Consider the following 72,089-nt stretch of genomic DNA (forward strand, 5'->3'; position numbering starts at 1 on the left):
GGGGCAAAATGTAAAATTTAAAGCAATTAAAGGTACAGTAAAAAGGCATATAAAAAATATAAGGTAAGAAGCATAATTAAAGGAGAAAAAGGAGAAAATATATCTAATCACTAACATAAAATCTTGCATAAAGTATTTTTTCAGTTCATTCATTTTGGATGGCCTAACTGGGTTCTATTTTATATATGTTAGCTTAGGTTAGGTTAATTTAAGTATAGGCAATATATTGTAACGATATTGCTCCAAACTTAGTTGATTTTATCGGCTCCACGTGTATTCGATTATGACCTCGTGTATTGTAATGATGAAATTCTCTTATTATTTTTTGACATCTCATCAAAGATGAAGAAGAATATGGAAGTCTGGGCATTTACGGAGCTGACGACCGTCATAGGCTGGTTTAAGTGATCACTTTACACGCGTGTAACATTCACCAATTCTACCCATTATTGACAAACACACTATTAAAATTCTTGTAAAATCTATATATATGAACCAATTTTGAAACATTTTTCTTGAATCACTAGAACTTCACTAGAGACATCTATTGGTGAGATATCTCTGTTTTAAATTGGAAATGGGAGCAGATGAAATTTGAAAAAAAGTCAACCGTATTAACCGGAGTGAATATAATACCGCATTTTCAAGCGCAAAATAAAATACCTTTTGCATTCCAACCCCCCTCTACTTGATAAGCTGACGTGGAGACCCCGAAGAAAAATTCCTCAGGGAAGTTTCTCACTCGAGCACTAATTCTTCCGCTAAAATATAATTTAAAAAAACATGTATTCACACCATTCTTGTAGTCACTCAATAGCTCAATAAAAATAAGAAAGTTAATTTATGTTTGTTTTTTTGTTGGTAGGTAATATATTGCAATAAAATACACGGTGTATCATAATGCTTGTATTTTATTATTTAATGTGTATGTGATAAAAAATAAATGTCGCGTAAGATGTTTGATAACAAGTCATTCTTAATATCACATATTCATATATATATATATATATATATATATATATATATATATATATATATATATATATATATATATATATATATATATATATATATATATATATATATATATATATATATATATATATATATATATATATATATATATATATATATATATATATATATATATATATATATATATATATATATATATATATATATATATATATATATATATATATATATATATATATATATATATATATATATATATATATATATATATATATATATATATATATATATATATATATATATATATATATATATATATATATATATATATATATATATATATATATATATATATATATATATATATATATATATATATATATATATATATATATATATATATATATATATATATATATATACATATATATATATATATATATCACTATGTTTTATATCAAGTAATTTTATTCTTTGTAAATTGTGGAATTGTTTCATTGGCTTTATTATTATTTGTGTAACTATTTTTGTTTTTGTAATGTAATGTTTATTATTGTTAATGTAACTATTTTATTTTGTAAAATTTTTAATGTAAAATTGTACAATTCCCGAACAAATAAATTAATTCATTGATTAAAAATTAAAAATTAAAATAAAATAAAATGATATTGGAAAATAATAAATTTTATCCCATGTATCAAGAGGTTTGATAACAAGTAATTCAATCATTTGTAGAAATATGTTTCACAATAAGAATTCCTCTCCTACGTAGTAAGATGTTTAATAACAAGAAATTCTATTATTTGTAGAAAGATGTTTGATAAGAATAATTTCTCTCCTATGTAGCGAGATGTTTGATAACAAGTAATTCTATCATTTGTAGAAAGATGTTTGATAACAAGTAATTCTATCCTAAGTAGCAAGATGTTTGATAACAAGTAATTCTATCATTTGTAGAAAGATGTTTGATAACAAGTAATTCTATCCTAAGTAGCAAGATGTTTGATAACAAGTAATTCTATCATTTGTAGAAAGATGTTTGATAACAAGTAATTCTATCCTAAGTAGCAAGATGTTTGATAACAAGTAATTCTATCATTTGTAGAAAGATGTTTGATAACAAGTTATTCTATCCTATGTAGCAAGATGTTTGATAACAAGTAATTCTAACATTTGTAGAAAGATGTTTGATAACAAGAATTCCTATCCTACGTAGTAAGATGTTTGATAACAATAAATTCTCTCCTACGTAGCAAGATGTTTGATAAAAAGTTATTCTATCCTATGTAGCAAGATGTTTGATAACAAGTAATTCTAACATTTGTAGAAAGATGTTTGATAACAAGAATTCCTATCCTACGTAGTAAGATGTTTGATAACAATAAATTCTCTCCTACGTAGCAAGATGTTTGATAAAAAGTTATTCTATCCTATGTAGCAAGATGTTTGATAACAAATAATTCTACCAAAGGTTGGGATATTTTGGACATGTGGAACAAATGAGTGAAGAAAGAACGCTAAAACAAATGAGGCGAATGTGGTTGGAAATAGGAGCAGAGGAAAACCGAAGAAAACTTGGCGTGATGAAGTATGTCAAACACTTGAAATCGGTCAGGTCAGGAGTCGGAATAATCAGCGAGCATGTATGAGAAGATGCATGAATGCGAAAGAGGCGAAGAAAGAATGTTTGCAAAGACAAAGTGGTGTGGCGTTATATTTTCTCTGCCCAGCGGCGTGTTAGTTAGTAAGTTACATTTTAGAAAATATAACGCGATGAAATAAACAGTCATTAAATTACCCATTATATTTAATAATTTTATCAAATTATTTAATTTATTATAGTTGATCTAATAGACGAACAATAAAACAATTCAAAGTTCATGGACAGAATAAATAAATATTAGATAATGAATGCTATATTCACTATTACTTATAATAACTCAATAAATAAGAGTGATGTGATATATCTACATTGTACATCAATAAGAAAATTATAATAAACAAGGATTTTGAACATGCTTGAGATTGGATACGTTAGTTACGGGCCACCGCTTAAAAATGTCAAACTTCATAACCTTGTAAATTAGTATTTCACAATATAAGGCAAATTCTTGAAAAAATATGAAGTTCATTCAGTCTACTTTTATCCTTTTTTTAATATACCGTTTTTATTTTTGATAAAGTGCAATTAATCGAGCCTTTAGTTTAATGCTTTATAATTTAATTGTTTACTATGTGTAATTTAAAAAAAATATTACAAATGTGTCATGAATATTTCCACATAAGTATTCTTGATATGAAGACAGGTAGTACATAAATTGTATTAATGTTGCAATTTTAAATAAATGTTTGCTTTATGTATTAATTTTAAATCAAACACAGATTTTTTGAGTCTACTAAATCTGTGTTTGATTTAAAATTAATACATAAATTAAAATGGAGTTCTACAAATTAAACGCCAAATCAATAAATAAATGTTTGCTTTAATAATATGTCAAAATATTTCAAATTATTTCATAATTACTTATTGTATGGCGTTATATTGTTGAAATTATATTTAAATATTTTATACGATTATTATACTATTTAATAATAAATTTTAATTAAAATTGTAAAAACATATTGTAAAATAAATTAAAATAATTATTCACAGAAACCAATAAGATCGAAATTAAGCATACGCTTTATTTTATATGATGTGATTGAATTATCGTCACAGTAATATAAACTAATAAATTTATATGATTTTATTTCTTCACAAGATTATTTTTTTAGACACCAATTTGAAATTATTATCATTAATAATATTGATTAAAATATTTATCTCACATTTTTATCACTTCACACGATTCAATGTCAACAAATACACATTAAAAAACAAATATTATGATTTTATTCGAATTAAAAAAGTAAAATAAACGTTTGGAAAAAATCGAGTATAAAAATATGGTAACAATTTTTTGATTATAATTAAGATATTAATAAAAAAATGACGTTTTATAGACGCAATATTATATTGTTATGGTAATAACCTTAATATTATGGCGATTGTGATGGGTAATACTAGAGGTACTCTTAAGGAGACCGTGTGGCGAGTAGCCATGATTAAAATAAACTGACCAGTGCGCAATGGCGGAAAGGTAGCATCGCATTCTTACACAAGGTAAATATTAATTTAGTAGTTGCGATTATTCCAACGCAATCATCAGGGTCGATCCTCTTCGTGGGATCTACTACATCAGGTGTGGCCAAAGCGTAGATTGCGGTTCTATTCCTAGTTGAGACTATGTCGCTCACTCCTTTCAACAACTTCATGTATCAAAAAACTTGATTTTTCAGGAGGTCGTTTTTACAGTTAAAAAATATAATAAAATGTATTAAAAATAAATATCAAGCCACTTATTGAACTTTTTACTGTGCAACAGATCTTTTTAGGTAAAACCTGAAGGTTTTTTCTCCATTTGATTTTTTTTTAGTTTATTTAAAAAAATAATTAAATAATAAAATACCTTTTCTTCAAAATGCAAAAACAACACTTTCTGCCCTGTAGCGGCTAATATATTAAGTTAAAAATATGCCGCTTTTGCTGGGATAAAGTACATTTTCTGGGCATTCCGAAAACATGCACAACTGAAAATTGACGATTCTTGATATATGACGTTGTTGAAAGGAGTGAGCGATGTATGATATGCACAATATAAAAAGCTTTTAGAAAATATGTAATGTCATATCCAGGACGTCCTTTGACATTTTTTAAAAAAATATTTTTATTTAATTTTCTTTTTTCGAATTTCACAGAATATTTACATCAATCAAGCAATTCACATAAGTGAGTGACACAAAATAAGTACTTGTACTATTCTAGTTACAAAATTCCACATTTGTAAATTTGTGAAAATACCAGGAAGAGGGACGGGAGGGAGGAAAGGGGTGAAAACTTAACATAAAAATGGAATATACATAAAATATATAGTTAAAAGTGAAACATTTTTATTTATTTATTTAAACATCATGTACAGAAAAGAAATGAGTACATTGGCGTGCTTATTGCTAAAAACCAATATCTTCCAGGCAACCAATAACAGACTAGTGATATTGATCAAAACGTTTGATACCATATATAGCTGTTTGCAATCAGAGGGAAGATAGTACTTGAACATTTAAAGAAACATAAATTACAAAAGAAGATAATAAGGAGGGCAAAGGAAAATGGAGTTTAGGGAAGGAGGTAGAGGGAAAAACTAAGGGAGGAAGTTTGATGGACATTTAGGATTCTAATGATAAATAGTAATGTCTCAGACGTTTCTTAAAAGTTATTACATTTTTGGTGATTTTTTTATATTACATGATTTTTTGGTCGTCCTATTTTAATTTTTTAAATAATAATAAAAGTATATGCTCTTAAATACATAATATATGTATGTAATTTAAGACTAAATAAACATTACAAAATCTTCGTTAATATCTTCTATTGACGCAAATTTACGTGAAGTATGTATTTTTATGTAATGTTTTATTTAAATCATTTTCTTATAAATCATTTCTGCAATTATATGGATTTCAATGCCATTTAAGAATAATCATTAAATGTAAATATTTTTATAAAATTAAATTGTTGACGTCAGTACAAGTATAAAGTATTCGTTGACAAAACAAAAATCTTGTTTTTATATTTTGTTTCATGAAAAATTTACCATGTTATAATTTAGCATTCATATTTCAACAAATGTTTGCTCTGCAGTTGAATCGTTAACACTTTTATCTATCATTTGTAAGGTTCCAGATTCGATTCCCGGCATGACCACCATAAATATAAAACATTTTAACACTGTTTTACAATATTCAATACAAAAATATACATTGAAATTTCCATTTACACGGTAAATACGTTCCATGCGATACCGTGTAAATAAAGTATGCAGTGAAACATCTATCTATCGTTCCTCGAATAATCGTTTTACCGGATGTGTCGTTTATTTCTTCTATCCCGACTTAATTTCATACTAAACTAAACCGCATCGATCGTTTCTCTATCACCATTTACCGCATTTATCGTTCGAATTACGCTGCATATTTGATACATTTTGTCTGTTTTTTTTTTACATTATTTCCAATTTTCTTACATTCAACGGTAACGTATGGGATAGAAACTATCGAAAGCTTGTGTAACCGATACCAGAAGCCGAAAATATACTATTGTCTTACAAAAATAAAACAGTTAAAAAACAAAAGTATTTTTTTTTAATTCTATTCAGGTTTGTATTTTTTTTAATAAATACATTTGCATCTGAAACATGTATTCTTCTTAGAATTTCAGCCTACGAATGGTTATGCAGATTGGGAGGACGGTATCTTTACTCGGTCGTATCATTTTAAATTATTTTAATAGGTCCCTTTAAAAACGGTAAATAGAGGTTTCACTGTACTAAAATAAACTAAAAATTATGATGGTAAGCTTACCGTTTATAAAAATAAATTATGGATATACAATAGAAAACAAATGTAATTTTTTTAATATAAAAAAACAGTGTTGCTCATTGTATCTTAAATATATTATATATTATATCTTATTATTAATTGTATTATTATCTTACTTTTAAAATATCATAGGTAATAAAAATTATTCACCTAGCTGTTACCTAGGTAAGTACTGGGTAGTATGTATGTTTATTTGAGGGATGTAGGAAATTCCAAATTATTTGTATTATTTCTTGATTTGGCATAAACATTTTGGAATGATATGTTGATTATTTTAAAAATTAAACAATTGTATAATACCACTTATTGAGTTTTATTTCATTACACACGACTAGTTTCGAAAAGTTAAGATGTTTTCATCAACAGGTGATTATTATTTTATTTTTTGCTCTTTGGTTTTTTTAATCACCTGTTTATGAAAACATCTATAGTTTTCGAAACTAGTCGTGTGTAATGAAATAAAATTCAATAAGTGGTACAACATTTTGAGTGTGTTCAAATACTTGTTCACAAAATCTGGATTATCTCCAATTACAGGAGTTATTTTCATATTATTTTTGACATCTCATGTGTGTGATTATAATCCAGGATTCGGACCTCACATACTAATATAAGAGTTTCTGCTTAGTAAAAAGATTCTTTACATCTCACCAATAGATGTCTCTAGTGAAGTTCTAGTGATTCAAGAACAAGGTTTCTAAATTGGTTCATATATATAGAACTTCCAAGAATTTGAGTAGTGTGGTTGTCAATAATGGGTAGAATTGGTGAATGTTACACGTGTGTAAAGTGATCACTTAAACCAGCCTATGACGGTCGCCAGCCCCGTAAATGCCCAGACTTCCATATTCTTCTTCATCTTTGACGAGATGTCAAAAATAATATCAATAAGTGGTATTTTGCAAGTATTTTTTTTTTAATTACTGATAATCATTGTTATGTAAATGAATGTTCAACTGTCGATATTTTTTTCTTTATATTTTTTTGTACCGTCATTCCGAAATCGTGGAAATTAAAAGTGTGAAACTGCAGTGTATATGAGTATCTACTTGGTACGTAAAAACTCGGTGAGGACACATTATCATTAATTTAAAATTGTAATTATGTGTATGATGATAAAAACAAATAAATTATAAAATTAATAATAACCAAGGCATTGTTGAAATATTGATTGAAATGATTCATATTTACCGGCATTGTTGTATGTACCTATATAATTTTAACTAATATTATTAAATTTTATTACTATGGCCGACCAAATCAACAAAACTAGTTCAGACACCTAACATTAAAATATGTACATAGTCGAAAATTACACATTTTTATTTCATTGCTATTTGAGGGGTCAATGTACTTTCTCAAACAATTAGCATATACATACTGTAAAACCTCGATATAACGAACTAATTGAGGGGAGTGAGTGTGGGAATAGGTTTATTATATATGTCGCTCACGCCTTTTAACAATGCCATATATCAAAAATCGTCAATATTAAGTTGTGCGTGTTTTCGGAATACCCAAAAATGTACTATATCCCAGCAAAAGCGGCATATTTTTAACGTTATATTTACCCGCTACAGGGCACAAAGTGTTGTTTTTGCATTTTGAGAAAAGGTACATTTTTTTTTAAATATACTTAATATTTTTAACATTCAGGTTTTACCTAAAAATATCCGTTGCACAGTAAAAAGTTCAATAAGTGGCTTGATATTTATTTTTAATACATTTAATTTTATTTTTTAACTTTAAAAACGATCTCCTGAAAAATTAAGTTTTTTGATATATGACGTTGGTGAAAGGAGTGAGCGATAAGTATATCAAAAACCTTTTTTTGAAAATATTTACATATAAATTATCAATACAAAACAAAAACAAAATTCTATATATTGTCTTCGGACACTCATTGTTTGATTTCGACGGTTTGCTTTCGGTAATCCTGCTTTGAAAAGGAATCAAGTTTGGTTTGAAATTTTAAAATATATTTTTTTTTAGGTATCATGACCGCTAGAAATTGTTTACATGCGGCGACACTAGAATTTAATCGTGTATAATATTAACATAATAATAATAATTATTATTATTATTGTGTTTTTTGTCCGTTATATCCGAATTCCGTTAACACTATGAGCACAGGCCAAATATTCATAAAACTTGCCGGTCCATTATTGTGAAATTTCATGTTTTGTGAAGGGTTTCTTAAATGGAGGTCCGTTATATCGAGGTTTTACTGTATGTATAATATTTATATACCTACCTACATATATTTCTTGTTATCTAGTATTATAATAGCAAAAAATATGAGTATTTGTTAAGTTTTTCATATAAAATAATATTAATAATTTGATGCTTATTAGTATCAACTAAATATGGGTTCTGTAGACATTATTGGTGTGGTCGGGAATCAAACTGGACCTAAATCGATACTGAATGGATGCCATACACGTTTTTTTGCAATTTTGTTTTTCAGATTTTAAAAAATTAGACATCTCAACATAGATGAAAAAGAATATGGAAATCTAGGTATTTAATTTTTGCTTTCAAATACAAGCTGCTAGCGTTACCTGAAAATTGTATTGAAGTAAGTATTTGTTTGCATTATTTGATTGTGTCCAAACGTTTGTTCACAAATTCTGGGTCCACTTAACAAAGATGAAGAATAATATGGAGGTCTGGGTGTATACGGGGCTTATGACCCGTCATATATTGGTTAACGGTAAAAGATTTAATCTTCTACCGATTGCCGCCATTGACTACAAAAACTTAATTTCTTAACATAACGTGGTTTGGTAACATCTATGGCCCTTGCTTGATCAATAAATATGCAACTCATTTCAAAGTTTGAAAAGAAGGAATTATTTAAAAAAATTATATGAATATTATATACCACTCTTTGTTAAGGTCTTAACTATACATACACAATTATCGAATCCTATCGCCAGCGCTCCACAGGCATAAAAAACACCCGTCCTTGTGTGTTGAGATAAAAAAAATATATATTTTTTAATTGCAGAAGACAACATATCGCTCACTCCTTTCAAGAACGTCATAAATCAAAAAACTTGATTTTTCAGGAGAACGTTTTTAAAGTTCAAACATAAAATGTATTAAAAATAAATATCAAGCCACTGATTTAACTTTTTACTGTGCAATAGATCTTTTTAGGTAAAACCTGAATATTTTAACTCCATTTGAAAAATATTAAGTATATTTAAAAAAATAATTAAACAATCAATACCTTTTCTTCAAAATACAAAAATAACACTTTCTGCCCTGTAGCGGGTAAATATTAATTTTTAATTAATGTTTTACTTAGTAAATACCACTATTTCTTAAAATCTACTGTGACACGTGTTTCGATGCATTCCGCATCATTTTCAAACACCGTATTTTATCAGATTTTAGCACAAAGTGACTGCCGAATCAATTAAGGTAAATATTAAGTTAAAAATATGCCGCTTTTGCTGGGATATAGTACATTTTCTGGGCATTACGAAAGCATACACAACTCAAAATTGACGATTTTTGATTTATGATGTTCTTGAAAGGAGTGAGCGATATGACAAGTTAGGAATGTAAATAAAAGTCAGTAAAATTCATAAAAAAGATGTCTCTTTATTATGATTTGTTCAATAGTGTATTTAAACAATTACAATATATTCACAGAGTTTTTGAGCAACTATATCAGTAAGTGAAGAATTAACATAAAAAATTAGAAGCAGCACAACTGCCCATAATAATCAATTAAATAATGATAATAATAAGTGAATATTCACACTCAGTTCTTACAAAATAAATTTTATTAAACAAATTATAATTACAAATTTGGGAAAACTGAAAATTTGTAATATTTTGTTGTTTATTCAAAATTTGGAAATTTTCGTTCACTTGTAATCTAGTGAAAATAACAAAAAATTAATACAACATGAAAATACAGTAAGAATTCGTATAAACATACACACATAAAAGAAATTTGTTTTACTGTATAAATAAAAGATGTGTTGTATGTATATACATTTACAGGCACCACTTATTAAATATTTTCGATGGCCAATAAGAGGCACCACTTATTAAATATTTTCGAGGGCCAACAAGACCATAATCAAATGTAAAATTAAATGGATAATTTAATGGCCATAAATTAATACCACAATTACATATTTATTTGATGTTATGCTAACTTTATTTGTTTGAATTTTAATTGATGTGTTTGATTTAATATACTTTATTTTTAATTTAAGTTTTACTAAGCAAATACCACTTTTTCTTAACCCTAGATAACTAAACTATATTTGTAGATACAATGCCATTTGTGGATGGCACAATATTGACATATGTAGTAGCTGAGCGGAATAGTGATTTATTGTTAAATGTCTCTTACATTCATTCCTAATAAACCAAACTTAAGTGCCATGTAACCGGTTCTTATTTTTAATAAATACTTTTGATTAAGTTTCACGTTTTTAATTGCGTAGTCCGCCAGAATGTTTAGTTATTAAGGGTTAAAATCTATTATGACATGTTTCAATGCATTCCGTATCATTTTCAAACACCGTATTTGTTTACTAAGTAAAACTTAAATTCAAAATGGATAGATTTTAATGCATGGTGACTGCCGAATCAATCAATGAAAAAATAACATATACTAATGGGAATTATTTCATTTTAAATAGAATAATTTAATTTTATATACATTCATTTACTTTGTTAGAGTCAAAAGACAAAACATAATATTTAAAATTACTCGTACAAATAAACCACTCTTTGGGGAGCAAAAATAATGTTTATATTTACTTTATATTTTCAACAGACATAGAGCGTTTGTCCACTACACGGGATTTCAAAGTCCGGCAGTCCGGTTTCGAAAAAGGAAAACGACTATGACAGTTTAGCGTCATCGAATTTACGCGCAACGTGTTCAAGCAACGATCAAGAGCTCCGATCCGAAGAAAGATGGACAAAAGCACAAGCCAATCGTCGTTTTAAAACGCTAACTGACGTGCTGGACAGTAAAATAACACGGAATTACACGGTATTCCGGGTAGTGGACAAGCGCCCATAGAATTCTGAGTTCGTAAGTCGCAAATATATCGCATTTTGACTTCATTTATTTTGTTTGTGCGTTTTTCATTATATTTTAAGTCCTAGCTAGCAAAAATATTTAAAATTGCATTATTCTTTTACTTCTGATTATTATCTTCACCCAATAGTGGATAGTATTGACATAGGACGCTACATCATATTGATACAGTAATATCTTGATCGTTAATCGTTGATCATTTACATGAAGGCAAGGCGACCAGTCTTGCGCTTCAATTAGAGTGAAATCTCAGTTACTATTTTGACCCTCCTGGGATCAAACTCAGAACCTCCAGCAATGTTTGCGCTAACCACTCTACGGAGGCTAATTTCATAATTAAATATATTTTTTCTTAGATCAAGATCGCTGGCAACTGAGCGTATTTGTACCGGACAAAAATATCTAATTTTTTATTAAAAAATATTTATGCAAATGTGATAAAGGTGTGTTACAAGATGTCAAGGCCATTAAATTTAAAAGTTAAAGTTAAAATGATATAACAGTGTGCTGTTAAACCTTTATGACCAATGTGAAATGCCTGTATTATTAATCCCTGTTATTCCATATACAATTGGACTGTCACACTTCGTAGTAAGGTTTTTAAATATTTTTCTTGTAAAGAAAGTTTCAAAAGTTGTATCAAGTTTTTAGCTTACTGAAAATCTAGACATCTCAACGTAAATGAAAAAGAATATGGAAGTCTGTGTATTTACAGGGATCGCAACCTGTCATAGGCTGGTTTAAGTGATCAATTTATACCATTCTACCCATAATTGACAACCACACTACTAAAATTTCGGAACAAGGGGGGTAAAATAAATATAAGTGATTTTTTCACTGTAATATTTATTCAATATTACCATGGACTGGTACCTGAAGCGGAGGGCTGATCACCTTTCCGTCATGTGTAAACGATCAAGATAACACTGCGTTTATATAGCACAGTGCCCTATGCACCATTGGGGTGCGGATAAGGGTTCAAAAAAATAAATAAATAAATATATATATATATATATATATATATATATATATATATATATATATATATATATATATATATATATATATATATATATATCCTTTAATTGAAACGCCTTTTCACATGTTAGTTTTCGGCACCATCTACGGTTGGTTACACACTATAGCAACTGAAAATTTGGAAGACATTAGTTGAAATAAAAAAATAACATACATTTTGAGAAATAACAATAGATTTCTTGTTTTGAGCGAATAATGAGGCCGCTTTGATTACTAAATTCGCAAGTGGACAAAAATTACACACCTAATACACATTATTTAAAATAAAATAAACTAAGTGTCCTAGATGGTGCTCTCATTTCACTACATTTAATTTAGAACTACATATTTCAAAATAGCTAATTTTAAAATTATTTTTTTGTGCTTTTAATACTGTTTTAATATATGATTAACTAGTATTTTAATTCTAAAATCTTGAGATAATGGGAGATTTTTGCAACTTTTCCAATGCATAGATGTCTCACTTCAAAAACCTGTCAACAACCATAGAGATACAAGCTCAGCAAAATCCAAATTGTACAACAAACGACAAATATGTCAAATTAACATCGTAAGTACATTTCGCCAAGCTGTAATAAGTCAACAGGTTACAAATGGTTGGTTACAAAAGATTTAACATCAGTTTGGAACAAGTTTTAACATTGATAATGTACCTAGTGTATTTTATGCAAACCTGTCTCAAAAATCCCCCATTGTTAAAATAATACAGTAATTTAATAAAAACGAAGAAACCAATATACCAAAATAGTCAAACTTAAATAAATAATTAATATTATGTATAATATAACAATTTACTAAGGCACTATATGTATCATGTGATTTGTATAATTATAACCTAATTTAGAGTTTGAGCTGCCAATAATCACAAAAAGCAGTCTTATGTTGGATAAATTGCAATCAAAGATTACACAATAAAATACAGTTAAATTGATATATTATGAAGTTAGTAAAATGCGGGAAAACAGTTCAAGACATTTCGTAATACAGAATATAGAATAATTTTGATAATAAATATAATTAAAAAGGTATATGTATGAGGGGAAAATATTTTAAGATATTTTGATGAACAACAGGCCAAAATATTATGTGGTTTTAGTCAAAATTTTGTAAAAATTTGTATTTGAAGATTTGTTTCATTATTGAGTTAATTAAACACTGGTTTACCTTTACGCATGAGGAATTTGACAAAAAATGATGTTCAGCTGCTTGTTTAATATGAATAGGTTATAATATATATATTTAAAAGAATGCTAATATACATGAAGAATGTCCTTAAAGTTTAAGGGATGATTAGGATACAGTGAAATTTAAATATTGCATTGAAAGTGAGCACTTAAATAAATTAAAAATAAAATCTTAAACAAGCTACGGATTATCTTTTCTCATTGAAACTATTAATACATACCTTATATACATGCATATTTAACCTTTCCCTAAGGATGCTAAAAAAATCCTGTCCGCCTCCGTAGTGTAATGGTCAGCACGCCCGGCTACAGTTCTGGAGGACCCGGGTTCGATTCCCAGGGGGGGTAAGAATAAATATGAGTGATTTTTTCACTGTAATATTTATTCAATATTACCCTGGACTGGTACTTGAAGCGGAGGGCTGATCACCTTTCCTTCATGTGTAAACGATCAAGATAACACTGCGTTTATATGACGCAGTGCCCTATGCACCATTGGGGCGCGGATAAGGGTTTTATTATTATTATTATTATATAAGGATGCTTAAAAAAATCCGCGTGCATTGGTTATATATATTTAGTACACCATATGAAAATGTAATAAAAAAACGGGAAAAATGAAAATATTTCTAAATATTGGCCATTTTCTTTTATTGGCCATAGTTGAAGTTGAAATGTAAAAATTTTGTAATGTTCGCTCTGGTAAGAATCTGAAAACGAGAAAAAAATACATCGCAAGCAGCCGCAACAGCTAGCGTAGAGACACGACTGCCACATATGACAAAGCGCGGCACGCACGCACACACTGAGAAACATTTGTTTATTGGTGATTTTATTCCCGATTTTGTCAAAATTTATTTATTTCCGTCGCTGCAAATGAATATCTTCATATTATAGTACATATGTATAATACGTAATTATATCACGGAGGAATACAAAAATTTTCAGCTTGTATCTATTATATTTTATATTGATATTTTCATTTTCAAGTAGACGTGTAGTAAATACATATCACCGGGAGGGAAAGGTTAAGTAAGCATTTGGAATTACATTAAAAAATATATATGAGCAACTTCAGGTAACAGATTTGATTCTTTGGAAAAATATTGTGTAAAATAAAAGTTCAGTTATTTAAAAACCATAATAAATAAATAAAATCTGGATGAAGTAGGTATTTATTGATATTTAATAATCTTTAGAAGGAACTTAACGGGGAATATGTCTCAGGTTTACGCAAGTTTTTGTCGTTTCTCTTTCTTTCTTTTCTATTTAACCAGACTGAGTTACAGCTCATTAATTTTTTAAAAAGCAAAAATCATGTAGAAATATTATGTATACCTTAATTTTTGAAGCTTGTTTCAGTTTATATTTACATACATTGCTCACTCCTTTCAAGAACGTCATAAATCAAAAAACTTGATTTTTCAGGAGAACGTTTTTAAAGTTTAAAAATATAATGGAATATATTAATAATAAATATCAAGCCACTTATTGAACTTTTTACTGTGCAACAGATCTTTTTAGGTAAAACCTGAAGGTTTTTTCTCCATTTGAAAAATATTCAGTATATTCAAAAAAATAATTAAACAATACCTTTTCGTCAAAATGCAAAAACAACACTTTCTCCCCTGTAGCGGGTAAATATTAAGTTAAAAATATATCGCTTTTGCTGGGATATAGTACATTTTCTGGGTATTCCGAAAACATGCACAACTGAAAATTGACGATTTTTTATTTATGACGTTCTTGAAAGGAGTGAGCGACATGCTTTATTTATTATTTTTTTGTCACATATCATTCACCTAATAAATAGGGAGGTTGTTATTTCAAAAACATGAGCTGAAAAAACTTAATTTTGCTATTTGAATTGTATATAATCAAAAAGTACACAATGTTTAAAACCTAAAGTAGTTTGACATCAGATTTAATTAATTTTGATTCTTACGACCATCGACAAATATGAATATGTTTTAACATTACAATATATTTGGGTTCATTAAAGTGATGAGAGTCGAACCTGGATGTATAAAAGTGCGGGACATTTTTCTTTTATAAAGAAGTCTCTTTTATATCCATGCTTTCTTGCGAATGTTTTTGCCTAGAATTTTCACTCATGAATTACATAAAATTATCATAGAGGGTAAGTGCACTCAGAAGTTGGAATAGGTTATAAAACATATAAAATAGGAGCCTAGGTAGGGCCATGATAAGCAGTGTTGCATAAATCATAGCTAGATTTCTGATTCACTTGGATGTTAGGTAATTTAAAAAAAATCCATGCTTTGTTTTGCACAGAGGTAAAATGACGGGATCTTAACACATTTTTTGTGGGAAATGCTTAAAAGCGTATTTTACCTACGGTAGAGAGTGGGAGACGCTTATTAGCGTTCTACTTTTGGTAGAGTGCGAGAGATGCCAAAAATACATTGAACAGATGCGAAGTGGATTTGCAGTTACTTGTGATTAGTTTACTGAGGGTCGGGATGCAGGCTGTCTGCTGCTGAGTGTAATTAGGGTCGGGGTCGATGAAAAAACTGCCTGCAAACAGTATGTTAAGAAAAGCTTTCTTTTAAAGAGGTTTCTCTTATCTCCAGGTCTCTTATATCCAGGTTTGACTATATTAACCATTTTAGTGACATACATTTTCTATAGAATTATCTAAAAGCCCAACCGCGCTCTTGGGCACTAAAACAGTTAAGACAGAGAAGCGGCGCGGGATGTATTGGACGCTCCATGAATAGGTGATACGTGTAGATTAGGAATCAGGCATCTGGCACTGGTTGCATTCTTCCATATCATCCTTGAACTCTTCGATTTGCAGCGTCATCTCGAAGAAGTTATATTTCTCGTGCACCAATCTTGTGGCCTCTTGGAGAACCAATTGCGGCTCAAATCCACTTCCTAAAGTTAATGGAAATAACAAATTAGCGCATTATATATTTACATTATAATTTTAACACATATTTATATTTCGGTGGAATTGCATTTTATATATCGTAGTCGTACAGGAGAAAGTGACCAACTAACAAAACGTAAAATGTTCAGGAGGGCCATTTAAGTCACTTTTGTTTGGCAAGAAAATAAACATCAATGCAGTTAGTCATTTTTAACAGGTCAATATATTATACTTACAAGTTTAAAATCCTTTGGGATTTTTTTCAGGGCAAGATTAAGCTAGTAAGATATCAAACAGTCAATGATCACGTTTTAGTAAAAAATGCACCAAAAACAACTGTATAGTTTTTTCCACACATATTTTATTTGACTAGTTATCGGATTTCATCCTTACTAATATTATGGAAGGCTAGACAAAATTCGATGTTATAAACACAAGGCAGAGGTTGAAAACCATGATTTTATATAATTTTTTCTGACAATATGAATTTCAATTCCACATACCTCTCTGCCTATAGTACTGAGTAGTAAGTGCATGTGAGGGATGTAGAAAATTCCAAATCACTGTTACACATTGTGAAATGAATGTTTGTTTTATTTTCTCTTTTTTTTGCACTGAGTTTAATGTATTGATGTTTTTTAACATACAACTCGGTCTAAAACTAGACATGTAATTAATTTCACTGTTAACTTTGTGATATTTATGATTACAAAGAACTTACTTATTGCCAAATGAGCAGCGAGAGCAGTCTTGTCGAGAGAAAGTGCCCACATCCTGAGGTTGTGCACGCGGACCACTCCCGGGAGACCGAGGAATGTATTGCACACTTCCTGAAAGGTCAGTCAAACTAAATTATACGGTGAAAGCTTGTGTATCCTAGATTACGGGACATGCATAAAATTTACAACAGCATTCAATCTGAAGGGAGCGTAGAGGCAACACATGTAAAGAATGTAGTGTCAACTAGCATGTTCTTAATTTTTTACTGATGTTATATGTTCGTATTTTATATAAAGTTCTTTCAAAACATGTTTCACTTATTGTTTAAATGTTTTTAGTAAACATTTTTGGTAAAATATGAGTTTTTCTTATCATTGTACATTTTACGATAGTCCTATTTTTTTTTTTTTTTTTTTTTTTATTCATTTAATATATTTACATTTTTATTTATAACATAATAACATTTGAATCATTTATACATATGTAGAACTTTTATATTTCGATTCGCTGTGCCTCTCCATAAAAGAGTCTGTGCTCTTGTGCTTGGAAAGGGACTTACACTCGTGGTTTAATGTTATATAATAAAAGATATAATAGTTTTTTTAATATATTTTTTTAAAGATTTAAATGTATAGAGCTTTAATTTTTTTCTTGAGGATTTTTATATCATCTATTTTTTTTATTTCTTTAGGGAGTTTATTGAAATGTTTGATTGCCAAATATTTGAAGTTTTGCTGAAATTGCTTGGTGTTGCATTTTGGAATAGAAAAATCGTTTGAGAATCTCGATGATAAATTCTTTGTTAAATTTAAATAGTTGTCACCCTTTAGTATTTGAAAAACTGCGGTTTTTTTATAAATGGATTCTATATTTGGGACTTGAAATTTTTTAAATAATAATTTTGTTGGAAATATGTTTTTTTTTTTCAAGATGACTTTAATTATGGTTTTCTGTACAATTTTCACTGAGTTCAGTATGTTGTTGTATGAGCCTCCCCATGCAATAATGCCATACTGTAGTAGTGAGTGAACGATAGCATAGTAAACTCTTTTTAGGTTGTCGATGGTTAGTATGTTTCGGATTCTAATGAATATATATATGCATTTTCTTATTCGTTTTACTAGTTCATTAATGTGACTATGGTATTTCAAATGTTGGTCTATTATTACACCTAGATATTTTATTTCTTATACGATAGTCCTATATTAAGGTACTTTAAAACAAGTCCCATTGCCTAGGGTTAAGATACTCTTATGTAAAAAAAATGAAAATAAAAATGAAATGAAAATAAAATAAGAACCGTAGAACGGAGCCCAGTACAAAAAAATATTAAGATCTGTATTTGGTCTACAATGTATCGACATGATTCATTGTTTCCCTGACGGGTGACACTTATTGTCACGATACGTTTATTATTGTGGACCAAATACAGATTTAAAAAAAAAAAATTGTTAAAAAAAAACTTACACTTAAACTTTGATATATTACTCAAGTAACATATCAAAGTTCAAGTAGCCCCGTTCTATGGTACTTGATGTAAAAGCCCCAACATGAAAGTTCTAATCAAAATATCTTAGTATTTTGATTAGAACTTTCATGACAAAGCCAAATGCAATCGTAAAAGGAATACAAAAAGTTACAGAAGTTGAGTCTTTGAATAAAATAGGATTACCTGGAAGTCGAGACCTCTCGGGGAGCCTTCCATGAGGACCAGAAGTGTGTCCTTGATAATACCAAAAGTGGTGAACATCACCAGCACCGAGAACAAGAAGGTACAGATGGGATCCACCATGGACCATTCGGGCTGAAATCAAATATTAATAATATTAATATTACTTATTTATTTATTTTTTACAAAAATGTTTATAATATTAGTATATAACCACTCACCGAGATTATTATGTCTACCGGTTTCGAGACGTACCCATCTCTTCGTCAGGACAATCACTATTACAGCATGCAAACAATACCACCCTTCACCACCATAGCAACATTTACACACTTAAAACTACACAAAATGTTTAACACATGCGATTTTTGGTCGACCCGAAGACCAACACGCACTAAAGTTTTCAGCACAGACATGCGTTACGAGCCGAGGTTAAACATGCACTAGGGTTAAACGTATTAATGAAACAGCTCAAAACCTATGTATAAGTTTTGAGAAATTTAAACTCAATTTTACATTTAATTAAAATTATCTAAAAGAAATGTAATAAGTATATCATATTATTTTTCGACATCTCAACATAGCTGAAGAAATTTTATTTATTGTTTCGGCATTAACTTTGTGGTAAGACATGTTACAATGATTAAAGAAAACACTTGTTTTTTACCACTTGAGTTTTATTATAGACTACATGTTTCAGAAGTTAAACTTCCATCATTCAGGTCTGTATAATAACTGTTATTATACAGACCTGAATGATGGAAGTTTAACTTCTGAAACATGTAGTCTATAATAAAACTCAAGTGGTAAAAAACAAGTGTTTTCTTTTATCATTATAATATTACTTATTACATAGGACACTGGATTATTCACCCTACGGATGAGATGTCAATTTTAAAGATGTTTTATGAAAGAAGATGGACGTCTGAGCATCTCAGGGCTTACGACCTGGCATTTGGCTGGCTTTGGTTCACCATTCTGCCCATTATTGAACATCCATATTGCATTTATTCTTGAAATGTGTATATGCGAAAGGATCTAAAACATTGCATATATACAGGTTTCAAGAATTAATGCAATATGGATGTTCAATAATGGGCAGAATGGTGAACATTATACAAATGTATGTAGTTTTAAAAAGGGAAGAACGATACATGTTGAGACACCTTTAAAAAAAAGACAACTAGCATACGAAAAGTCAATTGGAGCATAAATACATCTTCATATTAGTTGAGATATCAATATACAAATAACTCCTGAGCGAGTAAACCCAGACTTGTGAACAAACAGTTTTGTTCAGTAATAATAGCGAGTGTTTTTGCCTAGAATTTTCATTTGTGAATTACAATACATTTAATTATAGCAACATAAACAGTAAATCCACTCACAAGTAGGTAAATCTTAGTCGTACAGGAGAAAGTGACCAACTACCAAAATGTAAAATGTTCAGGTCACTTTTTAAGTCACTTTTGCTTGGCAAGAAAATAAATATCAAAGCAATTAGTAATTTTTAACAAGTCAATATATTATACTTCCAATTTTAAAATCCTTTGGGATTTTTTCAGGGCAATAATAAGCTAATAAGATATCAAATAATCAATAGTCAAGTTTTGGTAAAAAAAAACACTTGGTCACTTTTCCTGTATGACTACGAAATACTTTAAAACTTATAAAGTTTAAGCCCAAGTAGGGCCATGATAAGCGGTGTTGCATAAGACGAGTCTTTTTGACGATAGGTAAACAAATTTTAATAATCAGTAACAGTTTTTCTTTAGTAATGTAAAGGAAAACTGTTACTGATTTTTTTAACTTAATACCTTAATGAAAGGTCCAGCATGTATTCAGATTTAAGAGATTTTGAGATAAGTGGTCAAACTTAATGCCATGTATTGAGTACAGAAAAACATGTGTTCTTTGGAAAATAAATTCATGCCACTCACGAAGGTTTGTGACATATCTTTGCGGGATCGGTCCTTAACAGTTGGATCAAATTTCCACGCCAGAGTGGGAACAATCATTAAGGTGTTAATAAACTCAAAAAAGTGATCTTAAACATGTCACTCACTCCTTTCAAGAACGTCATATATCAAAAATCGTCAATTTTCTGTTGTGCATGTTTTCGGAATGCCCAGAAAATGTACTATATCCCAGCAAAAGAGGCATAATTTTATCTTAATATTTACCCGCTACAGGGCAGAAAATTTTGTTTTTGCATTTTGAAGAAAAGGTATTGTTTAATAATTTTTTTAAATTTACTAAATTTTTTTCAAATGGAGAAAAAGCCTTCAGGTTTTACCTAAAAAGATCTGTTGCACAGTAAAAAGCTCAATAAGTAGCTTGATATTTATTTTTAATACATTTTGTTATATTTTTGAACTTTAAAAACATTCTCCTGAAAAATAAAGTTTTTTGATTTATGACATTCTTGAAAGGAGTGAGCGACATGTTTCATGATACATGTTGAGACACCTTTAAAAAAAAGACAACTAGCATACGAAAGGTCAATTGGAGATCGCTTTGCGGGATCGGTCCTTAATGGTTGGATCGAATTTCCACGCCAGAGTGGGAGCAATCATTAAGGTGATAATAAACTCAAAAAAGATTTACCTTGTAGTAAATAACCAAAGCGGCGATGAACACTCCGAAGCTCTGCAGGAAGTCTCCTATGACGTGGATGTAGGCAGCGCGCACATTGATGTTGGTTTCCGTGGGTTGTTCAGCCTTGGTCGGGGAGGGGACCTGGACTCCGACACTCAACTTCCGCTCCTTCGCTTCTTCGGCACAGGACAACCCATCCTCAATCTGAAAAAAAATGTAAAAAAATAATAAATATTACCAATCAAATGTGTCCAAAAATCAGTCTAGCTCTGTAAAATAATGATTGGAGTCGAGTCATTTTATTGTTTGGTAGGCCCACATATTATGTGTGCTGTTACAACATTCAACTTTGGATACTATAAATTGGATATAAGCAATCAAATTCTAGCAAACAACTTTTTCGAAAGTCACTACTTAATTGGATCATTTGATTGATTGTGGATTATTGATACATAATGCTCTGTTTTTTTCACAAAAATAGAACTGAAAATATCAGGTAATGTTATTTTTTTATTTAAAGAGTTTACATAATTTAAAAGTCATCCAGTTAAAAAAAACAGAAGCAATAAAAAATTAAAGAAAACATAACCATGTATAAAAAAATATAACAAGTCTAAATAATAATAAAAATAAAAATAAAATTCTATCGAGGTCATCTATCGAAGAATTTTGAATAAATTCCAATAAAAAGCTTCAAGTGGGAACTGTTGAGCTCACTTTCGTTGTTTATCTTATGTAACGTAAACAACTCGAAGCACGAATGTAGCACGATTGGCGCACTACGATATATGCGTCGCCCGCAAACACTGATTTATTTCAAGTTTTCTAATTAACCGAGAAATCAATTCAACAGGATTAATTTTTCCATCCATTCCAGAAAATCGGAAGTATAGTGAACAATTCTTACAGTTAGAGCAGGATTGGCGACACCACCGTGACTATGCTTGGAATCCTCACTGTGACTGTGGTCATGGATTTTCTTGGATTTATCCGACTTCTTGGAGCCGTGACTGTGGCCGTGACCTCCCCCTCCGTGACTATGGCCATGACCTCCATGCTGATGTAGAGTCAGTCCCATGCTGGAAAATAACAAAACAACCATGCATTTTCATCAAAAAAAGGAGAGGGGTATCTATCTAAAGCCAATGCAAAGCTATCCTCAACAGCGGTATTGAATCTTTTTAACAACTAGACTAATCTATGTATTCATTTTTAAAGCAAACACAAATTTTTTGAGTGTATTAAGTTGTATTTTATTAACAAAAAACACATAAAAAATTAACATTGCGACAATTGTTTCGCATAGTTATGATATTTTTAAACGAATGTGACATTCATTTTAAAATGCCATAACTAGGCTAAACAATTGTCACAATATAATTTTTTTATGTGTTTTTGTTAATAAAATACAACTTAGTATAGACTCAAAAAATCTGTGTTTGATTTCAAAATGAATACATGAATTAAAATGGAGTTCTACAAATTAAACGCCAAATCAATAGACTAGAATCGTTTGAAGATTTGGGCTACAGTTTGGTAGGACATGTCTGAAGAAAACCCACTTGCACAAATGGTATACAGATGAGGGACAGTCGCATTTAGACAGACAATACGGTTCACTGCTTTTTCGAAGGTGAACCATTTGAAGTACTGAATGTAAAGGGGGTATTGAAAACACAATTTACATAATAGATAGGAAAAGGTTATCAATAAAGATGGCAATTATATTTTGTAATTTAACCTGTTCAGGAGTGAATTTTTGCAAACAAAACTGTATCTGGAAAGATTTTTTTTCTCAAGCTTTTCACAATTTTATGTCATAGTCAATGCTACAAGTACCAAATTTTCTTGAATAAAAAAAAATACACCTGTAAACCTAAATGATATCAAAATAATCCATATTTTATTTCATAGATTTTCTTTGACAGCGTCATTACAAGGACGTCACATAAACTATGTTGAAGTAAAATGTTGTGGGCAAAACGGAAAAATAATCTGGAGTGTGGTTTTAGTGTTTGAAAACAACCACAGATGGTAATACAAGTGCCATTTTAGAAATAAATGTCACCGGTTTTTAGTTATAAGTGCGGGCGTTCATGTATGTTATGAGGTTTTATGGACATATTAAAAAGGAAAGAACAACAACAAAAATATGTGACAAAATAATGGTTTAATTCCTGGTCCACCTACATAATATTAAAAAAGATTCATAAAGCTATGGTATTTTTAATTATGACAATCATTAAAAGTTTTATATTTTCTCATTTTATTCATTAGGGTTATAATCCAACATAATTATCATAAATACTAAGAGAGCTTGTGCACTACATAGAATTTTACTGTCCGGCAGTCCGGTTAGCATAAAAAAAAGGGATGATTTCCTTGTGCTTTTGTCCATCTTACTTCGGATCGGTGCGTTCGATTGGTGCTCGATCAAACTAAACGTCGTATTCGTGTCGTAATTATTTGAAAAAACCGGACTGCCGGACAGTAAAATTCCATGTAGTGCACAAGCGCCCTAAATGACATCACAATAGATCTATATAGATCACAGTCATTTCAGGAACCTTGCATGGCATTGATCCTAAAGAGAATAAGAAAAATTACACGACACTTACATTATATTGACTGCCACTCCAACAGCGGACGTTATCAACATGACCGTAGCATCGATCTCGAAGTCCTTGGTGATGACTCTCTGCACGGCCATGTAGACGAGGATGCCGGTCACGACCCAGATCATCAGGACGGAGGTCAGGGCCCCGATCACCTCCGCACGGTACCAGCCGAAAGACATGCTGGAAATTTCAATTGCAATTTTTGCATACTTAATCGTTTTGCCATATATGTCTGTCAGAATGATTAGCGTACGGTAATATATGGCAGCATGGTTGTTACTTTATAATACGTGACACACTGCACACTACGAAAATTAATAGTAACATTATCATAAAATTTTCTAAAATCAATAATCAATCCTGACAATCAATCAATGATGACCATGTGCAAATTCTTTGAAATTTGTAATAATGTTTTGTTTCCTCTTCCGGCCAATATTCGACCCAATGGCGCATAGGGCACTGTGACATGGTCATCACTAGAATATTAGTTGACACACTAGGTGTTAATTCGCTAGGGAAGACATGTATTTTATTTTTAAGATTTCTTTTGAGAAACACGAATGGCTCATATATGAGTATTTGCATACGTGTATGTCATACTTTGAGCGTAAAAAAAATGGGTCAGGACAATATTACTTTATATTTAAGATTTTGACCACAGATGCTACTAGAAGGATATTTTTAACCAGAATACACTAAATAAAGATTGAGAGCGTCCAAAAAAAAATTTAAATACTGCGGGTTTTAAAGAAATATTTCTGAAATTTTTGTTTTAAAATTCCTACTAATTTAAATATTATGGCCATTTTTCAAAAACAATGTTTTTTGTAGACAATGCTATGTGCATGTGAGGAAAATGGAACTATCCAGGCTCCCCCACATTGCACTGCACGCCCAACCCGAAGGTAGACAACTCCCGGGCAGAACAGCTGGGAATTGACATCGCAGGAGGTTAATCCCTCTTAAAAACAGGCCCAAGGTCTACACCAAGAGGATGTTATTTGGAGATGTGTAAAACTGGCCCGTCACAGTAGTCTATTAATAAAATTTATACCCGAAGCAAATGTATTAATTGAAGGCAATGTGATCAGTTCTTTACTCCTATTCCGGGATATAGAACTGATCCTGAGCACATTTATTCTAAGACGTATATCCTGGTTTAAAAACTTGAGAGAGTGGTTTAATTAGTCGGTGTTTAGAGCGTCTGCAGACAAAGTAAAAATGGTAACCTTCGGCGTAGAGTGGCACAATAAGAAGATGTATACTTAAGAGATATTACAGATACATATTTGACAAAAAAAATACAAGGTTTGGTCAAGTTTGATGTGCAAAAACATTGTGTTTATTTTGTATCCATATTTGCTTAAGCAGAGTATATTTTGTTAAAAACGGTGTGTGAAAATTCACAATTGGTTTTGTCTCAATCTGATATAATTAACCTTGGTGAAATGATCACACTTTTTGTCGTGTAAATAATATTTATAAATGAATTATTTCATACTATTAATTTGTTGTTTGTTTTTAAATGATAGATAGCTAAAAAATATTATTATGATAAATAAGGATTATAGAGTATCTGAATAAAGTAAAGATTTTTTATTGACATCTCGTCAAAGATGAAGAAGAATATGGAAGTCTAGGCATTTATGGGACTTATGACCTGTGTATCTGGAAGATAAACACTGTGTAACATTCGTCATTCACCCATGATTGACAACCACATTATTCAAATTTTCACAAGTTGTATTGAAAAGATCCACTGCATATTACTTATTTAGCGACTATGGTCGAAATTAGTTTGTTTGTTTGTTGAAAAAACAGTTTTTATTCTTAAATGTACATGAGTTACTTCTTATAACACCATTGAATTTACATATCGCTCACTCCTTTCAAGAACGTCATAAATCAAAAAACTTGATTTTTCAGGAGAACCTTTTTTAAGTTTAAAAATATAACACAATAGATTAAAAATAAATATCAAGCCACTTATTGAACTTTTTACTGTGCAACATATATTTTTAGATAAAATCTGAAGGTTTTTTCTCCATTTGAAAAATATTTAGTATATTTAAAAAAACAATCAAACAAAACCTTTTCTTCAAAATGCAAAAACAACATTTTCTGCCCTGTAGCGGGTAAATATTAAGTTTAAAATATGCCTCTTTTGCTGGGATATAGTACATTTTCTGGGCATTCCAAAAACATACACAACTGAAAATTGACGGTTTTCGATTTATGACGTTCTTGAAAGGAGTGAGCGATATGTATCTCATTTTTCAATATTATTTGATATAAAATGATTAAAATTTTTAAGGTAACTCAAAAAAACAAAAAAATTTAAATGAGATGAAATTCTTTCATAAATGACCAAAACCTATCTTTTTTTAATTTATTATTATATCCAGACTTTTTTTCAAGTTTTTATAAATTTTTTAATGTTTCTGTTTTTTTCTTTTTTTAAGTAAACAACTATGTAAATTCTTTAAATAAAATAACCTTATATTTTTAGTTCCATTTTTGTAAAGCAAGGGGCATTGAGTGTTTAAACTGATAAAAAAAATATGAAAGCATTCCAATGTATAAAAAGACTGGACTTACGTTCTGGTAGCAGGTCGACTGGCCATCCATATTGAAAACAACGATATCATAAAGCTTGCAAAGTCTGTTAGTAAATGTGCCGCGTCTGTAGCTATGGCCAAACTGCTTGAGAGATAACCACCTAGAATTCGTAATAAAAATTACACATTTATGTTTAAATATTAAAACGAAAGATATTTATTTGACCATATCTAAGGTAAACTGTTCAACTTTACCTTATGATACATAACCCAATTTAAGTTTTTTTTTTAATCCATTTGATGGGTGCAATGTTTATTTAAATTTATTTGCTTCATGTACAAAACTACAGTTTTAAATTGACAACAATGTGTCCTCACATGGAGTGAATCAAGATGCATTTCTACCCACCTCAATTATCGAATTATTAATAACTCTTTCATAAATAGTTCTGATATTTAATGATTTTCTGGATAGTGGAAGCTGGTTATAGAGCTTTATTACGAAATACTAAGTACTTTTGACTAAACATGAAATATGTTTGATTTTATTGGACGAATTTCTATATTTTTCATCTTATGGTTCTATGAATGTTTTCATGCAGTTGGTGATTTGTGTCATTTAGCTGGATGGTGTTTTATATTGATATCTCAACATAATAATATAAAATAATAATAAAACCCTTATCCGCACCCCAATGGTGCATAGGGCACTGTGTCATATTAACGCAGTGTTATCTTAATCGTTTACACATGAAGGAAAGGTGATCAGCCCTCCGCTTCAGGTACCAGTCCAGGGTGATATTGAATAAATATTAGAGTGAAAAAATCACTTATATTTATTTTACCCCCCTTGGGAATCGAACCCGGGACCTCCAGAACGGTAGCCGAGCGTGCTGACCATTACACTACGGAGGCGGACATTACACTACGGAGGCGGACAAAAATCTCAACATAGCTAAAGAAATATGGAAGTTAGGATATTAACAGGGCTTACGTCCTGTCATAGGCTGGTTTAAGTGATCATCTTATACACGTGTAACATTTACCATTCGAACCATGATTGACATCGTTTATCAGTTTTTTTTATAATTTTTGAACTTTGAAATATTATCAGAACTTAAATTGCAACAGTCATCAAATGGATAACAGAAGTAATCTATCTAAACATGGGCTCGGTTACTCCGTAAAGTAAGTAAAATCCGAGAGATTAATATTTATTTTTAAAAGATAAGTTGTAAAGTTTATTGACCAGACAAAAAATGTATTTTATCTGAAACTAAGTGCACAGTTTAAGTATTATTTTTTTTTGTTATTTCAAACATTCTACTGCATATTATTTATTGATTTGATATAAACATTAGAGAATAACATGATGATTTAATATCAAAATAGTTTGAGATCATAATTGAGTTTATTAATCTAAACACGACTAGTTTAAAAAACTACAGATGTTTTTAGCAATAGATGATAATACAAACATTTTAAAATTCTATTTTTTTGTGGTCTTCGTAGCAGTTTGTAAAATTATTGGTTGTCTAAGAAAATTATCCTTATCTGTTATGTACAAGGATCTATAGCATATTTAGTTTATATAACTTAAAAATGATAGAAAATAATGTATAGTAATGTATAGTAAGTGTATAGTAAATAATAGGAGGCTGTACTTTTTCATAAAAGTTTGCTTGGCTAGCGTTATCCTCTTTTTTATGTCTAGGGTACATTTATAGGAGAAGTAAGAAAAGGATTCATAAAGGCTTTCGTTTGGAGTGTTTTGTTGTATGGGTGTGAAACCTGGACCATCCAAAAGTACGAAAAAGACCGGCTTGAAGCATTTGAGATGTGGGTTTGGAGGAAGATGACCAAGACATCATGGGTTGTAAGGAAGTCCAACGAAAAGGTGTTGCAGGACGTAAAAGAAAGAAGAGAGCTTTTAAATCATATTTTGAAGAGGAAGGCCAAGCTAATAGGGCACTCAATTAGACATAGCACCTTTCTTAGCAACATCTTCGAAGGAAGAATCTTGGGAAAACGAACAAGAGGCCGCCCAAGAACTTCATACTTCCAGGATTTGAAGCGGCTCATGGACGTCTCCTCCTATTCGCAGCTCAAGAGGATGGCGACTGACAGAGACAAGTGGCTGACACTACAAGGCGCTGCCTTTAGAAGATGATGATGAGTAAATAATAAAGTCATGGGGTTGGTCCCTAGAAACAATGCAATGTAATAGATATAATTAATTCAATATCTTATATCAATCAACATATAACCTTATGTATGTGTAGCGGATTGCTGCGTTGGGGTTGCCATCTATAGCGTGTTGCTATTGTCTAATGTTGTCATATTTAACGGCACGTGAAAGGGTAACGTGTGGGTTATTAAAAAGGGAAGCCAGAAAAGGATATTTAAACAATTCTTACTTACAGATCGTTTATTTATCTAAGCGCGTACACTACAATTACTATTGATAATTACTAAAAATACTTAATCTAATGAATTTATGAACTATGGAAGTAAAAATGTGAAGCTAGATAAACACGTTCGCTATGGACAAGTGCTGTAGGCGAATCTCTTTAGCGAATTCGCCATGTTCGTATTTTTCAGCGGTGCCAATTTGGCGGTGTAGCTAGACGCCTACAAAGATTTGTCACATTTTCATTTATTTGTCTTATTCTTCTTGTCATATTTTCTAAATAACACCCCGCTAAACCTGATATATGTTTATGCCCTATCAATTTTTGTCGCCTGCATATCTTCTTTCCCACATTCTGTTTCCAATTTAAATATTTTGTGTACATTAGTTGAATTTATATTTTCGGCATTAATTCTATAAAAAAGAAAAGAAGTGTGTTGGGTTGTGGTCCCGTGGTTAGTGTTGCGGACTCTTAAGTCAGAGTTTCTCGGTTCGAACCCGTCTACCGCAATTTGATACCTATTTCTAATAATGAGACGCTTAGGCTCAGAAATATTTGTGAAAATAATAAAAACACAAATATTTCTTCTTTTATTTAAAAAAAAAAAATGTGTTGGAAATGAAAAACTTACCAACGGATTCCGCTATCATGAACAGGACACACAGGATACTGGCAATAATAAGTTTTCTTCGTGCTTTCTTGTCTATTTCTTCATTTCTGTCTCTGTGGCAATGTCCAACTGGAAAAAAACACATTAACTAAAATCATTGTAATCAATGCGTTTTACATTCCCCTGATAACGAACAATAAAACAACTTTATTGACAACAAGTAACAAATAAAAATTCATTTCATTAATTGAGTTGGGAGTAACTTTGTAGTAATGTCTTTCCATTTTTAATTAAAATTTTACTTGGTTATGTATATACCCTTTATTTGTTAAAACACATTTCGATGCATTCTGCATCATTTTCAAACACAATGTTTGAAAATTATGCAGAATGCATCAAAACACATATCACAATAGATTTTAAGAAAAAGTGGTATTTAGCAAGAAAAATTTCAATTTTAAAAAATCATTCTGAAAATGAATTTTAATGAAACTATATTCAACATTAATTTGTTCCCGAGAAACTGTCAAAAGAAGAAATAGATATTTTTTTGTTAGACCTAATCAATTATATAAAATATGGACAACATTTTGAGTGTGTCCAAATACTAGTTCACAAAATCTGGATTATCTCCAATTACAGGAGTTATTTTCATATTATTTTTTGACATCTCATCAAAGATGACTTCCATATTCTTCTTCATCTTTGATGAGATGTCAAAAAATAATATGAAAATATGAACAAACGTGAAAGGGGCGAAGATTGTTTGCAAAGACAGATTGGTGTGGCAGAGAGATTTCTCTGCTTACCATTGCGGAGAAGCAGCGTGATGATTAATTAGTTAGTCAGTTAAATACAGTAAATTCATCCCAAAAATCATACTTTAGTACTGAAAATTAATCACAGTAAGAGGAAGAAGGAAGAAATAAATGTTTTTTAGATGGGAAGTCACATCTATCATATGAGGTTATTGCAAATCTTGTACAATTTTTTATTGAATTGCCAATGATTCAGCAGTTCTATATATAACAAAGAACTTATTCGATATTATCAATTATTTGAAGTAAACACTTTCCTGAAGTAATCAATTACTTTAACATCTGATGTCACAATTGACCTCAGCAATGTGAGAATGCAACTATTCCATAATTTTCTGCATTATGCACCGATTATTCAGTGTTTCCTTAATTTCCACAGTAGGTATGGAGACTTCACTCACTAATAACCCTTCCTCAATTGAAAATGTACTGAAAAACGAATCTGAGGAATGTAGAAATTCTAATGTACCTATAAACTGAACATTCCGCAAATAATACAGAGCAAAATGCGTCAATTTTAAAAAATAAAATTTTAAAAATTAATTAAATTTTTAAATTAATTTTAAAAATAAATTTTAAAAAATATGTCCTTTAGTAGGCAGCAAAATGTGACGGTTTGAGCAGGTACTTATGTAACTACTAATAAAACAATCAAAGGTTACCCCTATAATCATTGTTGAACTAGAATTTCATAATAAAATACATTATCATATCAATAAATTCTAATGAATTGAACTTGAAATAATTTATAGACAAAAAAAATCATTAACTTGAACTAATATTGATATCTACTCATAATATATGACACACTTAAATGTGTTTGTCAGAGATTTATATAATGAAAATGTTTTTTTTTTTAATACCACAAAAACTATCGGATTATTTTAATAACTACGTACATACCTACTTAATTCTATCATGAGACTCAAGAGATTTAGAACATTTTATACATAAGTGAAATTATAGTGTTTATAGAGCAATGTCTTACGAATCAACTTATTTTGTTTACAAAATACACAGTAAATATTAAAATATATAAAGGATATTTGAAATAAAACAAGCTGAAATATTATCGGATTAGCTAGTAAAATATATTGTTCCCGATATTTCTAAATTATTGACTCATAATATCACATTTTTGTGGAGTAAAAAACATTAGTCAAAGAGCAAAGGTGTGTGTAACTCTGAGCTTACCGTAAGAGGTTTCAATGGATGGCAGGGGTCTGGTATTGTCTAGGATTCCGCAACAGCGCGATGAAGGCTTCCCGTGGACGCAGTATATCACTCGCTTCACCGTCGGACTGCCGGCGGTGAATTCCGCAGCCCCATAGGACACTTTCCCTCCCTGGAAACTAATGAATACGTCCATCATCAACCAAATGCGTTCGCAACACACAAGACACCAAATCACGCACTAAAATATACAAGCGCCTTACAATAATACTGATTCTTCTTCTGCCATTACTGACAAGGATAATAATTTAGGTTCAAAAATACGATTGCACTTCTAACTAGGCATTTTTATGATTAAGCTCGTACTACAGTGTGATACCGCCGTGACAAACTCCCATATCTTGAGAGATAAGTCAATATATAAGAAATAATAATTGTTATCAATTATTCTAGATCACAAAAATTTCTTGAAGGCTAACCATTCCGCTATGAAATAAAATAAGTACATTTAAAAAAAAAAATAAAAATTAATTAAAATTCAAATTTAACACATTCACTGCTAATTCAAAAAATGCCATGAAAAGATATCGGTGCTCAATATACTTGTATATGAAATTATTAATACTGTGCATTTTTTATGGTATGTGTCGTAGGTACTCATAACTCAACGCAGGAGGCCTTGTATATTAGAATAACATAATCAAAACAACTTCAATAAAAATGATAAAAAATATTATAACGACTCACTTTTATTATCCAAAACAATGTTACTCGTGGAAAGGTCTAAATACAACAAAATTTTCTGCCAAAATGAATGAATATTATGCACTGATGCAAAAATTAACAATATAATACAGTGCACGGGTTTATTTTTCTAAATACGATCGTTATTCAGGCATGAACACACTGCTCGTGTCATGAGTACAAAGTGGATGGCACATATGAACACGCTAGGTGTGTTCTTAGCATGGAATGTGTTACAATACTGATAATATCTTGCAAATAAAATCTGTTAAAATTTTTATTTCTATAAATATTTCAGTTATATCAGAAGTTTCATCAATTTGTTAATACATATTTTTCAACATAGAGATGTACATTATTTTAAATAAAATTAATTAGAATTTAATGAATAAAATAAGTAATAAGTAATAAGTACGTTTAAACATTAAATTCAAACTTTTTAAGTAAATTATTCTAGTTGTAAAATTGTCTAGTTATAAAATGGTTGTATGGTGGAACAGGTTAATAGATAAATGATAATTCCTTGAAATAGTATTTATCACTTTTGTTTGATTTGAGTTATCATTATTGAATTGAATGCGTGTTATCAATAACGAATTGAATATTGTAGGTTTGCATTTGATAAGTAGACAATTTCAAACTTTAAATATATGTTCATAAGTTCTACTGTTTTTACTTGTACTATTTTAAGTATAAGTGATAAAAATGTAGAAATATAAATTGGTTATTAAGGGTCCTATTTAAAATTAGTGTAGGATTTTTGAAAGTGTAATGAACATCATACATATCGCTCACTCCTTTCAACAATGTCATATATCATAAATTTGATTTTTCAGGAGATCGTTTTTAAAGTTTAAGAATATAATAAAATGTATTAAAAATAAATATCGAGCCACTTATTGAACTTTTTACTGCGCAAAAAATCTATTTAGGTAAAACCTGAAGGTTTTTTCTCTATTTGAAACATATTTAGTTTATTTAAAAAAATAATTAAACAATACCATTTCTTCAAAATGCAAAAACAACACTTTTTGCCCTGTAGCGGGTAAATATTAAGTTAAACATAAGCCGCTTTTGCTGGAATATAGTACATTTTCTGGTCATTCCAAAAATATGCACAACTGAAAATTGACGATTATTGATATATGACGTTGTTGAAAGGAGTGAGCGATATGTTTGAAAACTATGTGAATGTTTTGAAATAGAAAATAAAATAATAATTAATTTATAAATTCAAGGCCAAGAAATTATTCCTTCAAGCAGTATTCCTCCTTTTTTCCTGTAAAGTGTAATTTACATTTACGTTATTATTATGTTTGTATATTGTACGTAACATAAAATTTGTATTGTAAATAAAAAATATATTGCACCCTTGTGAAACTATTTTGTTAAAATTACGATATATAAATTAGATAAATATTATTACAGTGGAACCTCTCATAACGAGTAAATCACATAACAAGCAAAAAAAATTGTTCCCTTAACGAGTTATAGAGAAAGGGCTAATCCCATTTTCACGACATTCACTTGTGAGCCGGGACTTCCCCACCAGTCAAAACCATTAATTTTTCGCTTTACGAGTAAGATTCTGGAACGAATTATGCTCGTTATAAGAGATGTTATTATTATAATCTAACCTAATTGATAGAAATCAAAAACAAGTTATAAATGAAATAATAAAATGATTAAATATATGTAATGTTTAAATTTATATTCTTCCTTATAGATGAAATAACAATATTAATAAATAATTTACTACACCAAACACTTAAGATGTCATTGGTACATTATATAAATGAACTTGGGCCTCGTATAACATGGTTTTATATAACACGGATGTATAAATTGTGGCATATTTTTGTATACACACAATTTCAGAAAATAAATTAATTAAATAATATGTTTGTAATTAAAAAAATTAAGTACATATTCATATAAACAAACTTTTTTGGAACGCAAACCCTGATTTTGTATGAGCTTCAAACCTTGTATAACACGGGTTTTTGTGGAACCATATAACCCTGTTATACGAGGCCCGTGTGTGTATGTACAAAACAATTTACTTTAATAAAAAAACAATAAAATTATTACAAATACACATACTAAACCATACTGTTGAGCCAACTTTGTATTTAATGCAATGCAAAAAAACAGCAAATTTCTTGTTTTATTTTTAATACCAATAATGATAATAATGAATTGTTGAATTCATTATTTAACAACATTTAAAAATGACACTTTAAAATTTAACCACACAATTTTGACAGCAAAAAAATTGTAACAATTATTTTATAAGTGTTTGACTGACTTTATACTATAGGTACATATTATAGTGGTCACCGCGTTTGGCTATCACGCCGGAGGTCCTGGGTTCAATACCCAGGGGGGTCAAATTAAAAAAGTGTTTTTAAAACTAACTAACTAACCATCATGCCGTTGTCCGCAGGGGTAGGCAGAGAGAATAGAACGCCATATCGATCTGTTTTGTAAATATTTTTCGCCATTTCCGGTCTAAAACAATAAGTCTCATAACTGAAGCAGAAACAATATTCAGCAATGTCATCATCATTATCAACATGTTACATATGATTTATCACACATCTATTCATCGTATTATCTATACGAGTCGATTGAATTTCAACAACTTAGCGTTTTTGCTTCCGGCTAGTAGATAATCTTTTTAAATTGAGAATAAGCAGGTTAATTGTTCCGCTGTAAATGAATAGGAGGATGTACGAAAAAACAAATTGATCAGATAAATTATGTTGAAATAAGAAAAGTATGCAAGGCTGAGATAAGCTTTATCGATAAAATTAAGAAAGGTGTGATGAAAAGATTAAGATTAAGAGTTCTAATATAAGAGTTTCTGCTTAATAAAAAGCTTCTTTACATCTCACCAATAGATGTCTCTAGTAAAGTTCTAGTGATTCATGAACAAGGTTTCTAAATTGGTTCATATATATAGAACTTCCAAGAATTTGAGTAGTGTGGTTGTCAATAATGGGTAGAATTGGTGAATGTTACACGTGTGTAAAGTGATCACTTAAACCAGCCTATGACGGTCGTAAGCCCCGTAAATGCCCAGACTTCCATATTCTTCTTCATCTTTGATGAGATGTCAAAAAATAATATTCATTTTTTCTAATAAATTAAATAAATAAAATAATAATAAAACCCTTATCCGCACACCAATGGTGCATAGGGCACTACGTCATATAAACGCAGTGTTATCTTGATCGTTTACACATGAAGGAAAGGTGATCAGCCCTCTACTTCAGGTACCAGTCCAAGGTAATATTGAATAAATATTACAGTGAAAAAATCACTAATATTTATTTGACCCCCCTGGGAATCGAACCCGGGACCTCCAGAACGGTAGCCGAGCGTGCTGACCATTACACCACGGAGGCGGAATAAATTAAATAGTGTATGAAAAGTCAGCTCACTTTATTCTTAGTATTATGTGAATATAAAAGACAATGATTGAAATCATTTTCTTGGTACTTCAATCAACATTTGTCAACAATTAAGGCAGGTCAACATCTGAACAATAGAATAAAAGTGAAAAGAAAAATAAACAACTATTGCAAAAAGGCATTTTCATCATCACGATTTATTTATTCACAATTGACCGTACCGTAGAATGGGGCTACTTGAACTTTGATGTGTTACTTGAACCCAGTACAAAAAAATATTAAATCTGTATTTGGTCTACAATAATGAACATATCGATATGATTCATTGTTTCCCTGACAGGTGACACTTATTGTCGCCTGTCGTTATTCTTCTTCTTTCCGTGCCACTTCTAACGAAGATCGGCGATCATCATGGCTATCTTCAATTTTGATGCTGCAGCTCGGAACAGAGATTTGGTGCTTCTGCCAAACCATTGTCTTAGGTTTTTCAGCCATGATGTTCTTGGGCGTCCTTGAGTTATTCGCCCCTCAATCTTTCCTTGTATGATTAGGTGGAGAAGATGATATTTTTCATTTTTCATGACCAAATACAGATTTAAATATTTTTTTGTACTGGGCTCAAGTAACACATCAAAGTTCAAGTAGCCCCGTTCTACGGTATATGGATAAAATTCTAGTATTATTTAATACTACCTGTATCCGGCCATGCATTGCCATTGCTCTGTTAAGATGCCAATTAAAAATATGTTCAAATACTAAAGGCCAAACTGGCAGTTCACTACGTAGTGCTGGTACCGACACTAATGTATGGAAGCGAAACATGGAACTGGCAAAGAAAGGATGAAAGCAGAGTGAACGCTGTTGAAATGCGCTCCCTCGACGAATGACGAATGTGTGGAAAATCATTGTATGACAGAATTAAAAAACGAAGATATAAGAAAAAAATGTAAGGCTGAACAAGGGATAATTGAAAAGATTACGAAGAGTTATTTAAGGTGGTATGGACATGTGGAGTGAATGGATAACGAGAATGACTAAGAAAATATATGTGGCGAATGTGAGCGGGAGAACAGATCGAGGACGGCCGAAAAAGACTTGGCACGATCAGATCAATCAGAATCTAAACTCTGGTGGTGTCAAAAATCTGCATAATCGGAGGCTATGTATGACTAGATGTATGGATGAGAAGGAGGCGAGGAGTGTATGTCAGGACAGAAGAGTGTGGCATTCCATCCTCTCTGGCAACCCCTGTGGAGAAACGGCGTGATGGTTGTAATAGTGGTAGTCAAATACTAGAATTCACTTTTTTCATGGATCACTAGTAGTCACTAATCATAATAAAGGCTTGATTAAACATTACTGACCAAACATAGCAATTGAGTTTTTACACAAATCCTTACCGTCGTAAAATATGACATTACAAGATCAGTCAAATTGTACAAATTAACCGCGAAGAGATAATTCATATCAAGGTTAAAACGAAGACGGGAAAAAAACATAACGAATATCTGAAACCGTGCTCCAATTGTCACCAAGGCCGGAGCTAAGGAACTTGAAGTTCTTCCTTGAGGAAGATCAATTATTTCAAACCAATAAGCAATGAACTTGAATTATTCTAATCAGCCTTTGTTTTATGAAACATTTTTATTATGAGTTTTTTTAAATCGAAATATTTTATTTGTGACCCCTGTTTTTCTTACCAGAAGTTTAAACCACTAACCTTCGCTATATTTTAAGTCTGATAGAAGCATCCTGTGATCTTGTATCTTAAAACTTGTATCTCTAAATGTTTTTAATAGTTATTGTAACATAAATGTGGAATTGTTTAATTGGCTTTATTGTTATTCATGTAACTATTTTTGTTAATGTAATGTAATGTTTATTATTGTTAATGTAACTTTTGCTTATTATATATACTTTTTTAATGTAAAGCTGTACAATTCCCAAATAAATGGAAAAAAAACATCTATATTTTTGCTTGCATCAAAACTTTGGAAACAGGGTTGTTTTTTTGGGTTTTAAAAGTATTTAAACAAAAACATATCTTTATCATAACTTCATTTTATTGTCACTTTATCCAAATCATTCTACACAAATACTGAATTTGACTCTCGGGGGACTGTTATCAAGATATCATACATATCCTAACAGAGATAATGTTTTTTTTACGTCAAAATTAAGTTTAATAATAAATAAATAAATGTACAATTTTCAAGTATTTCCAAGTAGTAAAATGGTTTGGAAAGAATCTACCATATAGGTTTCCTCTCTAATATTTCACAAAAATTTCAACAGATGGTGCCGGATGCAAACTCGTGTGTGGTTTGTTCCTTGTCACAAATACCAAAATCAAAGAAAATATGGGTGTTCAATCATAAGCAGAATGGTGAATGTTACACCATATTAAAAAAATTAATGTATACCATTATAATGAGTGTGTCCAAATCGTTGTTCACAAATCTGGGTTTGTCCACTCAGGAGTTATTTATAATGAAATCTCAACATAGCTAAAGAGGTATATGGAATTTCATTAATTGATTCGGAAATCGCTTTGTGATAAAAATTTTACATTTTTAAATTTAAGTTTAACTTGGTAAATACCACTATTTCTTAAAATCCATTGTAACTCGTGTTTTGATACATTCCTCATCATTTTCACTGTGTACGGTGTTTGAAAATTATGCGGAATGCGTTGAAACATGTGACACAATAGATTTTAATAAATAGTGATATTTACGAAATAAAACTAAAATTAAAAAAGGAATATGGAAGTCTGGGTGTATACAGGGTTTACGACACACTGTCACATGATGGCTAACACATCATGGACATACGCCACACTGCTAAAATGCCATTGAATGGTCAAAGATCACAAAAAATACAGTAGGCATTATTTCATTATATACACATAGCAATTTATTGTCATTAAACTATATTATTTATTATTAGATGTTGGATGTATGCATAATATCAAAACAGATTATGACCTATTTACAAATAATATGCATAACAACAAGAAGTCTTGAAAGTTATGCAATTTAAATGAATAACATCACTTATAATATCACGTGATCACCTTAATTCAACTGGTGTCTAAGGTGAAGTATGTATTACAGACACCTAAATTCTCCTAACACAATGTCTAATCAAAGAATAAAAACATGTCTTGAAAGTTATGCAATTTACAGGAATAACACACCTCACCTACTCAATACAACTGTTGTCGAAGATGATGTATGTATTCCAGACACCTAAGTTCTCCTAACACAGTGTCTAATCAAATAATAAAAACATGTTGTCTTGAAAGTAATGCAATTTACAGGAATAACACACCTCACCTACTCGATCCGATTGGTGTTTAAGGTGATGTATGTATTACAAACACCTAAGTACTCGTAACACAGTGTCTAATCAAAGTATAAAAACATGTTGTCTTGGAAGTTATGAAATTTACAGGAATAACACACCTCACCTACTCGATCCGATTGGTGCTTAAGGTGATGTATGTATTACAAACACCTAAGTACTCGTAACACAGTGTCTAATCAAAGTATAAAAACATGTTGTCTTGGAAGTTATGAAATTTACAGGAATAACACACCTCACCTACTCGATCCAATTGGTGTCTAAGGTGATGTATGTATTACAGGCACTTGAGTTCTCCTAACAAAGTGTCTAATCAAAGTATTTTTAAAAAATGTAACTTTGCCACTACAATTTCAGATATATTTAACTGTATTTAACACTTGTATTCCTATGGCGGCATTGCAGATTAGTTTTGTGAAACTGAGGTCCGATTTTCTACATTTTGACAGCAAATTTATTTATTAATCTTTAGTTACTATTTTCTTCACACTTATTTCTAACATCATTATCATTTTTCCCATTTTTTCACCCTAATGTATGGAAGTGAAACTTGGAGTTGGCAAAAGAAGGATGAAAGTAGACTCAATGGAGTCGAAATGCGATCTCTCCGAGGAACATGCAACAAAACGATATATGATAGATGCTCGAATAGTGAAATAAGGAAGGAATGCAAAGCTGAGACAAGCATTATCGATAAAATTAAGAAAGGTGTGTTGAGATGGTTTGGACATGTAGAACGAATAAGTGAGGAAAGAACGGTAAAACAAATTTATGAGGCGAACGTAATTGGAAAAAGGAGCAGAGGAGGACCGAGAGGCACGATCAGGTATGCCAAATACTTGAAAGCGGTCAGGTTAGGAGTCGAAACAAACGGCGGGTGTGTATGCGGAGATGCATGAACGTGGAAGAGGCGAGGAATGTTTGCAACGACAGAGTGGTGTGGCGTTTTATTCTCTCTGCCTACCCCTGCTGAGAAGCGGCGTGATGGTTAGTTAGTTAGTTAGTTAGTTTATACTAGTAAATATAAATAAATTATGCATTATTTAAACAACGGATAGTTATATTGGTTGATTTGTTTTGTTATTTTTTGTTATTAGTATATACTTAATGCGTGTTAAATTATACACACAAATATCATAATATTTCGATAATGCTTCAAGATTTATATGGCAATAAACCTTATCACAAATTACAAAATACATAGCGTAGTGGGATTGCAAACGGAAAGCATTAACTCTAAAATTTCAGCTCTGAAATAATTACTATTCATGATTTTTAGCTTGTTTAAATTTTCCGTACCTATAAACATGTCCGCCTCCGTAGTGTAATGGTCAGCACGCTCGGCTACCGTTCTGGAGGTCCCGGATTCGATTCCCAAGGGGGGTAAAATAAATATAAGTGATTTTTTCACTGTAATATTTATTCAATATTACCCTGGACTGGTACCTGAAGCGGAGGGCTGATCACCTTTCCTTCATGTGTAAACGATCAAGATAACACTGCGTTTATATGACGCAGTGCCCTATGCACCATTGGGGTGCGGATAAGGGTTTTATTATTTTATTATAAACATGTAGATATAAGTACCTCAACATACAAATCAACCCATAGTGTATTTTTTAAGTTAATTTTTTGGAGACATTTTGTTCTCAAGTGATTTGTACAAGTTACAAAACCTAGTATGAGTCCACCTCCATAGTGTAGTGGTTACTCGCTAGGCTACCATGCTGGAAGTCCCAAAATCGATTCCCAAGAGGGTCAAAATAAATATCAGAAATTTTTCAGTCTAATATTTATTTAATATGACCCTGGACTGGTACCTGAAGCGGAAGGCTGATCACCTTTCCTTCATGTATTTAACAATAAAGATAACACTGCTTCTATACGATGCAGTACCCTATGCACCAGTGGGTGTGGATAAGGGTTAGAAGAAGTATGAGTACGGGTTTGCAACCCTGAGTGCTCTAGGAATTGCTGATAATCTCCCTTCCCTACACACTAATTCTTCTCTATTCCTTATCCCGTATAGCAGTAATATGCTTTACCCTGAGCTCCTTCACTTCTATCGTCTGTATTCCATCAAATTTATTTCAATCTTGAATTTAAGAATTTGGAGTGGAGAACTGATCACCTCGCTTTCGAATAATTAAACAATCAAATTAACACCGCGTAGACCCAACGTGGTCTCCAATTCACGTCTGGTCAATAAGGTTGACACATTAAGGTTGACAATATGATAAAATAAATATATAAAATTTTTACATCTTTTTTTTTTATTCAATTTTGCAAAATTTGGAGTTAGTCATTTGTGCTAGCAAGCCCACAGTTTGTTTATTTGAAGATTATTCGGGCATTCACTTTTTGCTAATTTATAGACAGTCAGTAAGTAATGCGTGTTTATAAAGTCAACCACATAATTTTCTCAGCTTTAAGCTATTTATCGGAAAGATAAATTAACCTTAAATTGAGTTTAAATCAATAAATACAATATTTTATTTAATAACAAACATTTATATATTCTCTAAAATGTAATCCAGATCCATCTAGAATTCTATTGATTCAGATCTAAACTCAAGACAAATCTTTTCCGGATCTCTTATCCATAGTAAGCTGATAAAATCTGGTTATTCCTTTTTTTTAAGATTTGTGTGTGGCTGATAATTTTTAAAAAAATAAAAAAAGTTATTAGCAAAGTACCAAAAAGTTCACGATTTGTTTATGTCATGTGCTAAGAATGCGGCACCCATATTCACCTCGTGGCTTTGATGTTAATGTGAGAAACAAGAATATTCTTCAATGAAAACAATGCAACAAACATCTGTGCAAACACTAAATGTGTTAATTTAACTCCAACTGGAGAAACGCGGAAATAAATTAATGAATAGGATTAATATACAACATTTTTAGTGTGTCCAAATACTTGTTCACAAATCTGAAAAAAAGTATTTGGACACACTCAAAATGTTGTTAATAAATCATCTGGTCAAATTATAAACTTAAATAATAAAAATAAATTATAAGCTTAATAATAAAAATGAAAATGGTATTTTCTGGCGTTTCTCATGTGTGTGAATATAATCCAGGATTCGGACCTCACATACTAATATAAGAGTTTCTGCTTAGTAAAAAGCTTCTTTACATCTCACCAATAGATGTCTCTAGTGAAGTTCAAAATTGGGTCATATATATAGAACTTCCAAGAATTTGAGTAGTGTGGTTGTCAATAATGGGTAGAATTGGTGAATGTTACACGTGTGTAAAGTGATCACTTAAACCAGCCTATGACGGTCGTCAGCCCCGTAAATGCCCAGACTTCCATATTCTTCTTCATATTTGATGAGATGTCAAAAAATAAATAAAAATAAAAATGATATTTTCTGGCGTTTATCATGTGTGTGATTATAATCCAGGATTCGGACCTCACATACTAATATAAGAGTTTCTGCTCAATATAAAGCTTCTTTTCATCTCACCAATAGATGTCTCTAGTGAAGTTCTAGTGATGAGAAGAATGTTTCAAAATTGGTTCATATATATAGAACTTCCAAGAATTTGAGTAGTGTGGTTGTCAATAATGGGTAGAATTGGTGAATGTTACACGTGTGTAAAGTGATCACTTAAACCAGCCTTTGACGGTCAGCACCGTAAATGCCCAGACTTCCATATTCTTCTTCATCTTGATGAGATGTCAAAAAAATATATAATAGGATTAATAGTAAATTTTCAATAAGTGAATAATGAATCCTCATTCAACACATTGTCATCGGGTGGTTTTTTCATCAACCCTGACCCTAATTTGTATGCTTATTAGGGTCGTATACTAATCTCAAGTAACCTAATCACAAGTAACCGCTAACCCAATTCCGAGCTGTACAAAGTTTTTTGGCATCTCGCGCTTTACAAAAATAGGCAAATCGAACGCTTATAAGCGTTTCCCGCTCTCTACCAACAGTACGTAAAGGACGCTTTTAAAGGTTTCCCGCAAACACTGTGTTAAAATATTTGTTATAAAAATATATACTAAAACCCACATGTATATTAATGTATGGTAATTCATTTCCTCAAGGGACTTACACAAACTAGCAGTGTACAACTTACACAAGCCAATAAAAGTACGGGTATGCAGCTATCAAGATAACGCTGTATCAATTGTGATGCGGCGTCATATGCATCATTGAGTGCAGATAAGGGTTACATAAACCAAAAGACATTTTCTCTATTCTATGTTTATATTTTGCTATGATTATTTATATTACACATGTATAAGTTAATATTTTTATTTCTTTATTGTTTTTGCTGATACGTTGTGACACATTTTATAAACTTTATAAAATAAATAAAATTCAAACTGTTTTTAACCACTTTTCGGTACAATTTTTTTAACCAGTTTTGACAAACACCTCGTATTCTTCGGGGATTGCAAAAATAGTTAATAATAAAAGTGATTAAAAAGAATGTTTGTGTTTTAGTTATTTTATAATGTCAATATGTATGTATTGAAATGTAAAAATTTGTTTAGAGGCATATTTTAAACTAGTTAAAATTTATAATATAAAATAAACAGGCGATGATTAAAATACAATAAACTTACTTTTCATGCAAACAGAATTATAAAGGTGATGTCCTATATAAAAGAAAACATTATAAATGGTAAACAAACTGTGATTACTACAAATTTAAAACATTGAAAAGATTGAAGTAAAATGATTAAAGGGAATACCTGCTGGATGGAGTATCTGATTCGATATCATCTTCGCCGTCCTGGTTCTTGATAACACAAGCAGGAATGTCCAAAATGTCAGTTAGGCCATCACTTTCAGAGCATTGAACTAGATTATTTGTTTCCATATGATGTTTTCCTGACGCACAGCTAAGAGAGCGTCTTCCTACCGCCGTTTCACAAGCATTGCTCACCGTATCACAAAAAGATTCATTACGATTGTCCGATTTCTCCGAGTCACCGAAACTGCCCAAATCTACAGTTGGCATTATTAAACTTCAAAAACTGTTAAGCAGAAAAACGCACTCTTCAAACGAACATCACAACAGGAGACGCTGCGATCAAATGTTACCTCCTGTCATACGTCGCGACATTTAAAGTTACAACGGTAATAATCAAAAACCACAAACAAACCAATGTTTATAACCTATTCGCAGCCTCCATTAACAGCTGACGGATGACGGACGATGGCCATTGGCACAGATTCAAATGGATCGGCAAAGTAGATAACTTCCCAATTGTCTTGAACGAACCAATAATGCAAACTATGAGTTTAAATAAAAAGAGACAAAGCTTTTTCTAACTCAGTTTTATTTTTATACACAAAAACATTTTTATTTTTTCTAAACTTCGTAAACAACACCATATACATACTTGACAATTACATTCTCACCACAGGTTTTTTTTTGGAAAAGGAAATATTATTTTTGCCTACGTCTGTGAAGGAAAACAAAAACATTATGGATTTGTTTTAGACAATATATTAGGAAAATGGAATCTGTAATTTATATAAATTAATTTCATTATAATTTAAAAATAATAACAAAGCACCCACACATTTTAGCAATGTACAACTTACGAAAGCTTACACGAGTTTGGATTCGCTATTCTTTTTTTCCTCTCCTACAGTACCTGCTATTCTTCCTCCATTTATTTTCCCATATATCAGAAATTTCCTTCACTCTGAGCTTTATTCACTTAGGTCATCTGTAATCCATCAAACGTAATCTACTTCTGAATAATAAAAATGGAGCAAATGACTGATTACCCTGCCCTCACATAATCAACAAACGAGTTAACACTGTATTGATTCTAAAGCTGCCTTATGTACCACTAGGATACGAAGAGGCGCCAAGATTCCAAAATGAAATACTTTCCAAATTCCCATTTTAATAATGTAAGGGATTTTTATATCATAGGTAGATAGACATTATTTATATTTCTATATATATTTTTAGTATATATATATATATATATATATATATATATATATATATATATATATATATATATATATATATATATATATATATATATATATATATATATATATATATTTTTTTTTTGCTTTGGTGTTTAATTTGTAGAACTCCATTTTAATTTATGTATTAATTTTAAATCAAACACAGATTTTTTCTACTAAGTTGTATTTTATTAACAAAATCACATAAGAACCGTATTCTATTTGATCTTCACATTCGTTTGATAATGCCCTAACAAGGTGTAACAATTGTCACAATATAAATTTTTTGTGTTTTTGTTAATAAAATACAACTTATAAATATAATAACCATATCCGCTCCCTAGGTGGAGCATATGGAGTCCACAAACTGTCTCCAGGCTTTTCTGTCAGCTGCCAGCTCCCTTGCATCCTCCCAAGTCAGATCCGCGTCGCGAAGTTCTGACGAGAACTGCCGACGAATTGTCAGCAATGGTCGTCCTGGGCGGCGCGAACCTGATGCCTTGTAAAAGAGGCAAGCTTGATTAAGGCTCTCAGGAGGCATGCGGAGTACGTGGCCAAGCCAACTGAATCGCCTTTTTTTGACGACAGTTGTGACCAAGATTTGCTGCGTCCTACGCCTTATCTCTTCATTCCTCACAAAGTCAAACCACCGCACGCCTAAGATTCTCCGCAAACACCTGTTCTCAAAGCTTAGTACACGGCTGCTTTGGGCCCTTGTAAGGTGCCATGTTTCACAGCCGTATAAGAGAACAGGAGCAATGCAGGCATTGTATAGGCGGCATTTGGTTTTCACCGAGTATAAATCCAATCTCCAGACAGCCTTCATACTGTTGAATGCGGACCCAGCGAGTCCTAATCGCACTCCCAGTTCCTTTTGAAGGCTGCCATTTTCAGTCGCGTACACTCCCAAGTACTTGAAACTCTCGACCCTTTCGATGCGCTGGTTACTCAACGTCAAGGGTTGTTGGGCATCTAGGCATGAGCTGTTGCACAACACATGGGTTTTTGCAACATTTATTGTAAGCCCCATGTGCGTAGAGTACCTATTTACCCTGTCGACGATCAATTGAAGACCCTCGACGGAGTCATCAATTAAAACAGCATCATCTGCGTACTCTAGGTCGCAGAGTTTCCGGGAGGGGGAGATGGATATACCTCGGTCAGATGGTAATGACTTTCGAAGAATGAAATCCATGAGGATGATGAAGAGAAACGGTGCAAGGACGCAGCCTTGTCTGACTCCGGTAGAGACCCCAAACCAATCCGTGACAACATCGTCAACTCTCATTCGGCATTCACTATTGAGGTGAAGGGACTTAATTAGCTCCACTAATTTCGCAGGCACCCCATAAGCTTCCAGTACTTTCCAGAGTGTGGGCCTGTGCGGACTATCAAACGCTTTCTCATAGTCTACAAAACACATCGCCAGAGAACTGTTAAATTCCTGGCTCTGCTGTAGAATGTGACGAATATTATGGATTTGATCCGCACAGGACCTGCCAGGCAGAAACCCTGCCTGGTTTTCTCTGAGCACCTGCATAATGGGGGCTCGGATTCTCTGCAAGATTACGTGGGCAAGCACCTTCCCAGGTACGCTGAGTAGCGTAATGCCGCGGTAGTTGTCACAGTTGAGTGGATCACCCTTCTTATGTAACACGGTAATCTCCCCATTTACCCAGTCTCTAGGGCATCGCTCTTCTTCCCACACACTGGACATTAATTGGTGTAAAGGGCCAATAATGCCAGTAACGCTGCATTTCAAGAATTCCGGGTGGATACCATCAACACCAGGGGCAGTCCCATTTTTCAATTTCGACACGGCAGCTATAATTTCTGCCTGTGTCGGTGGACCATCAGGTATGGCGACCGCCCGCGGAATGCTTGACGCAGCCTCCGTGGGAATATCGAGGATGATTGGAGGAGGAGGGCGATTCAAGACCCTGTGGAAATGATCACGCCATATTTCCTTTATACGATCCGCGTCAGATTCGGTAACTCCATTTGTGTTTTTCACAGCTCCAGGGGTTACCGAATTCTTTCCGCAGATCTTCCTTGTTATTTGGAATAATTTCCGCGTGTCATTTCCTTGGGCAGCATGTTCCGCCGTTACAATAAGAGAATCGAGATGACGGCGCTTATCAAGTCTGCATGATCGTTTGACTATACGATCTTGGCGCCTGTAGTCATCTCTGAGGGTGTCCAGTTGGTAGGGGTCACTTTCACTGTCCCTCAGTGCTTTTAAGTGAGCGCGCTCAGCCATCTTTCCCCAGGTCTCATCTGACATCCAATGGGGTCTTTCTCCTATCCTGGGGCCAAGAACCTCATTGGCGGAAGAGTTGAGAGCCGATTTGAGACTGGCCCACTGTGCCTCAATCGAGTCAACATTAATGGGCTGAGGATCGGTGTCTTGCTGGACACGTTGTCCGACCGTTTCCTCGAATCTCAATCTTATTTCGGCACTCTTCAACTTGTCTAAGTTGATTCTCTTCCGCCGAGGACATCTCGGCAGACGTTTGAGCTGCAGACAGATTCTTCCGACGAGTAACTCGTGATCACTATGAATGTCGGCCCCTCTGTAGGACCTGACATCGAGGAGCTCTCGCCGGTTAGCACGTCCATAGAGGATGTGATCTATCTGCGCTCTTGTTCGTCCGTCAGGGGAGGTCCAGGTGTACTTATGGATGGACCTATGGGGAAATAGCGTACCACCAATGACAAGGTCAAAATACAACTTAGTTGACTCAAAAAATCTGTGTTTGATTTAAAATTTATACATATACTTTTTTGTCTGTCTACCGCGTTTTTTTTAATAACCCAACGTCCAAGTGACTCTGAAATCTAGCTACGGCTTATGCAACACCGTTTATCATGTCCCTACTCAGGCTTCAACTTTATAAGTTTCATAGCCGATGCCTACTCGTGAGTGGATGTACTCTTTATGTTAAAAGTTACTATAATTTCTTGTAATTCATGAGTGAAAATTCTAGACAAAAACACTCGCTGTCTACCGCGGCTAAAAGTTTTGTCTCTATAACCGTCGCCGAAAACTTTGGAGGTGAAATGTCAACCTTAAAGGAGACGTTCAGCTCTTCCCACAAAAAGGTGCGTATGTATTGATATACTGAAATGTAATTTATGCATGCATAAATTATTGTGAATAAAACAACGATTGCTACAGCACGGATTTCATAGTGCATGAAAATATTATCTGAATATGTAGGACAATCAAATTTGTATTCTTTCGACCGTAGTTTAGTATGTTAGCACGTCTGACTACACAAGAGGTCTCGGGCTCAATTTCTGATTGCTCAACAAGAAAATTTACGATCTTTACTTCTTCTTTTTAAAACCCTTATTCGCACCCAGTGGTGCATAGGGCACTGCATAATATAAACGCAGTGTTATCTTGATCGTTAACACATGAAGGAAAGGTGATCAGCCCTCCGCTTAAGGTACCAGTCCAGGGTAATATTGAATAAAATAATATAAAACTGTTGGTAATATTTATCTTTTATCTAAAAATATTATAATGTATGTCTGATCACCTTTGTGTAGTCAATGAATAAGACAATAACGAATCTGTTTTAACCAAATGAAGTACCTACCCTTATCACTAATGGTTGAGGACATGTATAAATAATAATAATAAGGAATGTAAAATGTAAATCCCAAAAATGTTTATCACATTTTTTTCCTCGTATCTTGAGGAAAATTTTTGTGAGAAAATCTTTTTTTGTGTTTAAAAATTCCATTTCGAATTGATTTTAATCACACTCTTTATTATCAAACATTTTGAAAATTAGTTTATGCAAAACATCTCTAGAAAAATCAATATACTTATTTTGGTTTTCCTTATTAGCAAAATAGAGTTATATTTATTTACCATTTATCATCTATTTTATATAATTAGGTAATATCAATACCATTATCCTTACACAAACCGTGTGTGTTAAAATATATACATACATTTTATGACTTGGACAAATAAAAATGATAATGATTATAATAATAATGATAAGTCCATGCTCTTATTTCATTAATTTCAGGATTTTTTAGATCTTCGGTAATTAACGTTCAAGATAACACTGCATAGATGCGATGCAGTGCGCTATGGACCATTGGATGTGGATGAGAGTTAGAAGATAAGAGAGACGCCGAAATGATCTACCTACAGAAAACGTATGTATTTTATACATAAGTATGCGTATTATAAAATCCATTAACTACTTTTGCTGAATTTTTATACCCATAGGGCGTTTGTCCACTACACGGGATTTCACCGTCCGGCAGTCCGGTTTTGAAAAATGAAAACGATTACGACAGTTTGGCATGATTGAATTTACGCGCAACGCCAATCCAAACCAATCATCGTTTTGAAACGCTAACTGACGTGCCGGACGGTAAAATTCCGTGTAATTCCGGGTAGCGGACAAACGCCCATACTTAGATAAAGATACTTAGATTTTTAATGGCACAGATCAAAAGACCATATCAGAATAACGAAGAGCATGCATCACGTCCCCCATAACTGTATTAGTGTAAATGTAGGTACCTACATTCCTAATTCGAAATCCGAAATGGATGACGCAAAATCCGACCACTGGCTAGTATTCGATATAGAAGGCACTGGATAACAAACTACACAAAGTAAGTACCTACCTATGCATAAAAGATATCCATTTTTCTTCATGATCTGCGATTCATTTTTTTCCCCATCGAAGGACACATTAATTAATGATAATCTTATAAAACAACAAAGATTACTTTACTGCTACCTTCACGGAGTAATCGATGTATAAAAAACCGCAATAAATTATTGATCAGCCGTAGGCAATCCAAGTCAAAAAACTTATTTTTTTATTGAAGCCTTGCACGCAATGCACACAACAACAAAAAAGGTACAATAATAAATCATTTGTGTTTAAATTTTATTTTATCGTCTTCTTTAAATGTCTATGATAGATATAGCTAATAATATGAATGTTTTCACTCAGAATTTTCACTTATGTAGGCGCTCATGAAATAAACATGGATGCATGATTTTTTACAAAAACTTTAAAAATGTTTGTAAACGTCACATTAGTAAAATTTGTCAATATTTTGAATAGGTCCAAATCTTCGTAAAGAAATATCTGAGTTATTCCCGCAAGGAGTTGTTATTAAAATATTTATTGATATCTCAAAAGAGACAAAGATGTTTATACATTGATCACGTCGTAAGCCGAGTAAATACATACCCAGATTTTAAAGTAGGTATAAAAAATACTACATTGTTGTATTATTCTTCATAGCCATTTTATTTTCTCCACAAAATTCCTACAATTTAGATTATCCAGTTATTTTAATTTAATATGAAAATACGATCACATGATGGGTAGACCTTGTTGATAAATGTAGATACTTACCTATTTTATAATGCATTTAACGCTTTTTATATACCAGGAAAATTCTTACAAATCGATGACATTATGAACAAGCCTTTGATGAAGTGCAATACTCAATCGCTAGATGGCGTTGAGATTCAAAAATAGACAGACAATTGGAATAAATTTCAAAACAATTACTTATGTGGATTTCATTAGCTCACAAAGATGTCTTTTGTAGAAGAAAATGGCCTTAAATGCTCTTGGAAATGAGGACTTTTTAACAAATTGATTATATGTTTCATAAAACTTATTATAAAATAATAATAAATATTGATTTTTAATATTGTATGGTACTTCTTGTACGAAGGGAGGTACGCACAATGGCAAGCTTATTGCTACAAAGCGATACCTTCTAACCTATCAGAAATCGTTTACTTATCTATTTAAGTATACTTATCAAAGATGACTAATTTTAAATAACTAAATTGAAAATTGACCGTGCAGAAAAAAAACAAATGAACTGAATAATATCTCAGAATAAAGTATGTAATTTGACTTTCTACATTTTTTTCTAACATGATTAATGAACCTGATTATGTTGTGAACTAGGCAATCGCCATGGATCTTCCTCGAAAGACATTTAGATGAAAACCAAAAAATTCATAGTTGCTACAGAAAGATAACGAAAAAAAAGGATCGCCAGCTCAATTTTATTAAAAAAGTCAAAAATCAAAAAATTATATTCTCGTCAGCGATGTTTACTCTACTCGTTTTTCAGAAAAGTCATTTGCAGGAGCTTTCAAGAATTCCTGTTTTCAGTGCTTTGTTTGATGCCTTATAATTATTTACTACTCGAACTGTTGAAGGTCGGATTTTAACCTTAATATCAATTTGCAAATTGTTCAATCAGTCTCTAAGGAAAATAGTTCGATTTCAGGTTCATTCTCAAATTGATTTTCACTTTGAACTTAGATATGTCACAGTTCAATTATTGTAACGGTAAGGGTCAAGTGGAGTAAAAATCTATTGCATTTGGCATTCAGTACTAGAATAATGCGGATTCAATTAGAGTTTCGAGTACATTACGTACTCTCTAATACATTTAAAAGGGACCTTAAAATCATAATACAATCATAATTTATTGTTCATTGGTCATAAATATCAATAACGCTCTATGCGTAATTCTGTACCCCCGATCTATCCAGGGGTACACAATCAAATCAATCAACACAATTTTTCACAATTATTCTTATTTCTAAGCCAACAAAAATTAGGACGGGGAAGTAGTGAGGCTGAATTAGTAATGAATTTAAAAAAATAAAACTTAAGCTTTATTTATAACTACATATATTTTTGGTACTTTTCTCTAACCGGTTTTGACAAGCATCCTGTTATCTTCAGGTATGGATATGTACATATATGGGTGCTTGTCGGAACCGGTTGGAGAAAAGTACGAAAAATATGAGTGGTTAAAAACAAAGTTTAAGTTTTATAAAATGTATAAATATCTGCAAAAAACATTCAAGTATTTACTTTTTTTTTAAAACTTATAATGATACCTCAACATAGGTGAAGAATTTGGAAGCCTGGGTTTAAAGAGGGGTTACAAACTATCATAAGCTGGTTTAAGTGATCATTTTATACGCGTGTGACATTCACCATTCTGCCATGATTAACAACCACACCATTCACATTTCGCAAGTTATATTTATCCTTGGATTGGCACCAACTTTCACACATTAGATCTTAGCACCATCTATGGGTTGAGTTGACAACCTGAAGAACTCAACTGAAACTCTCGTGAAAAACCGAAAGAATAACAGAATTTAAAAAAAACAGGTCGCCCGTAGTGATCTAAAGTTTGCCCACCCCCCTTATAGACTCTAGAGAAAAATAAAATATGAACATTACATAAATGAAAAAAAAAACAGTTTACTAAAAATAAAATGAAGTGAAATTAACGATAAATAACTAAGTACCTATAGACTTACACAGAAATAGTAATATTTCTTTCTTTTAAATGGAAAAGGCAGTGTTACTTACAATCAGGTAAATTTTCCAAAATTGATTTTGTGCAATATGAAAGTTATCAGTAAATACGCATATTTCTCGAAATTTACCCACGGATATAGAAACATTGATAAAATAGTATTGTTTCTTGTTTATCAACATTATAAGTAAAAACGTGAATTATTTGGTTATAACAATAACAAAATAACAAATTTTCTATCAAAATCTCCCATGTGAACGCCTCGTCAGCAATAAAACTCTGTTAGGCAATAAATGCACGATTTTTAAATGGAGCCCGGAGAGATGAACAAATGTCAAAATTAAATTGCATTCTCGCATCACTCCCAAGGAAACATTAATCATACCGGCGACAGCCAAAACCCGGAGCTTACGTCATCATTTCAATTAAAAGTGCTGTTGCTAGGCAAAGGATTTAATAAAGTACTCCGTGGGACTCCGTTTAGTGAAGACGGTTAAATTTAACAGGACCAAAGTACAAAGTTCTCATTTTATGTTTCGAATACGGTATTGAACAATACTAGACAGTACAATACTAGATAGGACCGGATCAGAGATATAATATGAAAGAAATTGAAAATTTCAAAAAACCATTTTCGTCACAAAACCCTTATTTTACAGGAGATAGTTTATCAAATATCTTTCTTACAAATAAATGGGTCTTTGCTAAATAAAAGCTTTCTCAATCCAACATAGATGGCTATTTTGAACTCGTAATCATACGTACTGAGTCATGAGATTGATCATACATAATATATCTAGGAGCTCCAAATTTTTTGGTTGTCAATCATTAATAAAATGCTCAATGTTGCACTTGTGTCAGGTGATTACTTAATAAGCCTATGACTTTTTTTTTAATCTTCAAAATCTTGTTCGGATCTCCCAGGATTTCGGATATCCGGGTTTTCACTGTAAATTATTAGTTGCTTCAGATAATTATGAATATCTTAGTGATCAGATTTAGTATGGCTCTATAATTTTCCATGTTATCAGTCACAGACAGTTTTTTTTACACTTAACATTTAACCAATTTTACTGATTAAAGTGATATGATCTTACCCAAATCTCTTATCCTTTTTACTTGAGTTTAGAGGACACGCACACGTCTACAACATGCAATATACATTTATTTAACCGAACAATATTAACTCAACGTTTTAAATCAATACTTTTATCTTATCAATCACTTTATAAATCCAAGTTTTTAGCAAAATATAAACCCGTGTTTAAAGAAAATTAATTAGCGATTTATCCTATTTTAGGCTTTAACTTTTACAAAAACTGTTATAAATTAGGGATATAATAACCCAGCCCATACAACTAAATACATATATCGCTCACTCCTTTCAAGAACGTCATAAATCAAAAAACTTGATTTTTCAGGAGAACGTTTTTAAAGTTTAAAAATATAACACAATGTATTAAAAATAAATATCAAGCCACTTATTGAACATTTTACTGTGCAACAGATCTTTTTAGGTAAAACCTGAAGGTTTTTTCTCCATTTGAAAAATATTTAGTTTATTTAAAAAAATAATTAAACAATACGTTTTTCTTCAAAATGCAAAAACAACACTTTGTACCCTGAACCGGGTAAATATTAAGTTAAAAATATGCCTCTTTTGATGGGATATAGTACATTTTCTGGGCATTCCGATAACATGCACAACTGAAAATTGACGATTTTCGATTTATGACGTTCTTGAAAGGAGTGAGCGATATGTGTGTTGCAATTCATATACATCTCTCCATTAACGAAATCCATATAAAATTAATTATATTCGGGCACACAGGACGGCTCCAAAAATTAATAACCCAAATAAAATTTTCAATTAGTTAAACTGCGGGGCGCCAGCCTTCAGTATAAGAAGCAATCGACGAAGATTCTAGAAGCGCAGTGGAATGCATATTAAATCCATCATACAGACTACATATTGGGCTGTTCTGGTACATTCTTGTACATTGAGAAATGAAAAATAGCCTTTTCATAATAAGGTGATGAGAAAATATTATTATTTTCCAAAATTAATGAATATACATAAACTAATCATCGCGTCGCGACGCGTCGCTTCCCCAAAGAAGAAGACAGAGAGAAAAGAACGCTACACTAACATGTCTTTGCGAATAATATTTGCCTCTTCCACATTCATGCATCCCCTCAAACATACCTGCTGATTATACGGACATTCGAGTATTTGAAATACTCGATTAAGCCGAGTTTTCCTCTTTTTTTTTTTTTTTTTTTATTTGATTCCATTAGACTGATGATGTTGGTTACGACAAAACCGGATTGTTGGTCAAATATAATTAATGTGAAAAAACTACATAGTTGTTATTTTATTCTATGAAATGCAGTTCAACCTAAAAATGTCAGTACAAAACTTAAATCTAGTATCATAATTTGTCTATCCTTTGGTTATATTGTTTCAAAACGCGTTTCAATTACGTCTGCGATTTCATGTCACGCGACAATTTTAATTTAAATATAAAAATTGTATAAGACAATTGTATAAGACCACTTTCGGAGTTTATTAAGGTAAACACGACAAGTTTCCAGAATTATAGATGTTCTCGTCGACAGGCGAAAGTATAAACTGTTTGTATTTTTATATTTTCACTTGAGAATATCTGTAGTTCTCAAAACAAGTCGGTTTAAATGAATAAACTCAAAGGTGGTGTTATACAAGTGTTTTATTTTAATATTTAAATCATTAGGTTTTACCAGAAAGTTAATGCCAAATTAATAAATGATATAATATTTTTGTCACCATATTTAAGATTCATGGGAATATTTAGTTATTTTTTAAATGAAAACAATGTCGGAAGAACTCAATAACCAGACAATTCCATTTGTTTGAGACAGTAAATGTGAGATAATTCCATCTGTATGAGACAGTCAATTTTAGACAATTCCATCTGATACTCGCACTTGTACGTACAAGTGCGAGTATATTTTGCGAGAAAAGTTCTCAAAACTAGTAGCTTTTACACTAATAAACTCAAAAAGTGGTATTATACAAGTGTTTTATTTTCATATTTATTAAAAAAATTGTTTGAAAATATAATACATACGCGTACTTGCACCGCAGTACGTGACCGGAAAACAATACATTAGAGATCCTTGTTGCAAATTTATTTGCGAGCAACTGCAGTACCAATCATATATGGTATATAGTAGCTAATCATACCAATTATTCAGGCACTATTATACGCATATTATGTTATGTACTCTGGCACATAAGAGATGGAAGGACTGTGTTTTTAATAACGCATTTTTATCGATCGTTACGCGGTATGATCGATAATCCAGAAATTATCCGGAGCATTGGTCTGCATGTTCCCGATAGTTACCTTAGACAGCGTCGGCATAGATTGTTTAACATTCAATCAAAAAATTATATATTAACATCGAAAAAAACTTATTCTAATCAATACAAAAACGGCGTTTTAAGAAAAAAAAACAATTACATCAAATGTCACATGGGTTTGAAGAAAATAAAGTTGAGATTTATGGTACGTTGGGCCTTAACAGTTATGATACAATACGTGCAGGTAGATTTTTTTCTTTGAATTCGACTCATGTCTTGGAATATCAGTTGTTATTTCGTATAACGAGGGATTCCTTGTTACGCGGTAGTGACGTTCATTTATTTCCCCATTTGATTCCAGCAAAATCGAAGGTAAGTCCAACTTCCCAGTATCAGATTACGGGGAGCGCCTTAACCCTTTATTTGGCAATGATGCTTTCATATAACATGTCCTGCTATGAAGTATGTTAGAGGTCAAAATAAAATATGGAACAAAGGCAAAATAAAGGAAAGGAATCCTTGATCTTCTCTGCTTCAATATGCAACTACAGTCGCCTCATAAATTTGTTTTACTATTCTTTCCTCACTCATGTGTTGCACATGTCCAAACCATCTCGACACAGTAATTTTTTTACTCTAATATTTATTTAATCATACCCTGGACTGGTCCCCGAAGCGCAGGAGCGATCCCCTAGCCTTCGTCTGTTAACGATGAAGATGACACTGCGCCAATACGATGCAGTGCCCTATGCACCGATGGGTGCAGATAAGAGTAAAAAGAAAAAAATAATACTTATCTCAGCAGGCATGAGATAAGCATTATTTTTACGTGAACATCAGGATGTTACACGTACATAAAGTTATCACTTAAACCAGTCTATGGCAGCCCTGTAAATACCCAAACATCCATATTCTTCTTAATCTATGTTGAGATGTGAATGAGTTAAATATTTTGAATTACCAGGAGAGTATGAAATCGAGGATGAAATATCCATATACCCAGTGAAGGGTTAATCTTGTCCGTTACGCCTGAGCCGTTGTCGAGTGTCTCAGGTTATGTCTGCGTGAGGGACATCACGTAGCCGGGCGCAAGGTACACGGTGAGAGTGTTATAACGGAGTTTATTATTAGTTTATTATCGCTCCGGTTGGCTACAGTGTGGCGACCCGCGTGAATCACGTTTTGCACACGAGGAATACGTACGTCACATAAATTGCAATTTACAATAATGAATTTGCACGATCATATCTATGAATGAGGGTCAGCAGTCGAGCAGAGGGGACGCGGACCCGATTCCGAATGCACGAGTCCGCGAATCGGTTTCCTGCTCACTTACAGTACCATACAGCATACACTATACATACTACATAATACTATTCATTCAAACCCTTATCCGCACCCTATGGTGCATAGGGCACTGCATCATATAAACGCAGTGTTATCTTGATCATTTACATATGAAGGAAAGGTGATCAGCCCTCCGCTTCAGGTACTAGTCCAGGGTTATATTGAATAAATATTACAGTGAAAAAATCACTAATATTTATTTGACCCCCCCTGGGAATCGAACCCGGGACCTCCAGTATGGTAGCCGAGCGTGCTGACCATTACACTACGGAGGCGGACATAATACTACATAACATAATACTGTACAAATTATTTTAGAAATAAGTAAAGCAATCAATACCACTACTACTACTACTACCATCAAGCCGTTTCCCCGCAGGGGTAGGCAGAGAGGATGAAACGCCACACTCTTCTGTCCTGACATACACTCCTCGCCTCCTTCACATCCATACATCTAGTCATACATGCCCTCCGATTACGCACACTTTTGACACCGCCAGATTTTAGGTTCTGATTGATCTGATCGTGCGAAGTCCACACTAAAATTTTGGATGTCGTACATTGTACAACTATGTTGAAATGTCAAATAACTCCTAACTCCTAGTTAAGTCTAGAAACTCAGATTTGTGAACAAGTATTTGGACACAATCAAAATGTGGATTATGTATTTACCTACTACAATTCAACTCTAATAATGAGAATATCAATACAAAATATTATGGATACGGCCTCAGAATTATTTTATTCCTCTGAAATATGATTGTGTATATCACTATTACTACTACTACTACCATCACGCCGTTTCCCGCAGGGGTAGGCAGAAAGGATGGAACGCCACACTCTTATGTCCTGACATACACTCCTCGCCTCCTTCTCATCCATACATCTAGTCATACATGCCCTCCGATTACGCACACTTTTGACACCGCCAGATTTTAGGTTCTGATTGATCTGATCGTGCCAAGTCTTTTTCGGTTGTCCTCGTTCTGTTTTCCCTCTCACATTCGCCACATATATTTTCTTTGTCATTCTCTCATTATCCATTCGCTCCACATGTCCATACCACCGTAAAGAACTCTTCCTATCTTTTCAATTATTCCTCGTTCAGCCTTACATTCCTTTCTTATATCTTCGTTTTTAATTCTGTTATACAATGATTTTTCCACACATTCGTCTGAGGGAGCGCATTTCGACAATCAATACAGACTTATCCATAATAAATAACCAACTGAATTTTACTTCTTGAATGTTTTTCGCAGATACTTTGTGGCACATTTTATAAACTTTATAAAATAAAACAACTTTGTTTAAACCACTTTTTATTGGTACACTTTTTCCAACCGGTTTCGACAAGAACCTTGTCATCATCAGCGTTTATGTAGTAATTCTAAAACATTGAAATACTCATCGTTTTTAAACACATAATGAAATGTGTTAAAAATAAATATCAAGCCACTTATTGAACTTTTTACTGTGCGACAGATCTTTTTAGGTAAAACCTGAAGGTTTTTTATCCATTTGAAAAATATTTACTAAATTTTTAAACAATAACTTTTCTTCAAAATGCAAAAACAACAGTTTCTGCCCTGTAGCGGGTAAATATTAAGTTAAAAATATGCCGCTTTTGCTGGGATATATAGGGTCCGCCATCTAAAGTTTTTTTTTAACTAGTGCTTATTTCGTGAATGGTAACACTTAGCTCATGTCTGATTTGACAGATAATTAGTTTTATCCTTCCGCTGAGCGAATATGGTTGTGTATACGCTTGAACAACGCTGGGAAATATTGCGACATTACTTTGAAAATCATGGTAATGTTGCAGAATGTGTGCGAAAATTGCGTACGGTTTTTGGAAGAAGAGAAGCACCGTCAGCTCCGTATGTTCGTTATCTTGTGAAAAAAGTGAAAGAAACTGGCATCCTCATCGATAAACCAAAGCGTGAAAAGCCAAAAACAGTGCGTACACCCGAGAATATCGATGTTGTGGCAGAAAGTGTGCGTGAAGCGCCATCAACATCAATTCACCGTCGTTCTCAACAATTGAACATTTCGGAGACATCATTGAGACGAATTTTGCATAAAGACCTTGGTATGACGCCATACAAAGTCCAACTGGTTCAGGAGTTGAAGCCAACTGACCATCGAATGCGTTTTCGCTTCGCTGAGTGGGCCTGCGATCGACTTACAGAAGATGCCGATTTTGCCAAAAAAATCATCTTTTCGGATGAAGCTCATTTTGATCTTGGCGGGTATGTAAACAAGCAAAATTGTCGTATTTGGGGCACAGAAAACCCGCACGCATACATTGAAAAGCCGGTACACCCAAAACGAGTCACTGTTTGGTGCGGATTTTGGTCCAGAGGCATAATTGGGCCATTTTTCTTTGAAAATGAGCAAGGAGTGGCCGTTACAGTCAATGGCGATCGTTATCGGGCCATGTTGAACGGATTTTTGTTCACAAAAATTGAAGAGGAGGATATTGGCAACATTTGGTTTCAACAGGACGGCGCTACGTGCCACACAGCCGAAGCTACACTCGATGTTTTGCGCCCTGTTTTTGAAGATCGCATTATCAGCCGCAGAGCTGATGTCGTTTGGCCACCTCGGAGCTGCGATTTGACACCGTTGGACTATTATTTGTGGGGTGCCCTCAAAGATAAATGTTACGCCGACAAGCCAGAGACAATTGACGCTTTAAAGGACAATATTCGTGAAGCCATTGGTGAAATACAGCTGCACACAATCGATAATGTGCTTAAAAATTGGACCGATCGTGTAGGCTACTGCATGGCCAGCCGAGGCAGCCATTTGAATGAAATTATTTTCCATTATTAACCGGAAGGATTGTACTTATAAATAAAAAAAGAAATTTGAGAAAATATTCAGTAGTTTTTTTTTTATAGCATTTTCAAAAAAAAAAGTAATTTGGCGGACCCTTTAGTACATTTTCTGGGCATTCTGGAAACATGCACAACTGAAAATTTACGATTTTTGCCGGAGTGAGCGATATATCTGACGCATTTCAAGAAACTCCTTAACGCCTGAAAAATTATATCTATAATTTGAACTCTCATTGTCCATCATATGATTATTCCTTGGCTTCTTCTTCTTTTCCCCCCTCCTTACTGATTCTTCTTACTTTGCTTTCCTCGTTTTCAATCAACAGTTTCATCAATATATAATGTCATATCATGTAATATCATTTTTTCATTCACACCATGATTAATTAAAAAAAATTCTTCGTTTACACTTACAATGTAAAATCTATAATACTTCCGATTTGAAAACGGCAGTATTTTGTTCAAACTTTGACTAGTATCACTGGTCGTTTTTTGATTTAAAGATATTGCTTCGTAGCGATAAGCCCGCCAATGTACTTTTTTTAAAGGAATGACTCGCAAAGCCTCTATTTTGGAAACTTGTCTGCAGATAGGATAGTAAGGATGGGGAAGATAAACGTGAAAAACATATCACAGACACCCAGACCAATTGAAAATAAAATAAAAACTAGCAGGGGTAGGCAGAGAGAATTGACTTATAAGTACAACCCCATTATTCCGACTCCTGACCAAACCACTTTTAAGTTTTCAAAATACTTTATTATACCACATTTTCCTCTTCTGCCTCGGCTTCAATTTCCATCTATATTCGCTGCATAAATTTGTTTTACTGTTCTTTCTTCACTCATTCGTTCCACACGCTCCAAACCATCTCAACACACCTTTCTTTATTTTGTCAACAATGCTTATCAGTCTTGCAATATTTCCTTATATCACCATTCTAACTTCTGTCATACATCGTTTTGCCATACATTCTTTCGAGATATCGCATTTCGACTGCTCTCAGTCTACTTTCAATCTTCTTTTTCCTTCTCCATGCTCCACTGCAAGTTTCAAATAGGTATAGTTCACAAAATTCTTCTTAATCAAGTACTTACAGCAAAGCTTAATTTCTCTCTTTTAAGTATAAGAGTGAGTATTTTTCTCCTTAGTAAAATGATTCAAAAGTGTTTCAGCAGATGGGACCTTGTTCCTTGGAAACGTGAACCCGTCTAAGTATATTAAAAATAATTGTATACATATTCTTGGGATTGTTTTATTTTTAATTATTTGTTTTAAGAAAACGTCATAATAGGCTATTGTATTTGAAACCCGACAGCTGCCTGTAAAAATACATAATTTTTTCATCAGATTGACAACAGCGTTCACTTAAACGTTATTGATTCTGCAATGATCATTGATTATTACCATTTCACAACAAATGTACGTAGTATTATCATCTTTTCTCAGCTATTAACACCTGTAAGTAAGCTAATAGTGTTAATATATATCGTCTGGACTGATTTGCCAGAAGTCGATGTTTGGTCAACTGTTTTACTGCAACATTTGTTCAGCCGAACGGCCCTGCGCATCTGCAGAACTGTTTACTAGTGACGTTACAACGCGTAGTCTCTCTGTGACGTACTATTTGTAAATACGCTAGAACAGACCATTTGTTTATACATCTTATAATATTATTATATCCACACGGTGTTTATGAAAAAACTTTTATTATTATTTAATAATAACCCTTTATCAACAAAATAATTTATTTGTTTATATTATAACATAACATACATAAGTCACGTTTATAATATTCTCGATAAATAAGTAAAATAATAAATAAAAAAGTTTTAAATATCATCAGAAAATAACATATGATACCTGGGAGAACGGTTCTTCGAATAAGATTCTACACGATGGAGCTTTCAATATATTGATTAAATTTGATCTTTCAAATCATACATCATTACATTAATCACAAAATAAAATAAAACGCAACACCAAAACTACGTAAATGCCATACCATATATATGGAAAATGAATATAGAAGGAAAATGAAGCGTTGCTGTCTGTAAATGTGTACATTAAAAGGATTAAGGGTAAGTTTTTTTTGGTGACATTAATTACGTGTCCATAACTCATTTTGGGACATGGGATTAACATTGATAAGACTGAAAAACAAATAAGAAAACACAGGTCAAAATGTAAAATATAAAGCAATAAAGGGTACATTAAAAAGGAATGTAAAAAAAACAACGAAGAAGCATGTTTGGAAAATATAAGAAAATTTAACCGATCACTAACACAAATATCTTTCGATAATATTTTAGCATTTATCATTAATTGATTCGGCAGTCACTTTGTGATAATATTTATCTATTTTAAATAAATAAAATATTGGTAAATACCACTATTTTTTTAAATGTATTGTGACACGTGTTTCGATGCTTCCGCAGGATTTTCAAACCCATACGTGAAGCTAAGTCTAAATTATAGAGTTGTGTCCTTGGAACGTTGAAGGATGAAGGGGGGGGGGGGGTGGGAGCTTTTTCTATTTTTTTATCAGTGGGAACATGGACTATAAAGGAAGCTTTAGTCATTGTCATATTTTTAATTTTTATTGTATCAAAATGTTGCAGTTTATATCTTTTCGTATCAATAATTTTTAGGCTTTCTACTTTATTGTTGTTATATGTACAATCATTATCTATGAAATCATTAGTGAACTCTGTAAAATTAGTATTTCTTAAACATAATTCATGTTCCCTGATTCTTGTTTTGAATGGACACAACTCTAAAATTTCGATTTAGCTTCGTTAAGTACTATTTCTATGCTTTACGCTCTGAACCTTATCTATTTGATAATTAAAGATATGTATAATTACAGCATCATTTACATTTTAAAATATTTTTATTAAAACATATAGTTTCTTTACAGGTGCCTTGTATAGTATAATAGTGTTATTACGACCTAATAGTACCATGAAAGAAGATTGATTTATGGTCGATATTACATAATAAATATTTAGAGTTCGGTGGAACTATGTTAAGGAGCGATAAAACACGGCCAATGTCAGAAATTGATGTTGCTATGTGCGATTAGCAAATAACGCTGTCAAATATTGAATTGTGACGTTCCATCAGAGCCTTTGATCATTTTCTAAGAGCCCTGCACTATATTTTCAGTTGAATAAAAAAAATCGTTTTTTTTAAGCATTATCGATAAAATTAAGTAAGGAGTTTTGAGGTACTTTGGACATGTGGAATGAATGAGTGAGGTAAGAACGGTACAAACGATTTTTTTGAAGCGAAAGTTGTTGGAAATAGGAGAAAATAAAAATCAAAGAAAACTTGCCACTATCAAGAATTTCAAATTCTTAAAAGTTATTGAGTCAGGAGTCGGCGGGTATGTATGAGGAGACGCATGAATATAGAAGAGGTGAATAATGTTTTCAAGAATAGAGTGTTATGGCAGTCTACTCTCTATGCCTACCCCTTCGGCAAGCGGCGTAATAGTTAGTTAGTCAATAAATAACATTAGGCATGTGATATTTCTCTAAATAATAACGCTGAATTTGAATTGCCTAACGTCCAAATGACTCTGAAATTGACCTACATCTTATGCAACACCACTTAACTAACGGTTTGAGTACTTAGAAATGGTGCTAACTTCATAGGAATCTTTAATAAGAACCATTTAAGTTTAAGGGTTATGTAACGAGAAATTCCAAGAACATTCTAGACGCAAAAAAGCTTTCAACCGATAGTGTTTGTGGCTGTCATTATCTAATTTATGGGTGACTGTACATAGTATTTTCAGTCTAGGACACTCGACAAATTGAAGCTTTACTGAGAAGTTCAATTGGCTCAGGGGTCACATAAACTTAGAAGGTCCTTCATTTCATTTTACATATCACTCACTCCTTTCAAGAACGTCATAAATAAAATAAAATCTTGATTTTTCAGGAGAACGTTTTTAAATTTGAAAAATATAACACATAATGTATTAAAAATATATATCAAGCCATATATTATACTTTTTACTGTGCAACAGATCTTTTTAGGCAAAACCTGAAGGTTTTTTCTCCATTTGAAAAGTATTTAGTATATTCAAAAAAATAATTATACAATAACTTTTCTTCAAAATGCAAAAACAACATTTTCTGCCCTGTAGCGGGTAAATATTAAGTTAAAATATGCCTCTTTTGCTAGGATATAGTACATTTTCTAGGCATTCTGAAAACATGCACAACTGAAAATTGGCGATTTTTTTAGTTTATGACGTTCTTGAAAGGAGTGAGCGAAATTTTAATTTTGATATATATTTTACTCGATAAATACCACTGTTTCTTAAAATCTATTGTGACACGTGGTTTCGATGCATTCCATGATTTATAGAAATAATAAAAACTAACTAACTAACCATCACGCCGCTTCCCCGCAGGGGTAGGCAGAGAGAATAGAACGCTACACCACTCTGTCTTTGCTAACATTCTTCGCCTCTTCCACGTTCATGCATCTCCTAATACATACCCGCCGATTGTTTCTACTCCTAACCTGACCGCTGATCGTGCCAAGTTTTTCTAGATCTTCCTCTGCTCCTTTTTCCAATTACATTCGCCTCATTTCTTCTATTTCTTCTGATAAGAAATAATGATATTTACCAAATAAAATTAAAATTAAAATTGTATAGACATTACCACAACGTGACTGCTGAATCGATTAATGAAATCATTTTATTTAATTTCATTTCATTCTCTATATAAAAAATCTTTATAAGTGAACCTTAGTTTGTTCAAAATCCCAAATCTCCTTAAGTTCTTCTACGATTGCCTTGAAATTTTGACAAAGCGTTTCGTTCGACTTACGCTCGGTTTTTTTATAAACCTTCGATAGGTGTTTTTACCCGTGACAATTATGTATTTTTTAAAACAGTTTTTGCAATGGCAGCGTCATCTGCTGAACGTAGCAGCACACGCAACACTGAACAATGCTTGTGATAGATCACCCTGGTACAAGAAGCGCAGGATAACCTTTATTAACTATCGATTATACTGTAACATCAGTATAATCGATATTAACTACATAATTATCGATTATACTGATGTTACAAGATAATACTGTGTCGATACTATGCAGTGCCCTGTAAAAAAAGATAAAAAGTCGAACCCTGGACCTCCAGCATGGTAGCTAAATGCTCTAACCATTACACTTCGGAAGCGGACTCCACAATAACTATAAGAAACTACAACTTTTTATTATATCGCATCAATACATATTATGTCCATAATGTATTTAAATGTGCATTTGCGCATATGGATAAATAAAAATATTTATTTTAATTTACTACATACATCTGAGTGTGTAGTTTTTATTTCTTCATTTATCGCGATTTTTTTTATAATTGCATTTGTTTTCTTTTTGAAATTGAAAAAAATGCAATGGCGGGTAAAATACATATGTAATTTGGTTGTCACACATAAATGTCTTACATATATTTTCAGATACACAACGACCGAGCTAGCACCATTTCGATTGATGCAGTGCCCTATACACCACAAGGGCACCAGAAGGCACTTTACTAGGAAATATTTCAAATATTTGTTACATTTTTTTTGAAAAATTAAAAACAAATATGTTTTCATTCATAAGTTTAATTTACGTAAAACATTGTTTATTCATATTGGTAGAATATGACGTATGTAAGAATGCGAATTTTTTAACGCGTCGTACATGGAATTTGCAGGGAAATTCTTTTACACATGCGTTTCCATCTACACTGGATAGATACTTTTTTTTTTTTTGAGAAATAACCCTTTAATCCAAATTTCATAGGATATTTTTTCTGCTAATGTAATAGGGAAGTTATATTTATAGGGAAGAAATACATCGGTTTTAATAAATAGTGGTATTCCATTGTTTTTTTTGTTTTTAATTAATTCATTTATTTGTTAAAAAAACATGTATATATCGTACGAACATACATACATACACACACGCATTCGTTTTTACATTTTTTGCGGTAACTCACCAAGTCAATTTATGTGTCTTGGTGGTAGAGTTTTTTTTTACATACTTATTTATTATCTTTATCTAAATACATACTATAAATACCAGAAAAGAAAAAACAGAAAAATAAATACTAATTTTGCATTTTTTACAATATTGACTATTACTACATATATTGATCGTTTGCCCATTCCTTGATTGTGCCTTTGCTCCATATTTTTTATTGCTATTTTACCTTCGCCTGCGACAAATAAAAATGCTCGGAACTATATCACTCACTCCTTTCAAGAACGTCATAAATCAAACATCGTCAATTTTCAGTTGTGCGTGTTTTCGGAATGCCCAGAAAATGTACTATATCCCAGCAAAAGCGGCATATTTTTAACTTAATATTTACCCGCTACAGGGCAGAAAGTGTTGTTTTTGCATTTTGAAGAAAAGGTATTGTTTAATTATTTTTTGAAATATACTAAATATTTTTCAAATCGAGAAAGAACCTTCAGGTTTCACCTAAAAAGATCTGTTGCACAGTAAAAAGTTCAATAAGTGGCTTGATATTTATTTTCAATACATTGTATTATATTTTTAAACATTAAAAGCGTTCTCCTGAAAAATCAAGTTTTTTTGATTTATGACGTTCTTGAAAGGAGTGAGCGATATACAAAGTACATACGTACTGAAGTGTTGTTTCCATACTTTTTGTTCGCTCTTGGGACCATCAACCCTACATTGTAGGTGAAGAGTCATAGATATCATAGTCGTGCACTGGAGGATTTTTATACTCTTTACTAGTTTGTTGCTCTACTGTGATATTCATTTGTTTATTGCTTAATTATGATATCCGTTTTATTTTGTTCGTTTATTTCTGGATTATAAAGACTGATTTTTCACAGAAGTTGGAATAACTGTCTTTCGCAGAGTAAGTATATCAATCGACTTTATAATAACTTGACGATGGACAGCATTCTACATCATATAATGTTTTTATTTAGTTAGTTGCCAAAGTACTTCGACAAGCTCATAAAATCAAAGTAATGAACATGTATCGTTATATTTTCTAAGTACGATACTAACTTCTTACAGCAACAGACGCAATGCTAAACATTGTTCGGACAGAGTGATTATTGACAGCTGTTGTCACTATTTTTCAATAATTTAAAATGCCTTGTTGTTTCATAATTTTTGATATTTTCATTGTTTCACAGACGTTGTGAAATTATTTATAGATGTTTTTCTTATTTTTACTAGGCTAAGCCGCAGCTTGCCGGGTACAGCTAGTAAATTGTAAATACATATGTATGCACTTTTTTGTCCGCCTAGGTAGTGTAATGGTTAGCACGCTCGGCTACCGTTTTTGAGGTCCAGGGTTCGATTCCCAGGGGGAGATCAAATAAACGCTAGCAATTTTTTCACTCTAACATTTATTCAATATTACCCTGGACTGGTACCTGAGGCGGAGGGCCGATCACCTCTCCTTCATGTTTTAACGATCAATATAACACTGCGTTTATATGGTGCAGTGCCCTATGCACCATCGGGCGAGAATGAGGGTTTGAAGAATAAAGAGGACTTATTCGTAGGTTTTTTTGTGCCTAAGGAGAGCATTGTCGACGTATGGAAATGAAGGGTCTTTTTTTTAGATGGGAATTGCATTTATTATTTACTTTGCTTATTATGTACAATGTTTATAGATCATTCAGTGGATTTTTGTTTCTTCTAACTAAATAAATGTGTTTTAAATTGAATCTGTTTTGGGAACAAGAGGGATAATCTAGTGTGAGCCAATCAGAAACTTCTCAGCATCTGCTCATTGCTAGGAGGAAACCACGTAAAACTCCTCAGGAGAAGGCGGCCTGTTGACTGTCATCAGCAGACCTTCCGTTCCACTAGAAGAGGGTTCGGCATTTTGTGTCCTAGCTTGGTTTATGTTACCAATGTATTCAATATTTAATATGAAGAGTCGAAATGTAAAGCTAAGTATCCCTGTACTGCTTGCATGGTAACCACAGTGCTAATTTCTCCCACATAATGCATAGTGGAAAGCGCTATAGCAAAAGTCCAAGAATCCCTTACCCTAGCATTTATAAGCAGGGTGCAAAAAATAAAATAGGAAAAAAAAACAGAGTGCTAACCACTAGACTACGGTAGCGAGCATGTCTTTATTTCAAATTAGATATCAATAAACATGTCATTTAACCAGACACATAAACAAAATGGAGACGTTCGAACAAACAATAATAATAAATAAAAACACGTCGTCGGGTAAACTGCTGCTATGTCAAAGCATTTGTTCAAGTTAATAAAGAGAGTCAACAAATGTCGTCAGCTATTGGCTGTTCAATTAATTGAGTAAGGTTTTCATTGTATTTGATTGACGTAAATTTATTAAATCGTTAAGTTATAATTTTGCGACGTACTATAATTTGTTGCGTACTGCAGGTGGTAAATATTAAACAAAATACGTATTCTTAAATATTTAAAAAGGTGCTTTAAAGGTAAATAAGTTATTATCACTAACGAGAAACAAGTGGTGTATTTTAATTTGATAATTAACAGACGTTTGATTCTTTTCAATTCGTAAACCAGACATTGTGTTCAAAAAGATTTTATTTGGTAAATAATTCCTATTTTTCTGCAAATAAATTTCAATACATCAGTTATTTCGGTTTTTGTCCACCTCCGTAGCGTAGTGGTCATCTTTTTTGGCTATCTGGTCCCGGGTTCGATTCCCAGGGGGGTCAAAATAAATTTTACTGTTTTCTCACTCTAACATTTGTTAAATATTACCCTGAAGTTGTAAGACTGATAACCTTGCCATCATAAAATTAATGATCAAATTAAGATGTATGCATCAATTGGATGAAGTACCCTTTGGACCATTGGATGTGGTTAATGGTCAGTAGAAGTAGTTATTTCGGGAATTTTTTTTTCACTTTTCAATATACGGAGGGGTTTTTTTTAAAACTCTGAACTCTTTTTTAAAATTCTATGAACTTTTGTTCATAGAAGTGATGTCACATGAGAACGCAAAAGAGTTTGTCTGCCTTGAACTGTCAATAGAGAGTTTCACAGACGCAGTAGGCAAAGCTAGTCTTTAATAGGGAATTTGGGATTCTAGAGTCCAACGACGTGGATCTAAAGCTCTCTAAGCAACTAGTCCAGACATATGTATAGAGTGTTTTAATGTATGGAGACGTTTGTACATTTTCTGCGAGATTAGAAATTTATGTTTTGTACTGACATTTCTTGGTGGAACTGCATTTTATAGAGTACATAAAATAACAACTATGTATTTTTTCCGCATGAATTTTATTCGACCGGGTTTCAACGTCCCAAGCGCCCAAATTTACGCTAAATTTCACATACAGTGTTTGATAATGATCTTGAATGCGTTGAAATACGTGTCACAATATATTTTTTTAAATGTGGTATTTATGACACTGAAAGAGGTTTCCAAAACCATTGTACCAATTTTTCATACCTTTATAATTACCGGTGAGCCAATATTAACTCTTGTTATTTACTGATTTACCGGTAATAACGTTTACGTCCAATTTTGTGTGCCAAATCAGCACCTTACTTTGTCACGGGCTGAAAGAATTTATAGGGATTAGGGTTTCATTAGAAATTTTGAGGGCAAATGTCCTCTTTCCTCGACGTTTGGGTGAAAATAATAACGTCTAGGATTACCTAATTGTATTAACAAAAGTCCAAAGTTATATTTAAGGACAATCCCAACATTCGTTAATTTCTCTAGTAGCTTTTATTTGCGGACGTGCAATTTTTTAGCGGACTCTGTGACTCACTCACTTAATTCTGATATTCGATCCATGTCACGAGCTATTTTTCAGGCCATATAATGATTTGTTTACTGGGTGGAGTTTATCTGATTCAAGCGATCGTCATATTCCTCGAACAAAGATAAGTAAATCGGTAGTATAACAAAGATAAGTAAATCGGTAGTATAACATTTTGCTATAAAAGCACGTAGGTCCAAAAATATGATAGAATACACTCCATCCTTTTATTGGTAGCGCTGATGATTAGCGTCGGCCTAGTAAAAAAATCGAAGTCAATGATTTCAACTTATTTCATTTCATTCGCAGTACAGGCGTCTCCACCAAAGTTGACCTAACAACATAATCAAGTATCTGTGCTGTAAGTTTTACAAGTATAAATGAATGGTATCCAGATTTATTTGTAATGTTTTGGGTCATTAAGTTCGTTACTCAAAATTAGGGACTCTTACACGCCTTATACGAGTTTTGGTATGCAACCTGAGTACCCTGATTATCATGTTTTTGCATTATATTCCTCCTCCTTTTTCTTTCCAAACAGGTATAATTTTTTGGTCGCCTGAAAACCCAAGATTTTGCAGTTTCAATACATTCGAAGCAACAAATGTAAACCCAATTAGATTTTTATTTTTTTTCAAATTCGAATCAACAAATGAAAGTCCAATCTATTTTTCAAATTTAACAAATTCGAATCAAGAAATAAACGTTCTCTTGGTTTTTTAATTTAAAAAATTCGAAATAACAAATGAAAGGTTAATCTATTTTTGAAATTGAACAAATTTGAATCAATTTATAAACGTGCAGTTAGTTTTTTTAATTAAATTAATTCAAATCAACAAATTAACGTCCGGTTGGATTATTTTTTATTTCATCTTCAAATACAGGTATATCATGATCGGAATACTGATGGGAAATAGTCACATATTTTCTTCCGGCAAAACCTACATCTTATTTTTCCAAGTAAATTACAGCTCATGTTTAATTCAAATCAATACAATTCATCGATATATTCTAATTAAGTCTTGACTAAAATTACAAAGAAGGAAACGTCACGCAATTTGATTAAACAAGGCTTGTTTGCAAAATTAGTACCATGTGATACGAAGAATCAATCATTTTACATTTACATGAGTAATCTGTATATAAATTATGTATGTTTATATATATATATATATATATATATATATATATATATATATATATATATATATATATATATATATATATATGAATACACATATATTTATTTAAAAAATACTAACATACCTACCCACGAATAGAAGGTTACTTTTTGACGTTAATATATTTATTTTTTCTATTTCAAATTTTCATTTGAACTACTAAGTTAAAACTATAGTAGCTTGGTTAGGTACTGTGAAAAAGGAATATAAAATAATCAAAATAAAGAAAGGCGCTCGATTAGATTCAAATAAAAAGAGTATTGTACATTTAGTACCTATTTATTTGATCAACTTATAATATAGAAGGCAGTGAATAATCAGCGCCAAGGTGGCGATTAAGAAGGTAAATTTAAAAAAAGAATTAGGAAATGTTGCCAGATAATATATGTTACTTCACTTATATCAATAATTCATAATCTGGCTGCAACATAGACGACACCGCCTATCATTTTCCGTTTATAGTTTATCAGCAACAATTATACTGACACTTTCCTCTTCAATGATACCGCATAATCTTGCTTTATTTTAATATATTAAAACGTTCCATCAATTTTCACATGAACTTAACACACGTGATAACCTAAATACAATACAATTACTGAAAAATATTAGGAAACTTTGTAATAAAGAGTTATTCATAATGGAATAACGGAGGTGGGTTGATTTGAAATAGATATTAGGACACACTCAAAATGTTGTAAATAAATTATCTGGTCAAATTATAAGCTTAAATAATAAAAATGAAAATGGTATTTTCTAGCGTTTCTCATGTGTGTGATTGAAATCCAGGATTTGGACATCACATACTAATATGAGAGTTTCTGCTTAGTAAAAGGCTTCTTCACATCTCGCCAATAGATGTCTCTAGTGAAGTTCTAATGATTCAAGAACAAGGTTTCTAAATTGGTTCATATAT

General features: G+C 32.1%; 2 protein-coding genes across 3 annotated transcripts in view; both read right to left on the reverse strand.

Moving 5' to 3' along the window:
- LOC148313890 (myrosinase 1-like) overlaps positions 1 to 714 on the reverse strand; it is an 11,418-nt gene extending 10,704 nt beyond the window's left edge. Inside the window, exon 1 of the mRNA XM_088269255.1 lies at positions 664 to 714. The gene's annotated coding sequence lies outside the window, so the exon portion shown is untranslated. The remainder of the gene's footprint in view (positions 1 to 663) is intronic.
- A 14,291-nt stretch (positions 715 to 15,005) lies between these two features.
- On the reverse strand, positions 15,006 to 44,553 carry LOC148313891 (proton-coupled zinc antiporter SLC30A2-like). 2 transcript variants are annotated; one of them, XM_088272122.1, is made up of 10 exons: positions 44,073 to 44,553; positions 31,848 to 32,005; positions 29,857 to 29,964; positions 26,855 to 26,975; positions 24,254 to 24,433; positions 22,543 to 22,714; positions 21,645 to 21,839; positions 19,041 to 19,172; positions 17,370 to 17,478; positions 15,006 to 16,653 (listed from the first exon to the last, which is right to left on the reverse strand). In XM_088272122.1, the coding sequence occupies exons 1-10, from the start codon at positions 44,339 to 44,341 to the stop codon at positions 16,508 to 16,510; spliced, it is 1,590 nt and encodes a 529-aa protein (XP_088128248.1). In that variant the 5' UTR covers positions 44,342 to 44,553; the 3' UTR covers positions 15,006 to 16,507. The 2 variants fall into 2 exon arrangements, with proteins under 2 accessions (XP_088128248.1, XP_088128324.1); XM_088272198.1 differs by lacking the exon at positions 44,073 to 44,553 and adding an exon at positions 32,090 to 32,223 and having other exon boundaries at positions 16,364 to 16,653.
- Between the last annotated feature and the right edge of the window lie 27,536 nt (positions 44,554 to 72,089).

The sequence above is a fragment of the Brachycentrus maculatus genome, unplaced genomic scaffold, assembly GCF_059751285.1.
Source record: "Brachycentrus maculatus isolate JH-2025_06_01 unplaced genomic scaffold, ASM5975128v1 h1tg000004l, whole genome shotgun sequence".
Classification (NCBI taxonomy): Eukaryota; Metazoa; Arthropoda; class Insecta; order Trichoptera; family Brachycentridae; genus Brachycentrus; species Brachycentrus maculatus.

Bases quoted from the DNA above. Each gene is read 5' to 3' on its own strand.
- LOC148313891 (XM_088272122.1), bottom strand. From the start codon at position 44,341: ATGCCAACTGTAGATTTGGGCAGTTTCGGTGACTCGGAGAAATCGGAC. The intron at 26,976-29,856 runs GTAAGTTTTTCA...TACGAATTCTAG, and splicing joins CATGATAGCGGAATCCGTTG to GTGGTTATCTCTCAAGCAGT. The intron at 22,715-24,253 runs GTAAGTGTCGTG...GTTATTTTCCAG, and splicing joins GGAGTGGCAGTCAATATAAT to CATGGGACTGACTCTACATC.